The sequence below is a fragment of the Mastacembelus armatus genome, chromosome 1 (assembly GCF_900324485.2).
Source record: "Mastacembelus armatus chromosome 1, fMasArm1.2, whole genome shotgun sequence".
Lineage (NCBI taxonomy): Eukaryota > Metazoa > Chordata > Actinopteri > Synbranchiformes > Mastacembelidae > Mastacembelus > Mastacembelus armatus.
Genome location: NC_046633.1, coordinates 885,674 through 941,318, shown reverse-complemented (window position 1 = coordinate 941,318; position 55,645 = coordinate 885,674). Strand labels below are relative to the sequence as shown.

Here is a 55,645-nt window from a genome sequence, read left to right as displayed (position 1 = left end):
GCACCTACACATACCCATCTAATGTTAGTGTTCAGGAAACATTCTGGTTTACTAAAGGGACTTATACAGACCCAGTGGATCTGAAGACTCAGTCAGAGTATTCAGATCGTGTTCAGTATCAGTGTAAAGATAAAACCTGCACTCTGACAATCAGAGACCTGAGAGAGACAGACTCAGCTCAGTACCAGTTCAGGTTCATCACAAACCAACCAGGAGGGGATTTCACTGGTTCACCTGGAGTCACTTTGACTGTCACAGGTAACATGACATTATCCTCATAGGCTCAACATTTAGGAAACACTACTCCAAATCTCTGTTTAACATTGTGTGGTTGGTGACAGTTGTCTTAACTCATATTTCTGGTTCTTTACAAATTGAGGTTTGCAGGTGAAGGCAAGTGACTCAGTATCATGCAGAGTTCAACCCTGTACATGGTCAAAGCTGAAGTGTCACAGCAGTTGTTCTCGAACTAATCAGCCTGACTACATCTGGTACATGAACGGGCAGAGGAAGACAAAGTTTGACCTTTCAGGCTACTTTTATTCTAAAGACAGCTACTCCTGTGCTCCTAAAGGACGAGAAGATTTCCCCTCTCCGTTAGTGTGTGAGTTTACTTCAATGACATGATTTTACCTTAAACTGTAACAGGCTTTCATGTGTTTTTTACATGAGCAACACTGTCCAGAGCAGAACAACCAACTGACCTACTGCAATAAAGACTTTAATGTTAATTGTGACATATATTTCATTTTTCAGCCGTCATCAGTCAAAGCTGCGACAGAGTGACTTACACTGACAGAAGAATCTGTGCAGTCAAAGGATCATCAGTGGACATTTCTTGTACTTACAACAGTCATGATAAAGACATTCAGTCTAAATTCTGGTTCAGTCCTGAACGTAGTGGTCGTTGGCAGAGTCCCTCACAGCCGGAGGACCTTGGTGAAGACTCCCAGTTTGCAGGTCGTGTTCAGGTCCTTGACCCAGAGAAAGGACGCTCCACTCTGAGAATCACTGACCTGAGAGAGAGAGATTAAACCCAGTATGTACATCTGCACTGTCGATCATTCAGTACTGACACAACAGTTACTAAACATAGGATTGTCAGAGCATGCAGTAGGCTGCTTCAATAACTACATGTCAGACAGAACTCAGTCTGTGCAGGTAGATGGTGTCCAGTCCACATCTCTAACAATAATGAATGGAGTTCCACAGGGATCAATTCTGGGTCCACTTCTTTGCATTATTTATATAAATAATCATTTGTTGTTTGTAGGTGCAGTAGCTCCATTCAAATGTTCTTTGTCACATCACAGCTGTTCTGGCAGAAAAAGCCAATGAAGTCTGTTCAGAACATTCACTTCTCACTGGAAGCATCAACTTTCAAACCATGTCCAGTGGATGATTCAAAGGAACAGTCAGTAACTCCAACATCATTTCAGTTCCCTCTCACTGCTGCAGAGGGCGACAGTGAGCACAGTGGTTTCATTTCAGCTTCAAACTAATCATTTGTGGGTTTATTGTTCACAATAGAGTTTTATTCACTAACTACAGAGACTAATATAGAAAGAGACAGCTTTCACTGTCATGTGTGTTCATCTTTATGCTGTACATTTCAATTTGTTGGGGTCGCTCATGGAAGCAGAACAGATGGAGGTTGAATAAATGTGAAGCTTCGTTATTTTAACACCTTTGTTCAACTGAGGCGACTTGTTTTGAAGATTCTGATGTCATTGCAGTTCATCAAAGATGTTGGTCACCAGTGTGAACTATTGACACTTCCTGAACATGGTCTCCAGCTGTGATGTTTGAAGAATTAAATGTCCAGGGTCTCCTTAACTTAAAGTGCAAAGAGCTTCAGTCATTCAATGTGAGAATAAAGCAGCCAAAGTAAATGTAGATGTGACTCAACAATCAGTGGTGGATGGGAAATGTTGTTTCATGGTCCTGGTTCAGTGTCTCTGATGTTTCACTGCCCTCTGGTGGTGAAGCCTCAGAGCTGCAGGTTCAGGCTTCATCCCTCTGAGTGCTGCCCCCACTGTCTGCTTTAAAGGCTCAGTTCACCCAAATGAAACAACCCAAACTGATTTTCTCTCTTCCCCCCAGTGTTATAGAACCATGCAGAGAGTTTTCTCATCCTCTGTGAGAGTATTTTTTGAATGGTGAGTGTCTGACTTTCTGTGTTTTCCCCCCAGTTGACTCCATTCATCAGTGTGTGTCCAATGCAGCTGCTACCAGTCCAGTGGATGATGTGTGTTACATGTTGATGTTTGGTTCACTCACTCATCCTCTGCAGTGCATTTCTTATTTAAATGACTGATTAAATTATGTTTTTGTTCCAGTTTTGTTACTAACAGAGCACATAACTCATCTCTCTGTGTCTCTATAAAGTTTATTAACATTTCAAAGTTTACAGACCAACACAACTTTGTTAAAAGTTTAATGGTTTTTGAAATGTGGTTTATTGTACATAAACCCACCCCCTCCTCCACGCCATCACCAAAATCATTCTTTGTCTCCACAGCCTGATAACAGCACAGTAAGCTCTAACTGATATGTGCTGGGTCCAGGCTGCAATACTGTTAGTCATGGCTCTCTCCAGGAAAAGCCGGGGCCCAGTATGCAAATAGCTGTTTCAATCCCAGTTTTGATAGGTAACAGAAAAAGTTTGGTAAATCTACAGAGAAATAAGATTTACCCAATGCATTCTGCAAATTTATGTATCCCTTGCCAACCACAGTATGTCCCAGAACATGGGGAAAACAATGTTTTTAACACACTAAATTTAGCTCTTTTAAATGTCAGGTCTTTGGTAGGCAAATCATTTTTAATCAATGATGTTATTATTAAGCACAAGCTTGATTTTATGTTTTTAACCGAAACATGGTTAGGACAAGATAATAATGCTGCAGTTCTTATTGAATCGACCCCTCCAAATTTCAGTTTCCTGAGTGAAACAAGAATACACAAGAAAGGATGTGGAGTTGGTATTTTATTTAGTGATAGCCTCAAATGCAGAAACATATCATATGGAAAGTTTGACTCCTTTGAATATGTTGCTCTTCATACCAAATCCTCCTGTCGAGCAATATTTATAACTATTTATAGACCCCCAAAGTACAATGCACATTTTTTTGACGGGTTTGCTAAATTACTATCTATTGTATGCATTGATTTTGATTGTATTGTTTTAGTGGGTGACTTTAACATTCATGTTGATAATCTCAATGATGCAAGTGCAAATGAACTCTTGAACATCCTGGACAACTTTGGGCTTTCTCAGCATGTAACAGATCTAACACACATCAAGGGACACACACTGGATCTAATAATCTCTAAAGGTCTTAATATTTCTGAGGTGGAGGTGACCGATGTTGCTCTTTCTGATCATTACTGTGTTTTTTTTAAAACAACCACCCCTGCTGTTTTGAACACAGGTGAAACAGAGGTAGTCAAAAAGCGGAATATTAATGAGAAGAGCTGTGCATTATTTATACAGGTTTTTGCACCATCACCAACCATGCCATCAGCCCCTGTTGATGATCTTGTAAGAAGTTTCAGTTCAGACTGTTATTGATTCCATTGCCCCAATTAGGGCCAAGGTATTGTCAGCAAGAAAAACATCAAAGCCACAGTGGTTAAAATTCAGAAAAGAATATGCAGACAGGCAGAACGCAGGTGGCGAAAAACCAAATTCCAGATTCATTTCGACTTGTACAAAGAGTCTTCACAACTATAACCAAAAACTAAAAAATGCAAGGCAATCATTTTTCTCAGAGGTTATCAATAGAAACAGCAATAATGCCCGCACATTGTTTTCTGTTGTGGACAGACTCACAAACCCAGCACCCTCTGTTCCTTCTGAACTGCTGTCCAAAAAGTCATGCAATGATTTTGCAGCCTTTTTGACAGACAAAATATCAACGATAAGACAAACTGTATCTAGCTGCAGTCCTAGGAACATGACAATATCACCTGTGCCTCCTTGTTCTCCAGTGAATCTAGAACATTTTGATATCCTTGATCACAGAGCTCTGGCAGAAACGCTTCTACAATTAAAATCTACATCATGCTGCCTTGATATTTTACCAACAATTTTAAAAAAAAATGTTTTTAACAGCTTAGCTCCAGATGTATTGCAGATTGTCAATAGTTCTCTTCAGTCAGAGCAGTTTCCCCAGGCCTTAAAAACTGCTGTTATAAAACCTCTTCTTAAAAAGCCTAATCTAGATGCTTCAGCAGTAAGTAACTACAGGCCAATATCAAATCTTCCATTTCTGTGAAAAATAATTGAAAAAGTAGTTTCTCAACAAATTCACAGTTTTATGGTGCAAAACAATCTTTTTAATGCACTTCAGTCTGGATTTCACACACACCACAGCACCGAGACTGCACTTATTAAAATTTCAAATGATTTACATTTAAATAATGATGAATCCAAAACCTCTGTTTTAGTACTACTGGATCTCAGTGCTGCATTTGACACAGTTGATCATGATGTGCTGCTTGATAGACTAGAAGCAACTACTGGATGAAATTTGGTAACTCATTCATGTGTAAATGTACAGACCACAAACATAATGCAGGTTTCAAAGTTCTGGTTTTCAACAGGACAGGATTAATACAGGATATAAAAGCATAGAGTCTATAGGATAATTGTCTAAAATAATAGACAATAATCAGTCCATGTAAAGGCCAGTCTTACAGAAAAACACCCACCACCTGGACAGCTCAGATCCTGGAAAAATTAAACAAAACAAAAGAATCTTTTAATTTTTCTTTGTGGACTTAATTCTATTTAAAAGAGATGATGTTTACATATCTCATCCTAATGATAATCTATTCTCCTCCAGATGCTCCAAAGCTTCTGTCATTGTCAGTGAGTCCCTCTGCTGAGATAGTGGAGGGCAGTTCAGTGACTCTGACCTGTAGCAGTGATGCTAACCCAGCAGCTAAATACACCTGGTACAAGAAACATGGAAATCCAAGTCTTCAATAAGCCAGTAAACAGTTTATCTTCAGCTCCATCCAGTCCTCTGACTCTGGAGAGTATTACTGTACAGCTGAGAATGATCTGGGAAGGAGAACATCTGGATCCATCTTTATTCATGTGACATGTGAGTCAAATAGCTTCTTTAGAAAGCAACATACAGCTAATAATACATTATACAGTCAAATATTCATATTTAATGTTGTAAAAATCAGGAACCAGTTTTCTTGATCATACCTGTTTCTTCAGCTGTGCCTGCTGCCAGTCACAAAACCACCTCTGAGGTTTCCACTAACAGACTGAGGCTTGACACTGATTAACAGACAGTATCAGCTGACAAATGATTGATCAGTCTAATGTAGATCTCCTGTCTGTTGGGGTCCAGTTCCAGGTCAGTCAGTAAGAATCATGAATATCATCAGGTTGACTCTGGTGGTCCTGATGCTGATTCCTCTGCTTGTCTTGAGTCTGTGGACGAGGTAAAACCAAAAATCCATCAGTTCCATCACTGCTCTTTTATTTCCTTCTTCAGACGTCCTTTAGTCTTAAAGTTATGAATTCCAGTTTGTTCACTTTCACATTTGTTGTTGTTGGATTCAATCCAGGAAGAAGAAAACTTTCTGTTTCAAAGCTGAACTGAAGGAACCTGTAGAGATGACAGAGGTGACAGGCTCTATTGACAACATGTCCACAACAATATGGTTCAAAGAAATCAGTCTGTAAATGCACTGGGACACATTTTCTTATTGATCTGAGGTCATGAAGTGAATTTCAATTTCCAGTCCCATGAGCTGAGTAGGAACCAGTAATGTCTTTGTCCTTTACACAATCTCAGCTCATCATTTTGATTGAAATGTTGTTAAATACGTGTTCAGGTTCATGAATGAGGCTCCATCTTTTCCTCTCTCTCCATCAGTTTGACTCTGGACCTGATTATCAAAACATCTCAGCCTTGATACCCATCGCTGCAGCTCAGACAGACGACTCATAGGAGCAGGAAGACCTGGTGTGAAGTCCAATCTGGTTAGAGCCTCATGTACGGTCATACAAATAGACTGGTTGTGTAAATACAGATATTTGAGCAATGACTTAGTTAGAGTGCAGTGCTGGGGGGAGTCCTGACCTTTGACAGTGTTATTGTGGCAGGTGTTAGAATAAAAGAGTTTAAAACTGGGTGGTCTCAAACCACCGTGGGGGTAAAACAGCCTCAGAGTCTGCAGGCAGGACACTTGAGGGGCTTATTGGCAAAATGTAATCTTTTAAAGATTTGACTTTCTTTACATCTACCAAAATTAAGAAATACATCAGTGAAGGTGTTTGTGGAGTCTGTGGTTTTGTGGCTGGTTTTGGACTCATGGGAGGAGCAAAGCTTTTCATAATTGTGCTGTCAGGTGTTTCCTGGGTGTTTGGAAGGTTGGTATAAATATGACAGGATGACAAATATGTGGAGAAAAGCAAAGGTGCAAACTTATTGTGAACTCAAAATGATGGATTTTTATTGGATGACAGAAAAGCCAAAGATTGTATCAACATCAACAAATACAATACCTTTACATTGGAAATCTGCTATTGTTTTGCCCCTATTGAAGGGTGGTGACCCCACCAACATGAACAACTACAGGCCCATTTCCAAACTTTCTGTTCTGACAAAAGTACTGGAGTCACTGCTAAGCCATCAACTTAAACATTATCTATCTACAAACATTTTGGATAATTCTCAGTCTGGTTTTATAAAAGGCCAAAGTACAATCACAGCTGCTTTAAAAGTCCTGAATGATCTCAGTGATGCCCTGGACAATAAACAGCATTGTGCAGCTCTGTTTATAGATCTGTCCAAAGCTTTTGACACTGTAGATCATTCAGTACTGACACAACAGTTACTAAACATTGGATTGTCAGAGCATGCAGTAGGCTGGTTCAATAACTACATGTCAAATAGAACTCAGTCTGTGCAGGTAGATTGTGTCCGGTCCACATCTCTAACAGTAATAAATGGAGTTCCATAGGGATCAATTCTGGGTCCACTTCTTTTCATTATTTACATAAACAATGTTTGGGTCATCTGCTTTCTTATCTTCAGGCTTACATTAAAAAGAAAACTACAAATGGCTTCAGTTTTCTATCACAGGATTTCTACTTACTTTCTGTTCCCAGATTTGGGACAAAATTATGGAAGAAGGCCTTTCATCATGCTGCTCCTTTGGCCTGGAATAAGCCCTAGGATGTTTTCAGACTTGGAGAGCTGGACACTCTAAATAGTTTTAAAGAACTGCTCTAGAACTTTGAAAAATCATGTAACATTTGCACTTTTCTCTTCCCCCCAGTGTTATCGAACCATGCAGAGAGTTTTCTCACACTGTGAGAGTATTTTTTGAATGGTGAGTGTCTGACTTTCTGTGTTTCCCCCCAGTTGACTCCATTCATCAGTGTGTGTCCAAAGCAGCTGCTACCAGTCCAGTGGATGATGTGTGTTACATGTTGATGTTTGGTTCACTCACTCATCCTCTGCAGTGATACTGAGTCAATGCACCATTCACTTTCATCAGCTTTGTTCTTTTTTCTTTTTTCTTCAGTCATTAAATGTGAGAATAAAGCAGCCAAAGTAAATGTACATGTGACTCAACAATCAGTGGTGGATGGGAAATGTTGTTTCATGGTCCTGGTTCAGTGTATCTGATGTTTCACTGCCCTCTGGTGGTGAAGCGAAGTGGTCTATTGGGATAATATGGTACTATGAGGTCTTTAAGGTATGAAGGATCTTGATCAAGAAGGGATTTGTATGTTAGAAGAAATATTTTAAATTCTATTCTGTATTTTACAGGGAGCCAATGAAGAGAAACTAATATTGGAGAAATATGGTCTCTCTTTCTAGTTTCTGTCACAACTCTGGCTGCAGCATTCTGGATTAACTGGAGGCTTTTTATGGAGATACTGGGACATCCAGATAGTAAAGAGTTACAGTAATCTAGCCCTGAGGTAACAAATGCATGGACTAGTATTTCTGCATCATTTTTAGACAGGATGTTCCCACTTTTGGCAATGTTACGCAGGTGAAAGAAGGCAGTTCTAGGGATTTGTTTTATGTGTGAGTTAAAAGACATGTCCTGGTCAAAAATAACTCCAAGGTCTTTCACAGTAGTGCTGGGGTCAGGGCTATGCCATCTACTAGTACCTATAATTTCAGAAAAACAATTTCTGAGGTTTTTAGGCCCAAAAACAATAACTTCTGTTTTCTCTGAATTTAAAAGTAGAACATTACTGATCATCCAGGCCTTTATGTCAGTTAGACATGCTTGAAGTCTAGATACCTGGTTTGTGTTATCAGGTTTCATAGATAGATACAGCTGAGTGTCATCTGCATAGCAGTGGTAATTAATAGAGTGCTTCCTAATAACATTGCCTAAAGGAAGCATCTACAAGGTGAACAGAATCGATCCTAGCACAGAACCTTGTGGAACTCCATAACTAACTTTTGTGCGTGTGGAAGGTTCATCGTGGACATGAACAAACTGGAATCTGTCCGATAAATAGGATTGGAACCATTTTAATGCTTTTCCTCTGATACCAATCACATGCTCCAGTCTCTCTAATAAGATGCTGTGGTCAATCGTGTCAAATGCAGCACTAAGGTCTAGCAGGAAAAGTATAGAAACGAGTCCATTGTCTGAGGCTAAGAGAAGATCATTGGTGACTTTTAACAGTGCTGTTTCTGTACTATGATGTACTCTAAATCCTGATTGAAAAAAACAATTATATTTTCTCTTGTTCCATTTGGTTGTGTAGATACTTTGGGTTTTTGTCCACCTGCATTTCAAAGACCACAAGGGTTTTGTTGTTTGTGAACAGAACCTTTAGTGCAAGGCGGCTCTAAAAACGTTGAGACACACTGTATATACTGCATCATAGAGGCAAATAATAAAAAATAAAATACAGTTTTCTAAGTCTATAATGTCTTTTTCTCTACTGTTTTTACCATAAGAAATGGTCTTAAGTCTTTTTGTAATACTCGATTTGGCCACAGGGTAGCACCACTACACCATGTTGTACTTTGGCTGAAGGGTCTGACTGTCTCACTATGAGCCTTCAAGTTGTCTTCCAGGTGAATGGTGTGTTACATGTTGATGTTTGGTTCGCTCACTCATCCTCTGCAGTGATACTGAGTCAATGCACCATTCACTTTCATCAGCTTTTTTCTTTTCTTATTTAAATGACAGATAAAATGATGTTTTTGTTCCAGTGTTGTTACTAACAGAGCACATAACTCATCTCTCTGTGTCTCTATGAAGTTTATTAACATTTTAAAGTTTGCAGACCAACACAACTTTGTTAATAGTTTAGTGTTTTTTGAAATGTGGTTTATTGTACATGTTAAAAATTAGAAGAAGGAAGTCTGGTGTATTTTGCCACTGTGAAGTTTTTTCTTCTACTTTGGGATGACTGAAAAGATCCTCTTCTGAAACCACGTCCTTCTTCATAAATAGGATTCTTTACTGATATGACAGATGGACCATGTTGTTGTGGTTTGGACTGTTCCATGTTTGGATCAAGAAACAGAGTCCTGTTAACAGGTCAGAGTCGAAAATACATAATTAAACAACACAGGTCACCACAAGAGATTTACTTGGTCATGGTCTTTACTGACCTGTGGCTCATTGTGCATATTAATGATGTGAAGAGGAAGGAAGTCTCATCAGCGTCATTTGTCGTCTGCTTTGTAAAGACAGAGGAGAGGCATCTTTAGAGACAACCTGCTTCTCTAATGTGAGTAGGGTCGTTTATGGACATGACTGAAATACGTCCTGTGTACATTTATTTACCTGCTGACGTGTTTTATTGTCTCTGAAGTCCCACAGACTGATGACAGGAGCAGCTATGAGTTTAACAGCAGCAGCCAGTGGATTTGTCGTCTTCCTTCTCTCTGTGTCAGGTACTGTAGATCTACATTGACATTGGCTGCATGAAATGACAGGAATGTGGGGAAATGTGGGATTTGTAAAGTTGCAATGAAGCTGAGTTTGTTGGACTGTATGTGGAAATAAGTGGATGAGAGGTTTGTGAAAGACAAAGCTTTCTGAAACCCTGTACTCATTGGTTTGATGGACATTTGGTGTAAATGTCCAGTTGAAAGTGGAGCAGACTTTTTGCTGCTGACAGACTGAGAGCTGCAGCCTTTTCTATGTTCAATACTGCTCAGTTTGATTAGTGACACATTTATTATACAGCACTTAGTCAAAGCAGCCTGAAGTAGGAAATCAATGAATGAACATGACAGATCAGCACTTTTCTAGGTTTGATGTATGGACTGATGCAGTATGATGCAAACATTTCAAACCCTACAACACTAAACACTGTGTGAATATGTTCTCTCTGCTCATGTTTCCTTATTTGTCTGTGGTTTTGACAGTGAGCTCAGCATCAGTGTGACCCCAGAGTGAACAATGAGGAAACAAAAACAGCTCAGACTCTCTAATGATCTTTTTTCCTGTTGTCCTGGTCAGTAAAGCTGCATTTAAGTTCACAGAGCCACTGCTTTCTTAATTCTTCACTGCACTTGCAGAGTGTGTGATGTCCCCTCAGTGCACATAGAGATTAACTACAGATCATGTGAACATCTTCCTTTGCATTGACTGGATGTTACTGAGCCAACACTTCCTCTTGTTAGTCCAGAGTGACCCTGCTGCTCTGTCCTGCCTCCTTGTGTCGTCCTTTGGTACCTCAGCCGTTCATTATTCTGTGGATGTTGTTCCTGCCACTTGGGACTCTGTTTACCCTGTACAGTCCTGGACTCTGTTTACCCTGTACAGTCCTGGTCTCTGTTTACCCTGTACAGTCCTGAGGCCCATTCTTCATACATGTATTAACTGATCCCAGATCAGTCATGAGTCATTCTGGATGTTCTTGGTTGTTTTGGTTCTTCAGACAAACCTCAGATGTGAAAATAGTGTTCTCTCCTGATGGTAGACCAGTCCACATACATCCTCCATAGAAACCATGATCACCTGGATTCCCATTGGCTTACTGCTATTTTTTCACTGCAGCAGAAGAAGAACTGCTGCTGGAGGCTGTGAAGAAAATGCAGAAAGGAAACAGGCAGACAGAAATTGACATGTCCCTGCTGCTGCTTTAGTTTTCACCTGTGTGCAGTCAGATGCTCCTATCTGGTGCTGATTTGCATAAAGAAAATTGAAGCCTGTACATTTATATCACCTGCAGTCGTATGAAAAGCCTCTTTCATGGACTGTACGTGCAGTTAGTCAGGGAAAGTGCAGAGAAATATGAAAATACTGCTGGTTGCTTTGAAGCACAGTGTAATGCTCACTGACTGTCTTAGTTTACAACGACTAAACCTGAGAATAAACCTGCTCTTGTGCTGCTTTGAGATTGTGTATATGTTGCCACAGCAACAATCTCAACATGACTTTGGAAGATCCAGGATCACGTCAAATCATCAACAAAATGATTCAGGTGTCCTGTCAATCCAGATTAATCCAGGTTAGGTAGGGAACAGGTTTCTGTAATCTGGACTGTAGGTCCCCCTTCAGGGCTCTGTGTGTTGTATGTTGACCATTTTGTGTAGTTTCCCCCTTGTCTGTTCTCACTCCCTGATCCCTGAATAAAAGTCCTGTTTTTAGTATCCTGGTCCTCTGTGCTGTCTGCATTTGGCTCCTCTCCAGACTGGGACACTCATAGAGCTTTATTTTTATCAGGTTTTAGAAAGTGTCTAAGGAAGAAGAAGCACTTTTTCAGCCATTTAGACAGATTTTTCCACAGCAACAAACAATTTGTTTAAAACAGCAGAAACATCCAGAATGAATGGACCAAAGCTGAAACAGCCTGAAGTTAATGATGATGTTTGCTGATGTGCTCTGTGTTACAGTGGTGCAGGCTCAGGATGGCTGGGGAGTGACTTACACTGCTACTGACATCTGTGCCATAAAAGGATCAACAGTGAACATAAGCTGCACCTACACATACCCATCTAATGTTAGAGTTCAGGAAACATTCTGGCATATTAAATGGCCTAATCCAGACCCAGTGGATCTGAAGACTCAGTCAGAGTATTCAGGTCGTGTTCAGTATCAGTGTGAAGATAAAACCTGCACTCTGACAATCAGAGACCTGAAAGAGACAGACTCAGCTCAGTACAAGTTCAGGTTCATCACAAACCAAACAGGAGGAAGATACACTGGTTCACCTGGAGTCACTTTGACTGTCACAGGTAACAGCTTCATTCACAGACTTACTGCTTAATATCTTGTAAAAACTGGAATCTATTTTTTGTGTTTTTATAATAATAATTTATATTTTTCTTCTTGTCACATGTCCAGCTCTGCAGGTGCAGGTGACCAGAGTAACAGTCCTCCAGTCTTATACTGAGGCAGAGCTGAAATGTCTCAGCAGTGACAGTCCAGCTGGTGGTCTCACATACGTTTGGTTTCAAAATGGACAGAAAGTCCCAGATGTTGAATCAGCCTCTTATAAAGGCCGGTTTGGTCCTGGAGACAACATCTCATGTGCTTTAAAAGAACACGAGGCTTGTCCTTCTCCTCCAGTGTGTGAGTTTCTGTCTCTGTATGTGGAACCAGACTAACATGACAGCAACACTTTTCAATATGAGTGGATCTGCAGTGAAGCTGCCACTAAACATTTTGTGTTGAGTTTGTATATTTGGTCAGTTGTTGCACTAAAGGAATCAGTCCTCATGTTTTCTTATTGATTTGATCTGCTCCAGATGGTCCAAGGCTTCTGTCAGTGTCAGTGAGTCCCTCTGCTGAGATAGTGGAGGGCAGTTCAGTGACTCTGACCTGTAGCAGTGATGCTAACCCAGCAGCTAATTTCACCTGGTACAAGAAACATGGAAATCCAAGTCTTCAACCAGCCAGTAAACAGTTTAACTTCAGCTCCATCCAGTCCTCTGACTCTGGAGAGTATTACTGTACAGCTGAGAATGATCTGGGAAGGAGAACATCTGGATCCATCTTTATTCATGTGACATGTGAGTCAAACAGCTTCTTCAGAAAGCAACATACAGCTAATAAAAGATTATACAGTCAAATTTTCATATTTAATGTTGTAAAAACCAGGAACCAGTTTTGCTGATCACACCTGTTTCTTCAGCTGTGACTGCTGCCAGTCACAAAACCACCTCTAAAGTTTCCACATAATTATTCCTCATTTCAACACAACATGTCTCACTAAAGGAATCAGTCCTCATGTTTGGTTTATTTGATCTGCTCCAGATGGTCCAAAGCTTCTGTCAGTGTCAGTGAGTCCCTCTGCTGAGATAGTGGAGGGCAGTTCAGTGACTCTGACCTGTAGCAGTGATGCTAACCCAGCAGCTAAACACACACCTCCATATTTACACATATAACAACCTACAAATTTTAGTTTTTAGGATTAGGATTGTTTTTACATTGTGGGACATTTGACAATCCCCCTCCCTCCTCAAACTCAAACTTTACAATAGAAAATCCACAAATTCAATAATTCCTGTAAATTTCCAGTGTTTCATCTTGATAATTGTTTTCTAGATCCATGGAAACTTCCAGTAGCACTGACTGTCCCTGCTGTTTTTCTGGCCTTCATGCTCCTTCCTGCCTTGCTGTGGATTAGGTCAGCAGTTCATTTTCTCTGTAATTATATTTACCGTACTCTGCCTATGGACAAGATGATCAATTCCATGTCATGCGTTCAGTGTTTCATCAGTTTATTTGTGCTTTTATTGTCCTGTCAGAAGCCGGAGGTCATTGGATCAACAGCGTGAGGCTGAGGGGGGGCCAGACAACAGTGCACAGGTGAGGAAGGAGAGTTCAGGTGCACCAGTACGAAGAAAAACCTGCTGGTCAGACGTCAGAGTCACTGGTCACCTGAAAACTCCTCTGACAGACGTGTAATGTGCAGACTGTTTAGTGCAGACACACATTAACCACATCCTCTGATCATTAGCACATCTCTGCTCTCATCCTTCCCTGTGTGCTCTCTTAAAGCTGGAAGGTAACGTGCAGCCTTTCAGACATGTCATGGAAATACTGTGGAAAAATCCTCTGAAGCAAAGACTGAATGTACTAATGTTCATTTATAAAGGAACAGGATTTATTTACAGGCAGAAGAAGAGTGAAGCTGGACTCTGACCAGGTTTAGCTGAAGGTGTAAAGGACAGTTGGACAGTTTTTCAAGTCTGATTGAAAACGATAACCAGGTGCCCACATTAAGACTGAGACATGTGTTTATGAAGCCATTCTCAGCCCTTCTCATTCTGTGTGAAAATGGATTCAAAGGTTTGTCTAATGTGCAGCTCTCGTCTAACTGGGACGACCAAAGCCTCATATTAGCCTCAGCTGGACTTTGGAACACATTTTGGTACAAACCAACTTTCATTTAAAAAGCATCTGGATGGAGTTTTTCCTGCTCAGTGAACAGGAGGAGTCATCTCAGAAAGTAAAACACTACAGTTTCATATCTGCACCTGAAAAATTTCCTTCCTTTTCCTTGAACAAATGAAACCGATGCTCCTGGTACAGGGTTAACTGGTTAAACTGGAGAACATGCAGCAACCCCTGCTGGTGAACTGTGGCCACTGCAACAACCTTACATCCCTGACATAAAGCAACACTCCACCTTTTACCTGCAAATGGTCATGTCATGCTACAGTGCAGTGAAAGTCTTACTGATTTCCCAGAGTTACTCATGAGTTCTGTTTATCCAGAGTCTCAAACTCATGGAAAATGTCACAGTCTTCTCTGTTTGCTCTGCAGGTGGATCAACTTCACTACGCCAGCGTCCAATTCACCAGGAACCAGGAAGACAACATCTACTCCAACGTCAGCCCAGCTCAGCACCAAGCAGACAAGCAGGAGGGTGTAATTTACAGTACTGTCCTCAGCAGAGCCGGTTCTGACCCGAGGTGAGCAGCTGGACCATTCCTGTTACTCTTCAATGGAACATATACATCTGTCAGTGTCAACTTCCTCATTGACTTCTTCTTCTTTTGCCTAATATTGGAACATTTCATTTCCATACCCTCTGTAATTTGATCATTTCCTTCCCAGAACAAGACGTCCAGCAGCTGTGGAGGATCCATCCTCACTGTACAGCTCGGTGAACAAAGGCTGCTGAGTGGGAACACACTGTGGCTCTGTGCTTTGGTATTGCTGCATGGACTTTTCAGCAGATGAGAGAAATTAGCCCAAACATTAGAAACACCTCTCAGTGTGATACAGCTCAACAGCAACATCAACTACAGCAGCAGCTTGTAGCAGATGAGTTGAGAGGAATGCAAGCTAACATTTCTGCTGTGGAGGTTTTTGATGTGTTTAGGATTACAGAGGCTACGCAAAATGTTAGTTTACACTTTAATTTGATGGATGGCTTTTAAGAAGTGCTGATTGCTTCATCACATCACACCTGTCCTGGCAGAAAAAGGTGATTAAGTCTGTAGATGTTTTAAACTAGAAGCAAATTCACAGCCTCACTAAGTATGCTTTAAACATTATCTATCTACAAACATTTTGGATAATTCTCAGTGCAGTACAATCACAGCTGCTTTAAAAGTCCTGAATGTTCTCAGTGATGCCCTGGACAATAACCAGCATTGTGCAGCTCAGTTTATAGATCTGTCCAAAGCTTCTGACACAGTAGATCACTCAGTACTGACACAACAGTTACTAAACATAGCATGCAGTGTCGTAGAAATTTAATTTAGATTATTCTCAAAAACAAACACAAGTGTGAGGAATCATCTCAGGTTTAACTAATAAGACAAACTATATCTAGCTGCAGTCCTAGGAACATGACAATATCACCTCTGCCTCCTTGTTCTCCAGTGAATCTAGAACATTTTGATCTCCTTGACCACAGAGCTCTGGCAGAAACGCTTCTACAATTAAAATCTATATCATGCTGCCTTGATATTTTACCAACAAATTTTTTTAAAAATGTTTTTAACAGCTTAGCTCCAGATGTATTGCAGATAGTTCTCTTCAGTCAGGGCAGTTTCCCCAGGCCTTAAAAACTGCTGTTATAAAACCTCTTCTTAAAAAGCCTAATCTAGATGCTTCAGCAGTAAGTAACTACAGGCCAATATCAAATCTTCCATTTCTGTGAAAAATAATTGAAAAAGTAGTTTTTCAACAAATTCACCGTTTTATGGTGCAAAACAATCTTTTTAATGCACTTCAGTCTGGATTTCACGCACACCACAGCACTGAGACTGCACTTATTAAAATTTTAAATGATTTACATTTGAATAATGATGAATCCAAAACCTCTGTTTTAGTACTACTGGATCTCAGTGCTGCATTTGACACAGTTGATCATGATGTGCTGCTTGATAGACTAGAAACGTGGGTGGGAGTTACTGGCACAGTATTAAATTGGCTAAAATCTTACTTACAAGATAGAGATTATTTTGTCTCACTTGGTAATTACGAGTCTGAGCGAACAAAAATGAAATGTGGGGTTCCTCAAGGGTCTATTATTGGTCCTCTCTTATTCAATATCTACATGCTGCCCTTTGCTCAGATTATGGACTACTACAACATTCACTACCATACCTATGCAGATGACACCCAACTTAATATATCAGTATCATCTCATGATTATAGTCCTCTAATTTCATTATGTGTGTATTAATCAGGTCAAAAAAATGGATGTGCCAGAATTTTCTCCAGCTCAATACAGACAAGTCAGAAGTGATTGTTTATGGCCCCAAAAATGAAAGGTCAAAGGTCATTGCTCACCTTGACTCCATGTCAGCTGCAGCTAATCCAGAATGCTGCTGCCAGAGTCCTTACAAACACCAGGAAACTGGACCATATCACACCAGTTCTCAGATCACTACACTGGCTTCCCGTTAGTCAAAGGATAGATTTTAAAATCTTATTGCTCGTTTATAAGGCACTAAATGGTTGTGGACCAAAATATATTCAAGATGTATTAGTTCCCCATGAGGTTTCCAGACCCCTCAGGTCATGTGGGACAGGTCTACTGTGTGTTCCCAGAACCAGAACCAAACAAATTGAAGCAGCATTCAGTTACTATGCTCCTCACTTGTGGAACAAACTTGAGGTCTTGACACCTGAGGTCTGCTCCAACTGTCAGCTCATTTAAATCAGGACTGAAAACACCGTTGTTTACTGCTGCCTTCAAATAATTGTTCATCCTTGTTTTCTTAATGTGCTTTTACATCTTATTTTAATTTACTTTATTTTATTTAAATTTTTTTTATTTTAAATGTTTTTGTTTTTAAATGCTCTTTTCCATGCTTTTAATGTAATTATATGCCTTGTAAAGCACTTTGAATTGTGTAGTGTATGAATGGTGCTATACAAATAAATATTCCTTGCCTTGCCTAATTACGTGCGCACACAGAGAGAAGTCTACAAAATTCTCTGTCTCTTCTGTGCAGAATTCAGGTTTATATAGCTTGACAAGAAGGGGTGGCCTCATATTGGAAAAGACCCCAAATGTTTGTTCAGGTGTCCTCTATCGTTTTATGAGCAAACAAGTTCAATTCAATTCAATTTTATTTGTATAGCGCCAAATCACAATACAAATCATCTCAAGGCACTTTACAAAAACTAAAACTAAAAACCCAACAATTCCCTTATGAGCAAGCACTTGGCAACAGTGGAGAGGAAAAAACTCCCTTTAACGGAAGGAAAAAACCTCCAGCAGAACCGGGCTCAGTTTGGGCGGCCATCTGCCTCGACCGGTTGGGGTGAGTGGATAGAGCAGAGAGAAAAGAACAGCAACAATAAACAACAAATAGACACTGCAAGTTGGTGGGGCCAATAACTGCACATCAGCGATAAACAGCTCCAGGACCAGGGACACCTGCAGAAGGTACAGAGAGAGAGAGAGAGGGAGGGAGAGAGCACAAACTAGGGGAGAGAGAGAGCACAAGGTTAGTAACATTCAATGGTGGAATATACATGAGGTGGGAGAGAAGGGGGGGTTAGGGTAGGGGAGCTCAGTGCACCGATGGTCCTCGGGCAGTCTAGGCCTATAGCAGCATAACTAACTAAGGGATGGTTCAGGGTTGCCTGAAGCCAGCCCTAACTATATGCTTTGTCAAAGAGGAAGGTTTTAAGTCTAGCCTTAAAAGTACAGAGAGTGTCTGCCTCCTGAACCCAGGCTGAGAGCTGGTTCCACAGGAGAGGAGCTTGATAGCTAAAGGCTCTGCCTCCCATTCTGCTTTTGAGAACTCTGGGAACCACAAGTAGGCCTGCACTCTGAGAGCGAAGTGGTCTATTGGGATAATATGGTACTATGAGGTCTTTAAGGTATGAAGGAGCTTGATTATGAAGGGATTTGTATATGAGAAGAAGGATTTTAAATTCTATTCTATATTTTACAGGGAGCCAATGAAGAGAAGCCAATATAGGAGAAATATGATCTCTCTTGCTAGTTCCTGTCAGGACTCTGGCTGCGGCATTCTGGATTAATTGGAGGCTTTTTATTAAGATATTAGGACATCCAGATAGTAATGAGTTACAGTAATCTAGCCTTGAGGAAACAAATGCATGGACTAGTTTTTCTGCATCATTTTGAGACAGGATGTTCCTAATTTTGGAAATCTTGCGCAGGTGAAAGAATGCAGTTTTAGAAATTTGTTTTATGTGTGAGTTAAAGGACATGTCCTGGTCAAAAATAACTCCAAGGTTTTTTACAGTAGTGCTGGAGGCCAGGGCTATGCCATCTAGAGTAGCTATAATTTTAGAAAAGTTATTTCTGAGATTTTTAGGCCCAAATATAATAACTTCTGTTTTCTCTGAGTTTAAAAGTAAAAAGTTACTGGTCATCCAGGCCTTTATGTCAGTTAGACAGGCTTGAAGTCTGGTTAACTGGTTTGTGTTAACAGGTTTAATAGATAGATATAACTGAGTGTCATCCGCATAGCAGTGGTAATTAATAGAGTGCTTCCTAATGATATATCCTAAAGGAAGCGTGTACAGGGTGAACAGAATCGGTCCTAGCACAGAACCTTGTGGAACTCCATAACTAACTTTTGTTCGTGTGGAAGGTTCATCATGGACATGAACAAACTGGAATCTGTCCGATAAATAGGATTGGAACCACTTTAACGCTGTTCCTCTGATACCAATCACATGCTCCAGTCTCTGTAATAAGATGTTGTGGTCAATGGTGTCGAATGCTGCACTAAGGTCTAGGAGGACAAGTATCGAAACAAGTCCATTATCTGAGGCTAAGAGAAGATCGTTGGTAACTTTCAACAGTCCTTTTTCTGTACTATGATGTGCTCTAAATCCTGATTGGACATCTTCAAATAGTTCATTCCTGTGTAAGTGGTCTGATAGCTGCTTAGCAACAGCTTTTTCTAGGATTTTAGAAATAAATGGCAGGTTGGATATTGGTCTATAATTAGCCAAGACTCCTGGATCAAGACTAGGCTTTTTGAGTAAAGGTTTGATTACTGCAGTCTTAAAGGCCTGTGGTACGTAGCCTGATACTAGAGATAAATTTACCAAGTCCAATAAAGATGAGTTCATTAATGGCAGGGTGCCTTTAAGCAGTCTAGTCGGGATGGGGTCCAAGAGACACGTTGATGATTTCGATGAAGCAACTACTGATGTAAATTCAGAGAGATCTATAGGAGAGAAGCAGTCTAAACATAACTGAGGTCCTACAGATGATTCAAGAGCTACTGTAGTAAAAGATTCATTTATTGCAGGTATAGGAAGCATCTGCTGAATTTTATCTCTAATAGTTGTGATTTTATTTGTAAAGAAACTCATAAATTCATCACTGCTGAGAGCTAAGGGAACACTGGGCTCAACGGAGCTGTGACTTTTTGTCAGCCTGGCTACAGTGCTGAAAAGAAACCTGGGATTGTTCTTATTTTCCTCTATTAGTGAGTTGTTGGCAGTTATTTACAGGCCTTTAAAACACAGGCCATTAAAACACTAAACCCCTAAAAACTAAAAACATGCATTCTTTCGCCCAACACGACCACCTGTTCCATGCTCTGTAAACCCCCCACAGCATTAGGCTGGTTCAATAACTACGTGTCAAGCAGAACTCAGTCTGTGCAGATAAATAGTGTCTGCTCCACATCTCTAACAGTAATGTATGGAGTTCCACAGGGATCAATTCTGGGTCCACTTCTTTTTGTTATTTACATAAATAATCTTAATAATTTGTTGTTTGTAGGTGCAGTGGCTCCATTCAAATATTCTTTGTCACATCACAGCTGTTCTGGCAGAAAAAGCCAATGAAGTCTGTTCAGAACATTCACTTCTCACTGGAAGCATCAACTTTCAAACCATGTCCAGTGGATAATTGAACACACTGGAATTAATCCCAGTGTCACAGCAAGTTTTGCAGTGTCTGATTCAAAGGAAAAGTCAGTAACTCCAACATCATTTCAGTTCCCTCTCACTGCTGCAGAGGGCGACAGTGAGCACAGTGGTTTCATTTCAGCTTCAAACTAATCATTTGTGGGTTTATTGTTCACAATAGAGTTTTATTCACTAACTACAGAGGCTAATATAGAAAGAGACAGCTTTCACTGTCATGTGTGTTCATCTTTACACTGTACATTTCAATTTGTGGGGGTCGCTCATGGAAGCAGAACAGATGGAGGCTGAATAAATGTGAAGCTTCGTTATTTTAACACCTTTATTCAACTGAAGCAACTTGTTTTGAAGAGTCTGATGTCATTGCAGTTCATCAAGGATGTTGGTCACCAGTGTGAACTATTGAAACTTCCTGAACATGGTCTCCTGCTGTGATGTTTGAAGAATTAAATGTCCAGGGTCTCCTTAACTTAAAGTGCAAAGAGCTTCAGTCATTCAATGTGAGAATAAAGCAGCCAAAGTAAATGTAGATGTGACTCAACAATCAGTGGTGGATGGGAAATGTGGTTTCATGGTCCTGGTTCAGTGTCTCTGATGTTTCACTGCCCTCTGGTGGTGAAGCCTCAGAGCTGCAGGTTCAGGTTTCATCCGTCTGAGTGCTGCCCCCACTGTCTGCTTTAAAGGCTCAGTTCACCCAAATGAAACAACCCAAACTGATTTTCTCTCTTACCCCCCAGTGTTACGAACCATGCAGAGAGTTTTCTCATCCTCGCAGTGATACTGAGTCAATGCACCATTTATTTACATTGGATTTTTCCCTTTTTCTTATTTAACTTATTAAAAAATGAATGTTTTTGTTCCAATGTTGTTACTAACAGAGCACATAACTCATCTCTCTGTGTCTCTATAAAGTTTATTAACATTTTAAAGTTTGCAGACCAACACAACTTTGTGCTAACTTCAGTCTATACAGACCTGTGGCTCATTGTGCATATTAATGATGTGAAGAGGAAGGAAGTCTCATCAGCGTCATTTGTCGTCTGCTTTGTAAAGACAGAGGAGAGGCATCTTTAGAGACAACCTGCTTCTCTAATGTGAGTAGGGTCGTTTATAGACATGACTGAAATACGTCTTGTGTACATTTATTTACCTGCTGACATGTTTTATTGTCTCTGAAGTCCCACAGACTGATGACAGGAGCAGCTATGAGTTTAACAGCAGCAGCCAGTGGATTTGTCGTCTTCCTTCTCTCTGTGTCAGGTACTGTAGATCTACATTGACATTGGCTGCATGAAATGACAGGAATGTGGGGGAATGTGGAATTTGTAAAGTTGCAATGAAGCTGAGTTTGTTGGACTGTATGTGGAAATAAGTGGATGAGAGGTTTGTGAAAGACAAAGCTTTCTGAAACCCTGTACTCATTGGTTTGATGGACATTTGGTGTAAATGTCCAGTTGAAAGTGGAGCAGACTTTTTGCTGCTGACAGACTGAGAGCTGCAGCCTTTTCTATGTTCAATACTGCTCAGTTTGATTAGTGACACATTTATTATACAGCACTTAGTCAAAGCAGCCTGAAGTAGCAAATCAATGAATGAACATGACATATCAGCACTTTTCTAGTTTTGATGTATGGACTGCTGCAGTATGATGCAAACATTTCAAACCCTACAACACTAAACACTCTCTTCTGTTTCTGTTGGGGCTTTTTTGATGACATGTTGATTCATGTTACAGGGCTGATGTCCTCAGATCAGTTTTACGTTTCATTGGAAACTGAATTGCTTTGTACCAGGAACAACAGTTGGAATATTATGGATGAAAAACATGTGATTCTTAGATGAATAGTGACTTTTTCTTGAACATTTCCTCATAAAGGAACAAAACTTGGGAGTTGCAGCAGCTCTGAAGCCTGTTGTTGACCAGTCATTTCTGTCTGTGGCTGCTTTTCACTCAGTCAAGTTGCACTTTGACCACAGAAACTGGTTTCACACCAGAATATTTGTGAATATGTTCTCTCTGCTCATGTTTCTTCATTTGTCAGTGGTTTTCACAGTGAGCTCAGCATCAGTGTGACACCAGCTTGAAAAATGAGGAAATGAAACAAAAACAGCTCAGACTCTCTAATGATCTTTTTTCCTGTTGTCCTGGTCAGTAAAGCTGCATTTAAGTTCACAGAGCCACTGCTTTCTTAATTCTTCACTGCACTTGCAGAGTGTGTGATGTCCCCTCAGTGCACATAGAGATTAACTGCAGAGCATGTGAACATCTTCCTTTGCTGTTTGACCTACAGGGTGTCAGGATCCTGTCATGGACTCTTATTGTGAAAGACTATGCAGGATCCACTCTGTCTGTCTGTTTTCACTTTGTTTTAATATTGATTATTTTCACGTGTGTCTTGTTTTCTCCCTGAGTATATATACCCCTCCTTTTCCCTTTGTTCCTTGCTAGGTTGTTTGTGTTGCTTCCCCTTGTTGATTGTCGTTTCCAGTTTCTAGTCATAGTTAGCTACCCAACCTTTGTTGCAACCCTGCCAGAGTTTTCTCCTTTGTTTGGATTTTGTCTTTGGAGCTTTGTTTGTTAAGTAGCCCTGTTTCATGTGTCTCTTTGAGTTTTCCTCTCTGTGTCTTCTGTATGTCTCGTTATTCCGAGTCAGTATCTGTATGTCTGTTTGCCTGGAGTGTCCCCAAGTGTGTGCGTGACCCAGGCCGTTCCCCCCGAGTCCTGTATGCGTGTGTTAGCATCCCCTGCTGTGTCCATGAGTGAGTGTGTGACCCAGGTTGGATGCCCTGTTCCTGAGTTTTGTATTTGTTCTGTTTGCCTGAAGTGTCTCCAGTGTGTGTGTGACCCAGGCGGTATTCTTAGTTCCTCTGAATCTGTGTTCTTCCGAGTCTGTTTGTGTTGCCTGTTGTGTCCCCGAGAGCATGTGTGACCCAGGCCGAATTCTTCGTTCGTCTGAGTGTGTTCTTGAGTCTGTGTCCCCGTGAGTGAGAGTGACCAGACCGTAATCCTAGGTTCCCCAAATTCTGTGTTCGTGCTTCAGCACCTCTGAGTTCTGTGTCTCGTTATGTCTGGTGTTAACCCTTTGTTCTCCTCTGACCCGAGCCTTTGTTCCTGTGTTTATTGATTTCTGTTAATAAAATCACTCTGCACTGAGTACCAGTTCTCTGTGAGCGTTTTTGGTCTTTTCAAATTAAAACCTCACGGTTTTGACACAGGGTGCCAGTGGACACTGGACTACTGTTGGTCGAAGAAGGAGAGGAGGAAGGCGTATTCGTAGTCAAAGAGAGAAGAGGAAGGGCAGGAGTGTAGGACTTAGAGTAGGGACTTTGAATGTAGGAACCTAGTGGTGAGAGAGTGGTGATTGGTGCAGACTTCAACAGACATGTTGGTGAGGGAAACAGAGGTGATGAGGAAGTGATGGGTAAGTTTGGATGCAGGACAGGAATGCAGGAAGACAGATGGTGGTCGACTTTGCCAAAAGAATGGAAATGGCTGTAGTGAACACATTTTTCCAGAAAAGGGAGGAGCATAGGGTGACATATAAGAGTGGAGGCAGGAGCACACAAGTTGATTACATCTTGTGCAGACGTTCCAACCTGAAAGAGATCAGTGACTGGAAAGTAGTGGCTGGGGAGAGTGTAGCCAGACAGCATAGGATGGTGGTGTGTAGGATGACTCTGGTGGTGAGGAAGATGAAGAGGACAAGGGGAGAGCAGAGGACCAAGTGGTGGAAGTTGAAAAAGGAAGAGTGTTGTGTGGCTTTCAGGGAGGAGTTGAAACAGGCTCTGGGAGGTCAGGAGGTTCTTCCAGATGACTGGACAGCTACAACTAAAGTCATCAGGGAGACAGGTAGGAGGGTACTTGGTGTGTCATCTGGAAAGAGGAAAGCAGATAAGGAGACTTGGTGGTAGGGTAGGGCGTATGAGGATTTGTATGATAGGTTGGACTCTAAGGAGGGAGAGGTGGATTTGTACAGGTTGGCGAGGCAGAGAGACAGAGATGGGAAGGATGTGCAGCAGGTTAGGGTGATCAAGGACAGGGATGGAAATGTGTTGACAGGTGCCACAAGTGTGATGGAAAGATGGAAGGCATACTTTGAAGAGTTGATGAATGAGGAAAATGTTAGAGAGCACAGAGTAGAAGAGGTGAATGTTGTGGAGCAGGAAGTAGCAAAGATCAGTAGGGATGAAGTGAGGAAGGCACTGAAGAGGATGAAGAGTTGAAAGGCAGTTGGCCCTGATGACATACCTGTGGAGGTATGGAAGTGTTTAGGAGAGGTGGCAGTAGAGTTTTTGACTGGGCTACTTAACAAGATCTTGGAGAGTGAGAGGATGCGTGAGGAATGGAGGAGAAGTGTACTGGTGCTCTCACTAACCTTGTGCTCTCTCTCTCCCCTAGTTTGTGCTCTTTCCCTCTCTCTTTCACACTCTCTGTACCTTCTGCAGGTGTCCCTGGTCCTGGAGCTGTATATGGCTGATGTGCAGTTACTGGTCCCACCAACCTGCAGTGTCTATTTGTTGTTTATTGTTGCTGTTTTTTTCTTTCTCCTCTATCCACTCACCCCAACCGGTCGAGGCAGATGGCCGCCCAAACTGAGCCCGGTTCTGCTGGAGGTTTTTTCTTCCGTTAAAGGGAGTTTTTCCATCTCCACTTGGGGTGGAGACAGAAAACATCTCCAAGTACTGCTCATTAGGGATTTGTTGGGTTTTAAGTTTTAGTTTTTGTAAAGTGCCTTGAGATGATTTGTATTGTGATTTGGCGCTATACAAATAAAATTGAATTGAATTGAATTGGTGCCCATCTTTAAGAACAAGGGAGACGTGCAGAGTTGTGGAAACTACAGAGGAATAAAGCTGATGAGTCACACAATGAAGATATGGGAAAGAGTAGTGGAGGCTAGGCTGAGGTCAGAAATGAGCATTTGTGAGCAGCAGGATGGTTTCATGCCAAGAAAGAGAACCACAGATGCAATATTTGCTTTGAGAATGCTGATGGAGAAGTACAGAGAAGGCCAGAAGGAGCTGCATTGTGTCTTTGTATATTTGGAAAAAGCGTATGACAGGGTGCCGAGAGAGGAGCTGTGGTTTTGTATGAGGAAGTCTGGAGTGACAGAGAAGTATGTTCGAGTGGTGCAGGACATGTATGAGAGCTGTAAGACAGTGGTGAGGTGCTGTAGGGGTGACAGAGGAGTTCAAGGTGGAGGTGGGACTGCACCAAGGATCAGCTTTGAGCCCCTTCTTGTTTTCTGTGGTGATGGACAGGCTGACAGATGAGGTTAGACAGGAATCTCCGTGGACCATGATGTTCGCAGATGACATTGTCATCTGTAGTGAGAGCAGGGAGCAGGTGGAGGAAAATCTAGAGAGGTGGAGGTTTGCTCTGGAAAGGAGAGGAATGAAGGTTAGCCGCAGTAAAACAGAGTACATGTGTGTAAATGAGAGGGACTCAAGTAGAATGGTGAGGTTACAGGGAGTAGAGGTGAAGAAGGTGGAGGATTTTAAGGACCTAGGGTCAACAGTCCAGAGCAACAGAGAGTGTGGAAAAGACGTGAAGAGACGTGTGCAAGCAGGTTGGAACGGGTGGAGGAAAGTGTCAGGTGTGATGTGTGACAAAAGAGTGTCAGCAAGAATGAAAGGAAAGGTGGACAAGACAGTGGTGAGTCCAGCAATGTTGTCTGGTTTAGAGACAGTGGCACTGAGACAAAGACAGGAGGCAGAGCTGGAGGTAGCAGAGCTGAAGATGTTGAGGTTCTCTCTGGGAGTGACGAGGATGGATAGGATCAGGACTGAGGACATCAGAGGGACAGCTCATGTTAGATGTTTTGGAGAAAAAGCCAGGGAAGCCAGATTGAGATGGTTTGGACATGTTCAGAGGAGGGACAGTGAATACATTGGTAATTAGAGCTGCCAGGAAGGAGGCCTAGAGGAAGACCAAAGAGGAGGTTCTTGGATGTAGTGAAGGAGGACATGAGGATAGTTGGTGTGGGTGAGGAGGATACAGAGGATAGGGTTAAATGGAGGCAGATGATTCACTGTGGTGACCCCTGAAGGGAGCAGCCCAGAGGAGAAGAAGAAGAAATGAACATCATCCTTTTCATTGACTGGATGTTACTGAGCCAACACTTTGTGTATGGACTTCTCTGTGCCTGTGCTCACTTTAACTCTGAAATAATCTTTAGATTTTATCACAGCAATAAACAATTTGTGTAAAACAGCAGAAACATCCAGAATGAATGGACCAAAGCTGAAACAGCCTGAAGTAACAAACTTTCCTGTGATCACCTGATAAATGTCTATATTCTACATCAGCTGTGGTTCTATTGAGGCCTGATGATTAACTTCAGATAATGAAGGACTTTGAACCTTGTACAAGTTACTTTTCCCCCAGATCATATTGGTGCTATGATACAATTTGTCTGATTAACTGAAGTTACTAATTTGATGATGTTTGCTGATGTGCTCTGTGTTACAGTGGTGCAGGCTCAGGATGGCTGGGGAGTGACTTACACTGCTACTGACATCTGTGCCATAAAAGGATCAACAGTGAACATACGCTGCACCTACACATACCCATCCTGGATACAAAGACGTGTTACTGTGGTTCGGAAAATATTCTGGTTTACTAAATGGAGGCCCAGAGGATCTGAAGACTCAGTCAGAGTATTCAGGTCGTGTTCAGTATCAGTGTAAAGATAAAACCTGCACTCTGACAATCAGAGACCTGAGAGAGACAGACTCAGCTCAGTACCAGTTCAGGTTCATCACAAACCAACAAAGTCGACATTATACTGGTTCACCTGGAGTCACTTTGACTGTCACAGGTAAAACAGATTATTTTTATATTAGTTATTTCCAACTATTCAACATTTGGTAACATGAACATGAACATGGCTGCATGTGTGTATGTTGTTACATCTAAATTTCTGCTCTGTTCCTCTTCTTTTTCCACATAACCAGATCTCCAGGTCAAACTGTCTTTATCTTCATCTTCATCATGGCTGGTCTGTCACAGCAGGTGTGATCTGCCTGGTCGTCTTTCTTATGTCTGGTACAAGAATGGACAGAAAATTCCAAAGAAACGATCAGATTATTATTATTATACAGATTTCTTTTATTCTGCAGACAGCTATTCCTGTGCTGTAGCAACATATGAACATCTCCCATCTCCTTCAGTGTGTGAGTTTCCACCAGAGCCTTCCACCAACTTAATGTCATTTAGCAGAGACTTACAACCCAACTACAATACTGTATACTGGATGGATTTTAGCTGTGCTGGTAGCATTTCTGTAGAAATGGCAGTTCACCACTTTGACCCAGACTGAAATATCTCAACTACTATTAGAGCAGTTGGGATTAAAATGTATTGAGAGAAAACAGAGAATGAATCATATGATGTTGGTCACACCCACGGTGAATAAAAGGCTGAGACTTTACTGTTTAGTGAAACAAACTCTACAACTACTGGATGAAATTTGGTAACTCATTCATGTGTAAATGTACAGACCACAAACATAATGCAGGTTTCAAAGTTCTGGTTTTCAACAGGACAGGATTAATACAGGATATAAAAGCACAGAGTCTATAGCCTAGGTCACTAACAGGCGGACCGCGGTCCGCGTGCAGACCCAAAAGCTGCCCCATACGGACCCAGACCTACAGCCAAAAGAGAAGGTTATGATTTAAAACCTAAAGGGTCGCTTTTATTTCCACCGGCTTTTGTAGACTTTACGGTAGTGGAAACGCACAGACCAATTGCATGCGAGCTGAGCCATCCCACGTGATACCACTCAGCAAATCAAGTCTGTGCATTCCAGGCGGTAAACATTACGACTCTACAGTGTAAACAGAGCTAGAGACAAGTTACACATGAAAAGACGGTTACAAAGAAAAATGGAAAAGGCGATACATGTAGAAAACAAAGGGAGAGAAACAGGCGAGTGAGACGGAGAAAGGGAGAGAGAAATAAGGAACAAATGGCGCCCTCCAAAAAAAGAAAAGTGGACAGCGAAAATACAGTATTTAATCCTGAATGGAAAGACTCGTTTCTGTTCATACTTCCCACTGGGAACACTAAACCAGTGTGTCTCATATGTTCAGCAACCGTGGCACTTATTAAAAGTGCCAATGTGAAACACCATTATGAGACACAACATAAAGATTATGAATTCATTTGATTTGACAGTCAGGTATTGATTACATGCAGATGTTGATAAAACTACTAGGCTACTTAAATATATATCACACTAACTAGTTAGACATTATGATCTTCCGGACCTTTGCTTCAAGAAATGTTCTCTAACTGGACCTCTTTAAACTTTAGTTGAATACCCCTGGTCTATAGGATAGTTGTCTAAAATGACAGACAATAATCAGTAAAGGCCAGTCTTACAGAAAAAAACACCCACCACCTGGACAGCTCAGATCCTGGAAAAATAAAACAAAACAAAAGAATCTTTTAATTTTTCTGTGTAGATTTTATTCTATTTAAAACTAAGTCTTTTATGAACATATATCTCATCTTAATGATAATCTCTTCTCCTCCAGACCCCCCAAGGCTTCTGTCAGTGTCAGTGAGTCCCTCTGCTGAGATAGTGGAGGGCAGTTCAGTGACTCTGACCTGTAGCAGTGATGCTAACCCAGCAGCTAATTACACCTGGTACAAGGAAAATGAAGAGTCACCAAAAGCTTCAGGACAGATCTTCACCATCACTGACATCAGACCTGAACACAGTGGGAAATATTACTGTGAAGCCCAGAACACAAGAGGACGTCATAACACCACCTCACATCTGACTGTAGGTGAGTTAAGCAGACTGACGCATTCTCACACACCTGCACCAGAACTCAGCAACAAAGAAAAAACCCAAAACCTTCACTAGAAAAAAAATAAGTCTGAGGATTTCCAGACTGTTTTTCTGTAGCTGTGTTGAGGGAGGAACCTCCATCATGTTGCACATGGATGACCTGATTAACAGACAGTATCAGCTGACAAATGATTGATCAGTCTAATGTAGATCTCCTGTCTGTTGGGGTCCAGTTCCAGGTCAATCAGTAAGAATCATGAATATCATCAGGCTGACTCTGGTGGTCCTGATGCTGATTCCTCTGCTTGTCTTGAGTCTGTGGACGAGGTAAAACCAAAAATCCATCAGTTCCATCACTGCTCTTTTATTTCCTTCTTCAGACGTCCTTTAGTCTTAAAGTCATGAATTCCAGTTTGTTGACTTTCACATTTGTTGTTGTTGGATTCAATCCAGGAAGAAGAAAACTTTGTGTTTCAAAGCTGAACTGAAGGAACCTGTACAAATGACAGAGGTGACAGGCTCTATTGACAACATGTCCACAACAATATGGTTCAAAGAAATCAGTCTGTAAATGCACTGGGACACATTTTCTTATTGATCTGAGGTCATGAAGTGAATTTCAATTTCCAGTCTCATGAGCTGAGTAGGAACCAATAATGTCTTTGTCCTTTACACAATCTCAGTTCATCATTTTGATTGAAATGTTGTTAAATACGTGTTCAGGTTCATGAATGAGGCTCCATCTTTTCATCTCTCTCCATCAGTTTGACTCTGATCCTGTTTATCAGAACATCTCAGCCTTGACGCCCGTCGCTGCAGCTCAGACAGACGACTCAGAGGAGCAGGAAGACCTGGTGTGAAGTCCAGTCTGGTTAGAGCCTCGTGTACGGTCATACAAATAGACTGGTTGTGTAAATACAGATATTTGAGCATTGATTTAGAGTGCAGTGCTGGGGGGAGTCCTGACCTTTGACTGTGTTACTGAGGCAGGTGTTAGAATAAAAGAGTTTAAAACTGGGTGGTCTCAAAGCACCGTGGGGGTAAAACAGCCTCAGAGTCTGCAGGCAGGGCACTTGAGGGGCTTATTGGCGAAATGTGATCTTTTAAACATTTAACATAAAAATTCTTTACATCTACCAAAATAAAGAAATACGTCAGTGAAGGTGTTTGTGGAGTCCTTGGTTTTGTGGCTGGTTTTGGACTCATGGGAGGAGCAAAGCTTTTCATAATTGGGCCGTCAGGTGTTTCCTGGGTGTTTGGAAGGTTGGTATTTCCAGGCTGTGGAACAGGTTCATTTTTCTGACTGAAAGACAAAACAAACTAATATTGAAATGATATACAACAGAGTGGGCCTCAGATAGTGGTTATGTATAATATGTGTTTGAGATATGGGTTTAAATGTCAGTCCTTTAAGTTGTGGAAAACTGATATTTTCTCTGTAAGAGAGAAGATGTTATAAATGTAAATATGACAGGACAACAAATATGTGGAGAAAAGCAAAGGTGCAAACTTATTGTGAACTCAAAATGATGGATTTTTAATGGATGAAAGAAAAGCCAAAGATTGTATCAACATCGACAAATACATCGACAAATACCTTTACATTGGAAATCTGCTATTGTTTTGCCCCTATTGAAGGGTGGTGACCCCACCAACATGAACAACTACAGGCCCATTTCCAAAACTTTCTGTTTTGACAAAAGTACTGGAGTCACTGCTAAGCCATCAACTTAAACATTATCTATCTGCAAACATTTTGGATAATTCTGTCTGGTTTTAGAAAAGGTCAAAGTCCTGAATGATATAGATCTGTCCAAAGCTTTTGACACTGTAGATCATTCAGTACTGACACAACAGTTATTAAACATAGGATTGTCAGAGCATGCAGTAGGCTGGTTCAATAAAAAGAACTCAGTCTGTGCAGGTAGATGGTGTCCAGTCCACATCTCTAACAGTAACCCATGGAGTTCCACAGGGATCAATTCTGGGTCCACTTCTTTTTGTTATTTACATAAATAATCATTTGTTGTTTGTAGGTGCAGTAGCTCCATTCAAATGTTCTTTGTCACATCACAGCTGTTCTGGCAGAAAAAGCCAATGAAGTCTGTTCAGAACATTCACTTCTCACTGGAAGCATCAACTTTCAAACCATGTCCAGTGGATGATTCAAAGGAACAGTCAGTAACTCCAACATCATTTCAGTTCCCTCTCACTGCTGCAGAGGGCGACAGTGAGCACAGTGGTTTCATTTCAGACTCAAACTAATCATTTGTGGGTTTATTGTTCACAGTAGAGTTTTATTCACTAACTACAGAGACTAATATAGAAAGAGACAGCTTTCACTGTCATGTCTGTTCATCTTTATGCTGTACATTTCAATTTGTTGGGGTCGCTCATGGAAGCAGAACAGATGGAGGCTGAATAAATGTGAAGCTTCGTTATTTTAACACCTTTGTTCAACTGAAGCGACTTGTTTTGAAGAGTCTGATGTCATTGCAGTTCATCAAAGATGTTGGTCACCAGTGTGAACTATTGACACTTCCTGAACATGGTCTCCAGCTGTGATGTTTGAAGAATTAAATGTCCAGGGTCTCCTTAACTTGAAGTGCAAAGAGCTTCAGTCATTAAATGTGAGAATAAAGCAGCCAAAGTAATTGTAGATGTGACTCAACAATCAGTGGTGGATGGGAAATGTTGTTTCATGGTCCTGGTTCAGTGTCTGTGATGTTTCACTTCCCTCTGGTGGTGAAACCTCAGAGCTGCAGGTTCAGGCTTCATCCCTCTGAGTGCTGCCCCCACTGCTGCTTTAAAGGCTCAGTTCACCCAAATGAAACAACCCAAACTGATTTTCTCTCTTCCCCCCAGTGTTATCGAGCCATGCAGAGAGTTTTCTCATCCTCTGCAGTGATACTGAGTTAATGCACCATTTATTTACATTAGACTTTTCTTTTTTTCTTATTAAAGTTATTAAAAAAGAAATGTTTTTGTTCCAGTTTTGTTACTAACAGAGCACATAACTCGTCTCTGTATGTCTCTATAAAGTTTAACATTTTAAAGTTTGCAGACTAACACAACTTTGTTCTAACTTCAGTCTTTACAGACCTGTGGCTCATTGTGCATATTAATGATGTGAAGAGGAAGGAAGTCTCATCAGCGTCATTTGTCGTCTGCTTTGTAAAGACAGACGAGAGGCATCTTTAGAGACAACCTGCTTCTCTAATGTGAGTAGGGTCGTTTATGGACATGACTGAAATACGTCCTGTGTACATTTATTTACCTGCTGACATGTTTTATTGTCTCTGAAGTCCCACAGACTGATGACAGGAGCAGCTATGAGTTTAACAGCAGCAGCCAGTGGATTTGTCGTCTTCCTTCTCTCTGTGTCAGGTACTGTAGATCTCCATTAAGATTGGCTGCATGAAATGACAGGAATGTGGGGAAATGTGGGATTTGTAAAGTTGCAATGAATCTGAGTTTGTTGGACTGTATGTGGAAATAAGTGGATGAGAGGTTTGTGAAAGACAAAGCTTTCTGAAACCCTGTACTCATTGGTTTGATGGACATTTGGTGTAAATGTCCAGTTGAAAGTGGAGCAGACTTTTTGCTGCTGACAGACTGAGAGCTGCAGCCTTTTCTATGTTCAATACTGCTCCGTTTGATTAGTAACACATTTATTATACAGCACTTAGTCAAAGCAGCTTGAAGTAGGAAATCAATGAATGAACATGACAGATCAGCACTTTTCTAGGTTTGATGTATGGACTGATGCAGTATGATGCAAACATTTCAAACCCTACAACACTAAACACTCTCTTCTGTTTCTGTTGGGGCTTTTTTGATGACATGTTGATTCATGTTACAGGGCTGATGTCCTCAGATCAGTTTTACGTTTCATTGGAAACTGAATTGCTTTGTACCAGTAACAACAGTTGGAATATTATGGATGAAAAACATGTGATTCTTAGACGAATAGTGACTTTCTCTTGAACATTTCCTCATAAAGGAACAAAACTTGGGAGTTGCAGCAGCTCTGAAGCCTGTTGTTGACCAGTCATTTCTGTCTGTGGCTGCTTTTAACTCAGTCAAGTTGCACTTTGACCATAGAAACTGGTTTCACACCAGAATATTTGTGAATATGTTCTCTCTGCTCACGTTTCTTTATTTGTCTGTGGTTTTCACAGTGAGCTCAGCATCAGTGTGACACCAGCTTGAAAAATGAGGAAATGAAACAAAAACAGCTCAGACTCTCTAATGATCTTTTTTCCTGTTGTCCTGGTCAGTGAAGCTGCATTTAAGTTCACAGAGCCACTGCTTTCTTAATTCTTCACTGCACTTGCAGAGTGTGTGATGTCCCCTCAGTGCACATAGAGATTAACTACAGAGCATGTGAACATCTTCCTTTGCTGTTTGACCTACAGGGTGTCAGGATCCTGTCATGGACTCTTATTGTGAAAGACTATGCAGGATCCACTCTGTCTGTCTTTTTTCACTTTGTTTTAATATTGATTATTTTCACGTGTGTCTTGTTTTCTCCCTGAGTATATATACCCCTCCTTTTCTCTTTGTTCCTTGCTAGGTTGTTTGTGTTGCTTGCCCTTGTTGATTGTCGTTTCCAGTTTCCAGTCATAGTTAGCTACCCAACCTTTGTTGCAACCCTGCCAGAGTTTTCTCCTTTGTTTGGATTTTGTCTTTGGAGCTTCGTTTGTTAAGTAGCCCTGTTTCATGTGTCTCTTTGAGTTTTCCTCTCTGTGTCTTGTGTATGTCTCTTTATTCCGAGTTAGTATCTGTATGTCTGTTTGCCTGGAGTGTCCCCAAGTGTGTGCGTGACCCAGGCCGTTCCCCCCGAGTCCTGTATGCGTGTGTTAGCATCCCCTGCTGTGTCCATGAGTGAGTGTGTGACCCAGGTTGGATGCCCTGTTCCTGAGTTTTGCATTTGTTCTGTTTGCCTGAAGTGTCCCCAGTGTGTGTGTGACCCAGGCCGTATTCTTAGTTCCTCTGAATCTGTGTTCTTCCGAGTCTGTTTGTGTTGCCTGTTGTGTCCCTGAGAGCGTGTGTGACCCAGACCGAATTCTTCGTTCATCTGAGTGTGTTCTTGAGTCTGTGTTCCCGTTTGTGTGAGTGACCAGACCGTAATCCTAGGTTCCCCAAATTCTGTGTCTCGTTATGTCTGGTGTTAACCCTTTGTTCTCCTCTGACCCGAGCCTTTGTTCCTGTGTTTATTGATTTCTGTTAATAAAATCACTCTGCACTGAGTACCAGTTCTCTGTGAGCGTTTTTGGTCTTTTCAAATTAAAACCTCACGGTTTTGACACAGGGTGCCAGTGGACACTGGACTACTGTTGGTCGAAGAAGGAGAGGAGGAAGGCGTGTTCATAGGCAAAGAGAGAAGAGGAAGGGCAGGAGTGTAGGACTTAGAGTAGGTACTTTGAATGTAGGAACCTAGTGGTGAGAGAGTGGTGATTGGTGCAGACTTCAACAGACATGTTGGTGAGGGAAACAGAGGTGATGAGGAAGTGATGGGTAAGTTTGGATGCAGGACAGGAATGCAGGAAGACAGATGGTGGTCGACTTTGCCAAAAGAATGGAAATGGCTGTAGTGAACACATTTTTCCAGAAAAGGGAGGAGCATAGGGCGACATATAAGAGTGGAGGCAGGAGCACACAAGTTGATTACATCTTGTGCAGACGTTCCAACCTGAAAGAGATCAGTGACTGCAAAGTAGTGGCTGGGGAGAGTGTAGCCAGACAGCATAGGATGGTGGTGTGTAGGATGACTCTGGTGGTGAGGAAGATGAAGAGGACAAGGGCAGAACAGAGGACCAAGTGGTGGAAGTTGAAAAAGGAAGAGTGTTGTGTGGCTTTCAGGGAGGAGTTGAAACAGGCTCAGGGAGGTCAGGAGGTTCTTCCAGATGACTGGACAGCTACAGCTAAAGTGATCAGAGAGACAGGTAGGAGGGTACTTGGTATGTCATCTGGAAAGAGGAAAGCAGATAAGGAGACTTGGTGGTGGAATGAGGAAGTTCAGGAGTGTGTTAAGAGGAAAAGATTAGCTAAGAAGAAGTGAGACACTGAGAGGACAGAAGAGAACAGACAGGAGTACAGGGAGATGCAGCGTAAGGTGAAGGTAGAGGTGGCAAAGGCCAAACAAAGGGCGTATGAGGATTTGTATGATAGGTTGGACTCTAAGGAGGGAGAGGTGGATTTGTACAGGTTGGCGAGGCAGAGAGACAGAGATGGGAAGGATGTGCAGCAGGGTGATCAAGGACAGGGATGGAAATGTGTTGACAGGTGCCACAGGTGTGATGGAAAGATGGAAGGAATACTTTGAAGAGTTCATGAATGAGGAAAATGTTAGAGAGCACAGAGTAGAAGAGGTGGCTGTTGTGGAGCAGGAAGTAGCATAGATCAGTAGGGATGAAGTGAGGAAGGCACTGAAGAGGATGAAGAGTGGAAAGGCATTTGGCCTTGATGACATACCTGTGGAGGTATGGAAGTGTTTCAGAGAGGTGGCAGTAGAGTTTTTGACTGGGCTACTTAACAAGATCTTGGAGAGTGAGAGGATGCCTGAGGAAATGAGGAGAAGTGTACTGGTGCTGTCACTAACCTTGTGCTCTCTCTCTCCCCTAGTTTGTGCTCTCTCCCTCTCTCTCTCTCTCTCTCTCTGCACCTTCTGCAGGTGTCCCTGGTCCTGGAGCTGTATATGGCTGATGTGCAGTTACTGGTCCCACCAACCTGCAGTGTCTATTTGTTGTTTATTGTTGCTATTCTTTTCTTTCTCCTCTATCCACTCACCTCAACCGGTCGAGGCAGATGGCCGCCCAAACTGAGCTCGGTTCTGCTGGAGGTTTTTCTTCCGTTAAAGGGAGTTTTTCCATCTCCACTTGGGGTGAAGACGGAAAACATCTCCAAGTACTGCTCATAAGGGATTTGTTGGGTTTTAAGTTTTAGTTTTTGTAAAGTGCCTTGAGATGATTTGTATTGTGATTTGGCGCTATACAAATAAAATTGAATTGAATTGAATTGGTGCCCATCTTTAAGAACAAGGGAGATGTGCAGAGTTGTGGAAACTACAGAGGAATAAAGCTGATGAGTCACACAATGAAGTTATGGGAAAGAGTAGTGGAGGCTAGGCTGAGGTCAGAAATGAGCATTTGTGAGCAGCAGGATGGTTTCATGCCAAGAAAGAGAACCACAGATGCAATATTTGCTTTGAGAATGCTGATGGAGAAGTACAGAGAAGGCCAAAAGGAGCTGCATTGTGTCTTTGTAGATTTGGAAAAAGCGTATGACAGGGTGCCGAGAGAGGAGCTGTGGTTTTGTATGAGGAAGTCTGGAGTGGCAGAGAAGTATGTTCGAGTGGTGCAGGACATGTATGAGAGCTGTAAGACAGTGGTGAGGTGCTGTAGGGGTGACAGAGGAGTTCAAGGTGGAGGTGGGACTGCACCAAGGATCAGCTTTGAGCCCCTTCTTGTTTTCTGTGGTGATGGACAGGCTGACAGATGAGGTTAGACAGGAATCTCCGTGGACCATGATGTTTGCAGATGACATTGTCATCTGTAGTGAGAGCAGGGAGCAGGTGGAGGAAAATCTAGAGAGGTGGAGGTTTGCTCTGGAAAGGAGAGGAATGAAGGTTAGCCGCAGTAAAACAGAGTACATGTGTGTAAATGAGAGGGACTCAAGTAGAATGGTGAGGTTACAGGGAGTAGAGGTGAAGAAGGTGGAGGATTTTAAGGACCTAGGGTCAACAGTCCAGAGCAACAGAGAGTGTGGAAAAGACGTGAAGAGACGTGTGCAAGCAGGTTAGAACGGGTGGAGGAAAGTGTCAGGTGTGATGTGTGACAAAAGAGTGTCAGCAAGAATGAAAGGAAAGGTGGACAAGGCAGTGGTGAGACCAGCAATGTTGTCTGGTTTAGAGACAGTGGCACTGAGACAAAGACAGGAGGCAGAGCTGGAGGTAGCAGAGCTGAAGATGTTGAGGTTCTCTCTGGGAGTGACGAGGATGGATAGGATCAGGACTAAGGACATCAGAGGGACAGCTCATGTTAGATGTTTTGGAGAAAAAGCCAGGGAAGCCAGATTGAGATGGTTTGGACATGTTCAGAGGAGGGACAGTGAATACATTGGTAATTAGAGCTGCCAGGAAGGAGGCCTAGAGGAAGACCAAAGAGGAGGTTCTTGGATGTAGTGAAGGAGGACATGAGGATAGTTGGTGTGGGTGAGGAGGATACAGAGGATAGGGTTAAATGGAGGCAGATGATTGGCTGTGGCGACCCCTGAAGGGAGCAGCCCAAATGAGAAGAAGAAGAAATGAACATCTTCCTTTGCATTGACTGGATGTTACTGAGCCAACACTTTGTGTATGGACTTCTCTGTGCCTGTGCTCACTTTAACTCTGAAATAATCTTTTGATTTTATCACAGCAATAAACAATTTGTGTAAAACAGCAGAAACATCCAGAATGAATGGAGCAAAGCTGAAACAGCCTGAAGTAACAAACTTTCCTGTGATCACCTGATAAATGTCTATATTCTACATCAGCTGTGGTTCTATTGAGGCCTGATGATTAACTTCAGATAATGAAGGACTTTGAACCTTGTACAAGTTACTTTTCCCCCAGATCATATTGGTGCTATGATACAATTTGTCTGATTAACTGAAGTTACTAATTTGATGATGTTTGCTGATGTGCTCTGTGTTACAGTGGTGCAGGCTCAGGGTGGCTGGGGAGTGACTTACACTGCTACTGACATCTGTGCCATAAAAGGATCAACAGTGAACATACACTGCACCTACACATACCCATCTAGGATAGAAGGACGTGATACTGTGGTTCAGGAAACATTCTGGCTTACGAAAGAAAGTAATGGGATTTATGTGGATCTGAGAACAGACCCAGAGTATTCAGGTCGTGTTCAGTATCAGTGTGAAGATAAAACCTGCACTCTGACAATCAGAGACCTGAGAGAGACAGACTCAGCTCAGTACAAGTTCAGGTTCATCACAAACCAACCAGGAGGAAAATACATTGGTTTCCCTGGAGTCACTTTGACTGTCACAGGTAACATCTTCATCTGAACATTTATTCATTTAGTTCCAAGTGTCGACCTTCTTGTCATTGTTACTTTGACTGTGTCTCTGTGCTTTTAGAAGTGTGCATGTGTTGACAGTCTCAAATTACACAGCTTTCCAGGTGCAGGTGATCAGATCAGTAGAGGACACCACTCACTCAGCCGATCTCAGGTGTGAGAGCAGTTGTCTACCTGAGCAGGTTTCCTACACCTGGTACAAGGATGGAGAAAGATTTCACAACGGTCCAGATTATTCAGGTCCCTTTGATCCTGCAGGCAGCTACTCCTGTGCAGCAACAGGACATGAGAACTCCCGCTCTTCAGTGTGTAAGTTGACTCCACAGTCTTCCACTAATATAACACCACCTGCTGCAGCATTGGTCTAATGAACTGCACCATGACTGTCTTTAAATATGGAGCATCTAATTTTCTTTTCGGCACAGTCACTGTGCACAGTCACCGGTGGTCGAACCTCAGCTCCAGGAGGAACAATGCGATTTCCGTCCCGGTCGTCGAACACTGGACCAGCTCTATACCCTCTCGAGGGTGCTCAAGAGCTCATGGGAGTTTGCCCAACCAGTTCACATGTGCTTTATGGACTTGGAGAAGGCATTCAACCAGGTCCCTCGTGACATCCTGTGGGAGGTGCTCCGGGAGTATGGGGTCCGAGGCCCTTTGCTGAAGGCTATCCGGTCTCTGTACAAACGGAGCAGGAGCTTGGTTCGCATTGCTGGCAGTAAGTCAGACCTGTTCCCAGTGCATGTTGGACTCCAATTCTGTTCATTATTTTTATGGACAGAATTTCTAGGCGCAGCTTGGGGCCGGAGGGCGTCCAGTCCGGGGACCACAGGATCTCATCTCTGCTTTTTGTAGATGATGTTGTCCTGTTGGTTCCACTGAGCCAGGATCTCCAGCGTGCATTTGGGCAGTTTGCAACTGAGTGTGAAGCGGCTGGGATGAGAATCAGCACCTCCAAGTCCGAGGCCATGGTAGTCAACCGGAAGAGGGTGGTTTGCCATCTCCAGGTCAGGGGAGAGATCCTGCCTCAGGTGGAGTTCAATTACCTTGGGGTCTTGTTCACGAGTGAGGGAAGGACAGAGCGTGAGATTGACAGACGGATCAGGGCATCGGCAGCAGCAATGCGGTTGGTTAACCGGTCCATTGTGGTGAAGAAGGTTTACTGGTCAATCTACATTCCTACTCTCACCTATGGTCATGAGCTTTGGGTCATGACCGAAAGGACAAGATCTCGGATACAAGCGGCTGAAATGAGCTTCCTCTGCAGGGTGGCCGGGCGCTCCCTTAGAGATAGGGTGAGGAGCTCGGTCACCCGGGTGACCGAGAGCCGCTGCTCCTCCAGATCGAGAGGAGTCAGCTGAGGTGGCTCGGGCATCTGTTTCGGATGCTTCATGGGGGCCTCCCTGGAGAGGTGTTCCGGGCATGTCCCACCGGGAGGAGGCCCCGGGGAAGACCCAGGACACGCTGGAGGGACTATGTCTCCCGGCTGGCCTGGGAACGCCTCTGCGTCCCCCTGGAAGAGCTGAAGGAAGTGTCCAGGGAAAAGGAAGTCTGGGTATCCCTGCTTAGGCTACTGCCTCCGCGACCCGGTCCTGGATAAGCGGAAGAAGATGGATGGATTTCCTCAGCACTGAAAGAAAGTACTGGAGGAAATGCAATGAATCTGTCTCCTACATAGAATCTAAATCTGAAGCAGCAGGTGGCCTGATGTTTAACATAACCACAGTGTCCACAGCTCAGTTCTTGGCTGGAGAACCTTTGTTCCATGTCATACACTTCTGTTTTTGGTTCCTGTGTCTTTAAATGGTGAAATGTCAAAAATAATTTTTACCAAAAAAAGTACAATCAAGAGCAGAAGTTCATTTTTTTATATGTTGGTGCATATTTGAGCTAAAATACAAAAATCTGAAAGATGACATCATTTTCATTTTCTGCAATATGAGACACTTTGTCATGAGCCATAGTCTTGTGTCTGTGCAATCAGCTTCATAAATAAATAAGAGGAGGAGGCCCAGTGCTGCAGCAGGATTACATACTGACACACCTTTATGTCTGATTAAATTCTGTCCTCTGCTGCTGTTGAGAGTCCTGATTTCTGCTGTGCTCTGTGTTACAGCGGTACGGGGTCACTGGGCAGTGACTTACACCTCTACTCAGGTCTGTGCCATAAAAGGATCAACAGTGAACATACAATGCTCCTACAGATACCCATCCAGAATACAAGGACATGATACTGTAGTTCAGAAAGAATTCTGGCAGACTACTATAGTCCCAGAGGATCTGACGACTCGTGTTCAGTATCAGTGTGAAGATAAAACCTGCACTCTGACAATCAGAGACCTGAGAGAGACAGACTCAGCTCAGTACAATTTCCGGTTCATCACAAACCAACCAGGAGGAAAATACTCTGGTTCACCTGGAGTCACTTTGACTGTCAGAGGTAACATGTTGTTTAATATATTAGACACAGTGATATGAGTGTGTGTGTTTTGTTTGTATGTCCTGTATGTTGACAGCTCAGTCTAAGAGAATATTTCTGTGTGTTTTTCACAGCTCTACAGCTCCAGGTGCATGTGAGCAGATCAACAGTCAACCAGTTTCCTCCCTGGATTGAGCTGACATGTCACAGCAGCTGTCAGCTCCCTGATCATACGTCCTACGTCTGGTACAGGAATGAGCAGAAGGCTGAAGGAGAAAAAAGATATTTCCACCTACAAACAGTTGATCCTGCAGACAGATATTACTGTGCCATAAAAGGACCAGAAGGTTTCCCTTCTTCTCCAGTGTGTAAGTTTATGCCCCTTTGATTCTTCTAAACATTTGCTGAATATCTTGACCAGGTAGTTTAGAATAAGTTAAATCAATAATGCAGATTTATTCTGTGATGTGTGATTTCAGTTAACTGGTGTGTAAATACATTTAATATAAATCTAATTTCAAATCAATAAATCTCTTATTTTCTTTATTGATGTTTTGTTTCTGTGAACAAATAAATCAGATGTGTTACCACAGCATTCTCATTTTTTACATGTATGTTTATATCTGCTCCAGATGCTCCAAAGCTTCTGTCAGTGTCAGTGAGTCCCTCTGCTGAGATAGTGGAGGGCAGTTCACTGACTCTGACCTGTAGCAGTGATGCTAACCCAGCAGCTAAACACACCTGGTACAAGAGGAACCACACACTGCTCAGTAAAGAACCACAGCTTCTCTTCAACTCCATCCAGTCCACTGACTCTGGAGAGTATTACTGTACAGCTGAGAATGATCTGGGGAAGACAACATCTGGATCCATCTTTATTCATGTGGCATGTGAGTCAAACAGTTTGTGAGGAAAGTGACAAAAACTTCAATCACTTTAAAGTGTTTTTCCTTTTTTAAGGTCTATGTCCTTAACAATCCCAGTCTGCTGCTGGAGTTCACAGAGATGAACCAGTAGCTGGTAATGGAGAGGATTTAGTCACCAATGTCAATGTCTGATTGATTTTCCAGACCCCCCAAAGCTTCTGTCAGTGTCAGTGAGTCCCTCTGCTGAGATAGTGGAGGGCAGTTCAGTGACTCTGACCTGTAGCAGTGATGCTAACCCAGCAGCTAATTACACCTGGTACAAGGAGAATGAAGAGTCACCTAAAGCTTCAGGACAGACCTTCACCATCACTGACATCAGACCTGAACACAGTGGGAAATATTACTGTGAAGCCCAGAACACAAGAGGACGTCATAACACCACCTCACATCTGACTGTTGTGGCAGGTTGTCTCTATTGACAGATTCACAGCTGTTATTTCTCATGTTATTTTGCACTTTACATGGAGCCCACCCAACTCAGGGTTTAGGATTCGGATTGTTTTTACATTGTGAGACATTTGACAATCCCCCTCCCTCCTCAAACTCAAACTTTACAATAGAAAATCCACAAATTCAATAATTCCTGTAAATTTCCAGTGTTTCTTCTTGATAATTGTTTTCTAGATCCATGGAAACTTCCAGTAGCACTGACTGTCCCTGCTGTTTTTCTGGCCTTCATGCTCCTTCCTGCCTGGCTGTGGATTAGGTCAGCAGTTCATTTTCTCTGTAATTATATTTGCCGTACTCTGCCTATGGACAAGATGATCAATTCCATGTCATGCGTTCAGTGTTTCATCAGTTTATTTGTGCTTTTATTGTCCTGTCAGAAGACGGACGTCATTGGATCAACAGCGTGAGGCTGAGGGGGGGCCAGACAACAGTGCACAGGTGAGGAAGGAGAGTTCAGGTGCACCAGTACGAAGAAAAACCTGCTGGTCAGACGTCAGAGTCACTGGTCACCTGAAAACTCCTCTGACAGACGTGTAATGTGCAGACTGTTTAGTGCAGACACACATTAACCACATCCTCTGATCATTAGCACATCTCTGCTCTCATCCTTCCCTGTGTGCTCTCTTAAAGCTGGAAGGTAACGTGCAGCCTTTCAGACATGTCATGGAAATACTGTGGAAAAATCCTCTGAAGCAAAGACTGAATGTACTAATGTTCATTTATAAAGGAACAGGATTTATTTACAGGCAGAAGAAGAGTGAAGCTGGACTCTGACCAGGTTTAGCTGAAGGTGTAAAGGACAGTTGGACAGTTTTTCAAGTCTGATTGAAAACGATAACCAGGTGCCCACATTAAGACTGAGACATGTGTTTATGAAGCCATTCTCAGCCCTTCTCATTCTGTGTGAAAATGGATTCAAAGGTTTGTCTAATGTGCAGCTCTCGTCTAACTGGGACGACCAAAGCCTCATATTAGCCTCAGCTGGACTTTGGAACACATTTTGGTACAAACCAACTTTCATTTAAAAAGCATCTGGATGGAGTTTTTCCTGCTCAGTGAACAGGAGGAGTCATCTCAGAAAGTAAAACACTACAGTTTCATATCTGCACCTGAAAAATTGCGTCTTTTCCTTGAACAAATGAAATCGATGCTCCTGGTACAGGGTTAACTGGTTAAACTGGAGAACATGCAGCAACCCCTGCTGGTGAACTGTGGCCACTGCAACAACCTTACATCCCTGACATAAAGCAACACTCCACCTTTTACCTGCAAATGGTCATGTCATGCTACAGTGCAGTGAAAGTCTTATTGATTTCCCAGAGTTACTCATGAGTTCTGTTTATCCAGAGTCTCAAACTCATGGAAAATGTCACAGTCTTCTCTGTTTGCTCTGCAGGTGGATCAACTTCACTACCCCAGCGTCCAACTCACCAGGAACCAGGAAGACCACATCTACGCCAACGTCGGCCCAGATCAACTTCACTACCCCAGCGTCCAACTCACCAGGAACCAGGAAGACCACATCTACTCCAACGTCAGCCCAGCTCAGCACCAAGCAGACAAGCAGTAGTGTGTAGTTTCCAGTACTGTCCTCAGCAGAGCCGGTTCCTGAGAAAACTGATCCTTATAAATTAGACCAAACATCAGCCTCTTCATCTCAGCTAATTTTCACACTGCTTTTTACAATTTAATGAGCATAACTGATTTTAGGTCCCATCTTTATCGACCATTTTTTGAGTTTATTTTTACTGCGATGTCGTCACAGCTCATTATTGACTTTCTGTATTGCTGTTGTATTTTCTCTTTAGCTGAGTTTGTGTATTTACCTACTTTTACTGCCTTAAACAGCTCACCCTCAGATGTTTGCTCTGGTCCACCTTAAACCTTAGTCCTTCAGTGACTGTAAGCCCTGAGGTGATCAGCAGAGACCAGGTGCTCAGAGAGGTAACCACACCTGGTCTCAAACCCTCCCAGACCATGTGCGTCCAGGGGAGAATTCAGGTCACGGTTAGTGAGGTCACCTGTTAAACTGACCTTGGCTCTCCTGGCTACAAATGTTAATGATATCAAATTAAGGAAATCTACAGAATGATGAGGGTTTTCTAAAATACTCTGCACCTTTAAAGTTTGTCCACTTTATGAATCTATTGGAATAAAACCATCACTTCATCAGCTTCTTTTCATTAGATTGTATTTTAGCTCACAGATGTTTTCTGTTTTGTTTTTGTGTGAAAATGTATTAATATAAGGAATCCAAACATATTCCAGGGGCATTGTAGTTAAACTGAAAGTTCCCACAGTGCAAATCATTACATTTTAGGGTTTAGTGGTGCTAGTTGGTCTCCAGCAATGTGTGCAAGGAAATGCAGTTCCACCTTAAAAGATGGGAACAAACGTGTGTATATTATTTGTAACCTCGGTTCATGATGCACGTGCTATAAATAGCCTTCTCTACCTACTGGCTGCAGAGCTGAACTCAATAAACCCTGGAGGGAGGAGGAATCTGCCTCTCCAGCTCCTGGAGAAGTGATGCTGCCGTGGGGAGAGAATCAGGCTCCATATGCTGGTTTAATCCAGTCCAGGTGGTCCTGTCTACTCCTATTAGAGGAGGCTGCAGCTATCAGGCCAACGCTGAATCAGAAACGAAAGCCCAGCAGAATGATCTTTAGCTTATGCAGAGATTGTGGGTAATTTACCCTGTAGACCTAACTGGCATACAGCGCTGCATTTCTGTGCATGCATGCTGGTCTGTGGTTGGACTGAGCGAGCGGCTGGTCAGGAGGATCAGAGATCTGATGAGACAAACAGCACCTGATCCTTATTAGCCCTCCAGCCTGTCCTCTATTTGTACATCAACTGATAAAGAGCAGATGCTGTTGGACACGTGGGTCAAAGAAGCCGTCAAATGCTGGTGATGCTGATCTTCCCCATGTCTGACCCACATCACTGAGATTGGATTTTCATCAGTGACATGTTTCTTGTAATAAATAAAACAATCTGAAATACAGTTTTTTAGAAGCCTTAATCAATTGAAATCAATCAATCAATGATCTACAAACTAACAGTCAAGCACTAACAATGATGAAGATCCACCTGCTGCTGAGACCAAACCTGGGTCTGATAACACAAAGAATATTCAGTTTTCACAGTGCAGTTTCCTTAGAAAGACAAGAAAAAGTGAAGGAGCAGACAAAGGTCTAAGTGATTCTGGATGCTGAGTCTTTTTCCTGAGGCACAAACTTGCATTTCTCTCATCCATCTGGCTCCTCCTCTCAGCAGACTGACCCTAACCCTGTTTGTCTACAAAGCATCTGAAAACCTGATCTGGTGCCGTTCACTTGAAGTCACAGCTCTGCTCTCCCATCAGACAGTTGATCTTCCTCCACCAGGTCTCCGAGAGGCTCTTGATCTTTTCGGGCGTCTTCCTCCTCAGGGTCAGCCTCTGCTGCTGGACGCTGCCGCTGTCCGTCTGCTGGATGCTGGCCAAGATGGCCGAATCGAAAGCATCCTTCAGGTTCTTCTGGGTCAGCGCCGAGCACTCTGCAAAACTCACCGCCCCAAGCTCCTGGGCGAGCCGCCAGCCCTCCTCGGTGCCCACCGGTCGCTCCTGGTTCTGTGCCAGGTGGATCAGCACCTGGACGTCCTCCCTCAGGTCCAGCTGGGTGCCGACCAGGACAATGGGGGCACCAGGGCAGTGCTGACGCACCTCGGGGGCCCACCTGTTGATCAGGTTGCGGAAGGAGCAGGGGCGGACCACACTGTAGCAGAGGAGGAAGACGTCAGCGTTCTTGTAGCAGAGCGGGCGGAGGCGCTCCAGCTCGTCCTTCATGAAACAGAGAAAAGATCAAGTTCTAGTGTATTTGGACTTTCGGTGGTAAATGAACCCACATTTGGTGATATTTCATTATTTTTGGTTGTGGGGTACAGAGAAACATCTGGGTCTGGATCCACACACAGGGCTTGTTACTAGGATCATGTCAGTGTTGTGGTGTTTATTTCATTTTGGGGATGAGCAGGTATTGTCTTATCAGTGACTGTGTATCTGAGCATCCAGCATTAATCACATTCATGCTGTTTTCTTTTGATAGTACGGAGACAACAGGTCTATCTGAAATGAGCCCTCAAAGAGAAAGAGCTTTTCACAAACTAAAGGCTTATTATAAGAATCAGTCTCACTCCAGGTAGTTTACAGTTTTCATGAACTGTCAAAGATTTACTGATTTTCTATATTCACAAATATAAAAAAAAAGATGTATCAAGAGTTTGATACATCTGAAACTTCTATTTCAGCTCCAGGTGATAAACTGGTCCAGTTTTGACGAGACTAACCACAGAAGGTTTTGATGCAGACCCTTACTGGACCTGGACCTGCAAGTCCAGTGTAGTGTTTAGTTTAGATTTGCTTATATTAAAACTTGACAAGTTCCTGAGGACCATTTTAGGCTTCTCCAATGAGAAGCAGACTTCAGACTTCTGTACTTTTTAAAATCATGTCTTAAGTTTGAGTCTCCCAAATTTCTCTAAAGTCCTCTTGTAACTCTGGTGGGATCTGACTAAATCTACTTTGTGCCCAAAGAATAGTCCCTATGAAACCTGTGAACTAACAAGGACATATGGGCGAAGACATGTAGGTGAATCTACTGGATCGACTTCAACAGTGTCTGTTTGGAGAAACTATGGAAAATAAGAAATTTGTGCAGAAACAGGAAAGAGGGTGATGGAGCTCAGGACAGTCTCATCTCACTGCTGCCTGCAGGGGGCGATGTTTAGCTGTGGGGTAACTGGACACATGGGGACACAATTTACTCTGAAGGGGCTTAAGGAGATTTCAGTCCAGAGCTGAAGGATACTACCAAACACAGTAAGGGCTCCAACTGCAGGACTACTTAATGTCAAACAATTAGACAGTGGTGAGGTGTGCTGTAGGGGTGACAGAGGAGTTCAAGGTGGAGGTGGGACTGCACCAAGGATCAGCTTTGAGCCCCTTCTTGTTTGCTGTGGTGATGGACAGGCTGACAGATGAGGTTAGACAGGAATCTCCATGGACCATGATGTTTGCAGATGACACTGTCATCTGTAGTAAGAGCAGGGAGCAGGTGGAGGAAAATCTAGAGAGGTGGAGGTTTGCTCTGGAAAGGAGAGGAATGAAGCTGAGTCGCAGTAAAACAGAGTACATGTGTGTAAATGAGAGGGACTCAAGTAGAACGGTGAGGTTACAGGGAGTAGAGCTGAAGAAGGTGGAGGATTTTAAGTACCTGGGGTCAACAGTCCAGAGCAACGGAGAGTGTGGAATAGAAGTGAAGAGAAGTGTGCAAGCAGGTTGGAACGGGTGGAGGAAAGTGTCAGGTGTGATGTGTGACAAAAGAGTGTCAGCAAGAATTAAACGAAAGATGGTCAAGACAGTGGTGAGACCAGCAATGTTGTCTGGTTTAGAGACAGTGGCACTGAGACAAAGACAGGAGGCAGAGCTGGAGGTAGCAGAGCTGAAGATGTTGAGGTTCTCTCTGGGAGTGACGAGGATGGATAGGATCAGGACTGAGGACATCAGAGGGACAGCTCATGTTAGATGTTTTGGAGAAAAAGCCAGGGAAGCCAGATTGAGATGGTTTGGACATGTTCAGAGGAGGGACAGTGACTACATTGGTAAAAGGATGCTGAGGTTAGAGCTGCCAGGAAGGAGGCCTAGAGGAAGACCAAAGAGGAGGTTCTTGGATGTAGTGAAGGAGGACATGAGGATAGTTGGTGTGGGTGAGGAGGATACAGAGGATAGGGTTAAATGGAGGCAGATGATTCACTGAGGCGACCCCTGAAGGGAGCAGCCCAAAGGAGAAGAAGAAGAAATGAACATCTTCCTTTGCATTGACTGGATGTTACTGAGCAAACACTTTGTGTATGGACTTCTCTCTGTCTGTGCTCACTTTAACTCTGAAATAATCTTTAGATTTTATCAGCAATAAACAATTTGTGTAAAACAGCAGAAACATCCAGAATGAATGGACCAAAGCTGAAACAGCCTGAAGTAACAAACTTTCCTGTGATCACCTGATAAATGTCTATATTCTACATCAGCTGTGGTTCTATTGAGGCCTGATGATTAACTTCAGATAATGAAGGACTTTGAACCTTGTACAAGTTACTTTTCCCCCAGATCATATTGGTGCTATGATACAATTTGTCTGATTAACTGAAGTTACTAATTTGATGATGTTTGCTGATGTGGTCTGTGTTACAGTGGTGCAGGCTCAGGATGGCTGGGGAGTGACTTACACTGCTACTGACATCTGTGCCATAAAAGGATCAACAGTGAACATACGCTGCACCTACACATACCCATCTAATGTTAGAGTTCAGGAAACATTCTGGTTTACTAAAGGGACTAATACAGACCCAGTGGATCTGAAGACTCAGTCAGAGTATTCAGGTCGTGTTCAGTATCAGTGTAAAGATAAAACCTGCACTCTGACAATCAGAGACCTGAGAGAGACAGACTCAGCTCAATACCAGTTCAGGTTCATCACAAACCAACCAGGAGGGGATTTCACTGGTTCACCTGGAGTCACTTTGACTGTCACAGGTAACATGACATTATCCTCATAGGCTCAACATTTAGGAAACACTGTTCCAAATCTCTGTGTTTAGCATTGTGTGGTTGGTGACAGTTGTCTTAACTCATATTTCTGGTTCTTCACAAATTGAGGTTTGCAGGTGAAGGCAAGTGACTCAATGTCATGCAGAGTTCAACCCTGCACGTGGTCAAAGCTGAAGTGTCACAGCAGTTGTTCTCTAACTAATCAGCCTGACTACATCTGGTACATGAACGGGCAGAGGAAGACAAACTTTGACCTTTCAGGCTACTTTTATTCTAAAGACAGCTACTCCTGTGCTCCTAAAGGACGAGAAGATTTCCCCTCTCTGTTAGTGTGTGAGTTTACTTCAATGACATGATTTTACCTTAAACTGTAACAGGCTTTCGTGTGTTTTTTACATGAGCAACACTGTCCAGAGCAGAACAACCAACTGACCTACTGCAATAAAGACGTTGTTAATTGTGACATATATTTCATTTTTCAGCCGTCATCAGTCAAAGCTGAGACAGCGTGACTTACACTGACAGAAGCATCTGTGCAGTAAAAGGATCATCAGTGGACATTTCTTGTACTTACAACAGTCATGATAAAGACATTCAGTCTAAATTCTGGTTCAGTCCTGAACGTAGTGGTCGTTGGCAGAGTCCCTCACAGCCTGAGGACCTTAGTAAAGACTCCCAGTTTGCAGGTCGTGTTCAGGTCCTTGACCCAGAGAAAGGATGCTCCACTCTGAGAATCACTGACCTGAGAGAGACAGATTGAACCCAGTATGTACATCTGCACTGTCGATCATTCAGTACTGACACAACAGTCACTAAACATAGGATTGTCAGAGCAGGCAGTAAGCTGCTTCAATAACTACATGTCAGACAGAACTCAGTCTGTGCAGGTAGATGGTGTCCAGTCCACATCTCTAACAATAATGAATGGAGTTCCACAGGGATCAATTCTGGGTCCACTTCTTTTCATTATTTATATAAATAATCATTTGTTGTTTGTAGGTGCAGTAGCTCCATTCAAATGTTCTTTGTCACATCACAGCTGTTCTGGCAGAAAAAGCCAATGAAGTCTGTTCAGAACATTCACTTCTCACTGGAAGCATCAACTTTCAAACCATGTCCAGTGGATAATTGAACACACTGGAATTAATCCCAGTGTCACAGCAAGTTTTGCAGTGTCTGATTCAAAGGAACAGTCAGTAACTCCAACATCATTTCAGTTCCCTCTCACTGCTGCAGAGGGCGACAGTGAGCACAGTGGTTTCATTTCAGACTCAAACTAATCATTTGTGGGTTTATTGTTCACAATAGAGTTTTATTCACTAACTACAGAGACTAATATAGAATGAGACAGGTTTCACTGTCATGTGTGTTCATCTTTATGCTGTACATTTCAATTTGTTGGGGTCGCTCATGGAAGCAGAACAGATGGAGGTTGAATAAATGTGAAGCTTCGTTATTTTAACACCTTTGTTCAATTGAGGCAACTTGTTTTGAAGAGTCTGATGTCATTGCAGTTCATCAAAGATGTTAGTCACCAGTGTGAACTATTGACACTTCCTGAACATGGTCTCCAGCTGTGATGTTTGAAGAATTAAATGTCCAGGGTCTCCTTAACTTAAAGTGCAAAGAGCTTCAGTCATTAAATGTGAGATTAAAGCAGCCAAAGTAAATGTAGATGTGACTCAACAATCAGTGGTGGATGGGAAATGTTGTTTCATGGTCCTGGTTCAGTGTCTCTGATGTTTCACTGCCCTCTGGTGGTGAAGCCTCAGAGCTGCAGGTTCAGGCTTCATCCCTCTGAGTGCTGCCCCCACTATCTGCTTTAAAGGCTCAGTTCACCCAAATGAAACAACCCAAACTGATTTTCTCTCTTCCCCCCAGTGTTATCGAACCATGCAGAGAGTTTTCTCACACTGTGAGAGTATTTTTTGAATGGTGAGTGTCTGACTTTCTGTGTTTCCCCCCAGTTGACTCCATTCATCAGTGTGTGTCCAAAGCAGCTGCTACCAGTCCAGTGGATGATGTGTGTTACATGTTGATGTTTGGTTCACTCACTCATCCTCTGCAGTGATACTGAGTCAATGCACCATTGACTTTCATCAGCTTTTTTCTTTTCTTATTTAAATGACTGATAAAAGGATGTTTTAGTTCCAGTCTTGTTACTAACAGAGCACATAACTCATCTCTCTGTGTCTCTATAAAGTTTATTAACATTTCAAAGTTTTCAGACCAACACAACTTTGTTAAAAGTTTAGTGGTTTTTGAAATGTGGTTTATTGTACATGTTAAAAATTAGAAGAAGGAAGTCTGGTGTGTTTTGACAATGTGAGGTTTTTTCTTCTGCTTAGGGATGACTGAAAAGATCCTCTTCTGAAACCACGTCCTTCTTCATAAATAGGATTCTTTACTGACGTGACAGACGGACCATGTTGTTGTGGTTTGGACTGTTCCAGGTTTGGATCAAGAAACAGAGTCCTGTTAACAGGTCAGAGTCGAAAATACATAATTAAACAAAACGGATCACCACGAGATTTGCAACTTACAGACCAACACAACTTTGTTCTAACTTCAGTCTTTACTGACCTGTGGCTCATTGTGCATATTAATGATGTGAAGAGGAAGGAAGTCTCATCAGCGTCATTTGTCGTCTGCTTTGTAAAGACAGAGGAGAGGCATCTCTAGAGACAACCTGCTTCTCTAATGTGAGTAGGGTCGTTCATGGACATGACTGAAATACGTCCTGTGTACATTTATTTACCTGCTGACATGTTTTATTGTCTCTGAAGTCCCACAGACTGATGACAGGAGCAGCTATGAGTTTAACAGCAGCAGCCAGTGTATTTGTCGTCTTCCTTCTCTCTGTGTCAGGTACTGTAGATCTCCATTGACATTGGCTGCATGAAATGACAGGAATGTGGGGAAATGTGGGATTTGTAAAGTTGCAATGAAGCTGAGTTTGTTGGACTGTATGTGGAAATAAGTGGATGAGAGGTTTGTGAAAGACAAAGCTTTCTGAAACCCTGTACTCATTGGTTTGATGGACATTTGGTGTAAATGTCCAGTTGAAAGTGGAGCAGACTTTTTGCTGCTGACATTTAAGTTCACAGAGCCACTGCTTTCTTAATTCTTCACTGCACTTGCAGAGTGTGTGATGTCCCCTCAGTGCACATAGAGATTAACTACAGAGCATGTGAACATCTTCCTTTGCATTGACTGGATGTTACTGAGCCAACACTTCCTCTTGTTAGTCCAGAGTGACCCTGCTGCTCTGTCCTGCCTCCTTGTGTCGTCCTTTGGTACCTCAGCCGTTCATTATTCTGTGGATGTTGTTGCTGCCACTTGGGACTCTGTTTACCCTGTACAGTCCTGGACTCTGTTTACCCTGTATAATCCTGAGGCCCATTCTTCATACGTGTTTTAACAGATCCCAGATCAGTCATGAGTCATTCTGGATGTTCTTGGTTGTTTTGGTTCTTCAGACAAACCTCAGATGTGAAAATAGTGTTCTCTCCTGATGGTAGACCAGTCCACATACATCCTCCATAGAAACCATGATCACCTGGATTCCCATTGGCTACTGCTATTTTTTCACTGCAGCAGAAGAAGAACTGCTGCTGGAGGCTGTGAAGAAAATGCAGAAAGGAAACAGGCAGACAGAAATTGACATGTCCCTGCTGCTGCTTTAGTTTTCACCTGTGTGCAGTCAGATGCTCCTGTCTGGTGCTGATTTGCATAAAGAAAATTAAAGCCTGTACATTTATATCACCTGCAGTCGTATGAAAAGCCTCTTTCATGGACTGTACATGCAGTTAGTCAGGGAAAGTGCAGAGAAATATGAAAACACTGCTGGTTGCTTTGAAGCACAGTGTAATGCTCACTGACTGTGTCTTAGTTTACAACGACTAAACCTGAGAATAAACCTGCTCTTGTGCTGCTTTGAGATTGTGTATATGTTGCCACAGCAACAATCTCAACATGACTTTGGAAGATCCAGGATCACGTCAAATCATCAACGAAATGATTCGGGTGTCCTGTCAATCCAGATTAATCCAGGTTAGGTTAGGAACAGGTTTCTGTAATCTGGACTGTAGGTCCCCCTTCAGGACTCTGTGTGTTGTATGTTGACCATTTTGTGTAGTTTCCCCCTTGTCTGTTCTCACTCCCTGGTCCCTGAATAAAAGTCCTGTTTTTAAGTATCCTGGTCCTCTGTGCTGTCTGCATTTGGCTCCTCTCCAGACTGGGACACTCATAGAGCTTTATTTTTATCAGGTTTTAGAAAGTGTCTAAGGAAGAAGAAGCACTTTTTCAGCCATTTAGACAGATTTTTCCACAGCAACAAACAATTTGTGTAAAACAGCAGAAACATCCAGAATGAATGGACCAAAGCTGAAACAGCCTGAAGTTAATGATGATGTTTGCTGATGTGCTCTGTGTTACAGTGGTGCAGGCTCAGGATGGCTGGGGAGTGACTTACACTGCTACTGACATCTGTGCCATAAAAGGATCAACAGTGAACATAAGCTGCACCTACACATACCCATCCAAGATAGAAGGACGTGACACTGTGGTTCAGGAAACATTCTGGCATATTAAGTGGACTAATCCAGACCAAGTGGATCTGAAGACTCAGTCAGAGTATTCAGGTCGTGTTCAGTATCAGTGTAAAGATAAGCTAATTTCACCTGGTACAAGAAACATGGAAATCCAAGTCTTCAACCAGCCAGTAAACAGTTTAACTTCAGCTCCATCCAGTCCTCTGACTCTGGAGAGTATTACTGTACAGCTGAGAATAATTTGGGAAGGAGAACATCTGGATCCATCTTTATTCATGTGACATGTGAGTCAAACAGCTTCTTCAGAAAGCAACATACAGCTAATAATACATTATTCAGTCACATATTCATATTTAATTTTGTAAAAACCAGGAACCGGTTTTGCTGATCACACCTGTTTCTTCAGCTGTGACTGCTGCCAGTCACAAAACCACCTCTGAAGTTTCCACATAATTATTCCTCATTTCAACACAACATGTCTCACTAAAGGAATCAATTGATAATTGTTTTCTAGATCCATGGAAACTTCCAGTAGCACTGACTGTCCCTGCTGTTTTTCTGGCCTTCATGCTCCTTCCTGCCTGGCTGTGGATTAGGTCAGCAGTTCATTTTCTCTGTAATTATATTTACCGTACTCTGCCTATGGACAAGATGATCAATTCCATGTCATGCGTTCAGTGTTTCATCAGTTTATTTGTGCTTTTATTGTCCTGTCAGAAGACGGAGGTCATTGGATCAACAGCGTGAAGCTGAGGGGGGGCCAGACAACAGTGCACAGGTGAGGAAGGAGAGTTCAGGTGCACCAGTACGAACAAAAACCTGCTGGTCAGACGTCAGAGTCACTGGTCACCTGAAAACTCCTCTGACAGACGTGTAATGTGCAGACTGTTTAGTGCAGACCCACATTAACCACATCCTCTGATCATTAGCACATCTCTGCTCTCATCCTTCCCTGTGTGCTCTCTTAAAGCTGGAAGGTAACGTGCAGCCTTTCAGACATGTCATGGAAATACTGTGGAAAAATCCTCTGAAGCAAAGACTGAATGTACTAATGTTCATTTATAAGGAACAGGATTTATTTACAGGCAGAAGACCTGAAAAATTTCCTTCCTTTTCCTTGAACAAATGAAACCAATGTTCCTGGTACAGGGTTAACTGGTTAATCTGGAGAACATGCAGCAACGCCTGCTGGTGAACTGTGGCCACTGCAACAACCTTACATCCCTGATGTCACAGTCTTCTCTGTTTGCTCTGCAGGTGGATCAACTTCACTACGCCAGCGTCCAATTCACCAGGAACCAGGAAGACAACATCTACTCCAACGTCAGCCCAGCTCAGCACCAAGCAGACAAGCAGGAGGGTGTAGTTTACAGTACTGTCCTCAGCAGAGCCGGTTCTGACCCGAGGTGAGCAGCTGGACCATTCCTGTTACTGTTCAATGGAACATATACATCTGTCAGTGTCAACTTCCTCATTGACTTCTTCTTCTTTTGCCTAATATTGGAACATTTCATTCCCGTACTCTCTGTAATTTGATCATTTCCTTCCCAGAACAAGACGTCCAGCAGCTGTGGAGGATCCATCCTCACTGTACAGCTCGGTGAACAAACGCTGCTGAGTGGGAACACACTGTGGCTCTGTGCTTTGGTATTGCTGCGTGGACTTTTCAGCAGATGAGAAAAATTAGCCCAAACATTAGAAACACCTCTCAGTGTGATACAGCTCAACAGCAACATCAACTACAGCAGCAGCTTGTAGCAGATGAGTTGAGAGGAATGCAAGCTAACATTTCTGCTGTGGAGGGTTTTGATGTGTTTAGGATTACAGAGGCTACGCAAAATGTTAATTTACACTTTAATTTGATGGATGGCTTTTAAGAAGTGCTGATTGCTTCATCACATCACACCTGTCCTGGCAGAAAAAGGTGATTAAGTCTGTAGATGTTTTAAACTAGAAGCAAATTCACAGCCTCACTAAGTATGCTTTAAACATTATCTATCTACAAACATTTTGGATAATTCTAATTAATAAGACAAACTATATCTAGCTGCAGTCCAAGGAACATGACAATATCACCTCTGCCTCCTTGTTCTCCAGTGAATCTAGAACATTTTGATCTCCTTGACCACAGAGCTCTGGCAGAAACGCTTCTACAATTAAAATCTATATCATGCTGCCTTGATATTTTACCAACAAATTTTTTTAAAAATGTTTTTAACAGCTTAGCTCCAGATGTATTGCAGATAGTTCTCTTCAGTCAGGGCAGTTTCCCCAGGCCTTAAAAACTGCTGTTATAAAACCTCTTCTTAAAAAGCCTAATCTAGATGCTTCAGCAGTAAGTAACTACAGGCCAATATCAAATCTTCCATTTTCCTTTTGGGAAAAATAATTGAAAAAGTAGTTTTTCAACAAATTCACCGTTTTATGGTGCAAAACAATCTTTTTAATGCACTCCAGTCTGGTTTTCACACACACCACAGCACTGAGACTGCACTTATTAAAATTTTAAATGAT

At 42.4% G+C, this 55,645-nt stretch overlaps 2 protein-coding genes and 2 long non-coding RNA genes across 4 annotated transcripts; 3 read left to right on the top strand and 1 right to left on the bottom strand.

Annotated features, from left to right (window-relative positions):
* Positions 1-9,617: 9,617 nt before the first annotated feature.
* Positions 9,618-12,204, top strand: LOC113127678 (uncharacterized). Its single transcript, XR_003295461.1, has 3 exons — positions 9,618-9,748; positions 9,833-9,914; positions 11,865-12,204. It is a non-coding gene; the product is annotated as an uncharacterized LOC113127678 (long non-coding RNA).
* Positions 12,205-12,307: 103 nt separating this feature from the next.
* LOC113128048 (B-cell receptor CD22-like) lies at positions 12,308-43,958 on the top strand. The gene is made up of 7 exons (XM_026303091.1): positions 12,308-12,323; positions 12,370-12,543; positions 12,720-12,983; positions 41,684-41,944; positions 42,164-42,245; positions 42,367-42,427; positions 43,386-43,958. The coding sequence occupies exons 1-7, from the start codon at positions 12,308-12,310 to the stop codon at positions 43,557-43,559; spliced, it is 1,032 nt and encodes a 343-aa protein (XP_026158876.1). The 3' UTR covers positions 43,560-43,958.
* Positions 21,273-26,929, top strand: LOC113127676 (uncharacterized). The gene is made up of 3 exons (XR_003295459.1): positions 21,273-21,398; positions 21,483-21,564; positions 26,777-26,929. It is a non-coding gene; the product is annotated as an uncharacterized LOC113127676 (long non-coding RNA).
* Positions 43,959-45,323: 1,365 nt separating the features above from the next.
* LOC113128047 (rho-related GTP-binding protein RhoU-like) lies at positions 45,324-45,818 on the bottom strand. Its single transcript, XM_026303090.1, has one exon. The coding sequence runs from the start codon at positions 45,816-45,818 to the stop codon at positions 45,324-45,326; it is 495 nt and encodes a 164-aa protein (XP_026158875.1).
* Between the last annotated feature and the right edge of the window lie 9,827 nt (positions 45,819-55,645).

Bases quoted from the DNA above. Each gene is read 5' to 3' on its own strand.
- LOC113128048 (XM_026303091.1), top strand. The intron at 12,544-12,719 runs GTGAGTTTCTGT...GATCTGCTCCAG, and splicing joins TTGTCCTTCTCCTCCAGTGT to ATGGTCCAAGGCTTCTGTCA. The intron at 12,984-41,683 runs GTGAGTCAAACA...TTGATTTTCCAG, and splicing joins CATCTTTATTCATGTGACAT to ACCCCCCAAAGCTTCTGTCA.
- LOC113128047 (XM_026303090.1), bottom strand. From the start codon at position 45,818: ATGAAGGACGAGCTGGAGCGCCTCCGCCCGCTCTGCTACAAGAACGCT.